At 37.1% G+C, this 72089-nt stretch overlaps 1 protein-coding gene across 1 annotated transcript; it reads right to left on the reverse strand.

Moving 5' to 3' along the window:
* Positions 1–1029: 1029 nt before the first annotated feature.
* On the reverse strand, positions 1030–58664 carry Lancl2 (LanC like glutathione S-transferase 2). Its single transcript, XM_020165939.2, has 9 exons — positions 57829–58664; positions 41681–41798; positions 36393–36600; positions 35342–35489; positions 34233–34379; positions 26798–26980; positions 7840–8016; positions 4759–4831; positions 1030–1236 (listed from the first exon to the last, which is right to left on the reverse strand). The coding sequence occupies exons 1-9, from the start codon at positions 58033–58035 to the stop codon at positions 1142–1144; spliced, it is 1356 nt and encodes a 451-aa protein (XP_020021528.1). The 5' UTR covers positions 58036–58664; the 3' UTR covers positions 1030–1141.
* Between the last annotated feature and the right edge of the window lie 13425 nt (positions 58665–72089).

A 72089-nucleotide genomic window follows, 5' to 3' on the forward strand; every position in this document is an offset into this window, starting at 1 on the left:
AGAAAGTCCTAGACCACTTACATTATGCTGACCAAAAAACCCAAAATCTACGTGATAGAATTACTGAGGATATACTAATCCAAAAAATAAAAATAAAAATCAGAAAAGGTCACTCAGATAATGCTATAATTTTCTTGCTTAGAATATTATGTTTCCCACATACATAAATTCAGACTAGTACTGTTAATTTTATCATCCAAAAGTGGACAAAAAGTAGGGAATGTAATTCCAAATTTATACTTTGATCACTTACTAACATTTTGAAATAAATTTAATTGAAGGGACATGTGTCCATCTGGATTTTATCTATCTTATAAGTTATCATGTTGATAAAATTAAGATGGAGTCTTTTAATAATACATATCTGGGTAAATGTTCTAGAATTGTCAACGCTTAGTTGTGTGGTCATTAAAAGTTACTCTTGGCATCATGGAGTCCATTCCCCAGGATAATGGCTGCCTTGGCCTGCAAGAAGCCCTTTGAAATTTGCACAATTCTTGAAACTTCTGCTGAGAAAGGGGAGCCCTAATAGAGGTACTATGTGCAGCAGCAAGACATAAAGAGGAAGCAGTGTGCAACAGTGCCCTCCACAAGTGTTCTGGCAAATGCCCTCTTGCCTGCTGTTTCTCTTCACTTTTGAGAGTGGTCTTCCCTCATGCTCTTCTGAAAGGTGCCTATGAAAAATGCTGACAAAGTATTCTCACTAGGATATCACCCTAGATTCTCTTTCTGGTGTTTAAAAGAGACATCACCTGCCTGTTCCCTTGTCTGTCAATAGAGACAATGCCCTCCTTTATATATTATATACAGAAAAGTGTGGCTGCTGCTCAGCTGGTGAGAGCTCATGTGAGGAAAAGGGCTTTCCATTTAGAACTTATCCCTACAGACAACAAACACCAAGAAACATGCATACTACAAGAAACCTGTATGTGAAGAATTCATATTTTACACCAATGAAGGAAACACTGTCACAAAATGTTGATGGAATGCTCTAACTTCAGGGTCTTTGCAACAAAAGAGGGTCTGTGAAAGTGTTTGCTTTTTATTATCTTTCAATATTCACAACTGGTTCTGTGTCAGGCACTAAGCAATCTGGTTGCTTTTGGTCCAATGCGTATTTCAGTTGTCTTTTTGCACCTTTTTAATCCCTCTCTGAAGAGCCAAGTTCAAATGCTGGAAACCTTGATGTCTCTGGCACCAAGATGTCGGAGAGAAAGTGAACAGCGCCAGCCATGCCTGCAAAGCAAATGTGCATCTTTTAGTAACAGCACAGGGTAGTATCTAAAACAAAGTAGTTTTCAATTATTTCCTCTACAAGGGGCTATAAAGAGATGTGGTAAGGCACCAAAGACATTTAAAAGTGACTTCACTAGGCAGGGTGCTGTGGCTGTAATCTCAGGAGGCAGAATCTATAGGACTGCAGTTTGAGGCCAGCCCAGGAAAAAAGTTAGTGAGACCCCTGTCTCAATTAATAAGCCAGGTATGGAGATGTACGCCTGTGGTCCCAGCTATATAATAAACCATAGGCAGGAGGATCACAGTCTGAGGAGAGCCCCAGGCAAAAATGCAAGACGCTATCTGAAAAATAACTAAAGCAGAAAAAAAAAAAGGTGGGGAAACTGGGGATGTGATTCAAGTGGTAGAGTTCCTTCCCACCAAGCAGGAAGTCCTGAGTTCAAGCCCCAGTACCACCAGAAAAATAATAGTAAATAATTTTTAAAATGTCTTCATTAAGAAAGAAATTCTTATGTTAGCATCCAGCAGGTTTTCTTCTTTATTTTGTTTATTTAAAACACTGGCTTGGGGACTTTCACCTTACTTCTTAAAGCATTAACCAGGTATTTCAGCACAGCTATCAAAGAGCTCTGGATGTAGGACTGGGTATGGCTCAGGGGTAGAGCACTTGCCTAACATGCACAACGTCCTGAATTCAAGCCCCAGCAACACAAAGGAAATAAAAAAGATACTGCCAACTATGGTATTTTGTTACATAAAACTTTCCCTCTCGGGGATTTTATAGTCTCAATATACTGTTTTTAGGCTCTCAGAAAGTAATTTCAAACAAGTGCTGTTTGCCTTCATCACAATCCCCATGCCACATAAGGGCAGGAGTTAAGCCACAGGCTTCATATGTGACTGATGGGAGCTTCTAAAGGATGGGAGTAAGGAAAGCTCCTCTTCTACTTAGGCCACTAGGCCCTTGTCCCCACCTCAGCCAGAACAATTCCTCCTTCCTAGGATTTCTTTTTGCTTAGTTTTTCTTTTGACATAAAATTCACATACAACCAAATTCACAAACCTTAAGTGTGCTTCCCTAACAAACCCGTCAAGGTCTGAAATGTTCTACCACCAGGGGGAGCTTCAGGTGTCCCTCTGCAGTCCATCTGTAGCCCACCTCAGCAAATTGCCAGCAAAACTGCCTTATAGGAGGAGTTTTGTTAATTTTACAACTTGGGAGTTTTGCTTGTTTCAGAACTTGTGGAATTATGGTTCCTGAGGCTGTTTTCTCCACTCACTCAGTGTTTCTATGATTCATTCATGTTTTGTATATGTTCGTAGTTGGGTTTTTCTTATTGCTGAGTACTGAATTGTTTCCCTATTTTTCTGCTAGAGGACATTTGGATTGTTTCTAGCCTTCCCTATAAGTTTTGTTTTATATGAAACAAGTGTTCTGAAAGTTTATTTTAAAAACCTGAAAACCAATGACCTATTGGAACCCATTAGAAACAAACAGTGACCCCCTAATGCCTTTGGGAGGGCCCTAGGGAGGCCATAGCCCATGGAAACAAACTTTGCTTCCAGGTTTGGTGAGTGAAGCACCATACCTCTGGATAGAGCCTTTAGCAGGAGTCAGGGCTCTGGGAGGGTCATAGGTGAAGCCACCTGCAACTGATGGCTTCCCTCGCCTGCCACACACACTGCTAGCTCCATATGCCAGGTACTTAGTGAGGCTCAGTGCAGAGAGATGACCTATTAACTTTCCACCCACTAGGGAGCTATACATTCAAGGACTATAACCCTCTGGGGCTTTGAGGTTGCTACTGTAAACTTGACTTTATAAATCTGAATGTTCTTTACTTTAGAGTTCAAGTATTAACTCTGTCATGTGAATACACTGAATTTTGTTTGCTTTTTGAGACTGGGTCTCACCATTTGACCCAGGGTGGCTTCAATCTTATGATCTCCTGCCTCAGCCTCTAGAGTGCTAGGATTATACGTATATGCCACCAGGCTCAGCTAATACACTACACCTTTATGACATAGAAAACTAAAATTTTTATCTTGAGAAATATTTTCATTATGATTTCTTTGAATATTAAAAAGATATTATTCTCCAAAAGATCTGACAAATATTCTATTTTATGCTCATATTTCTAGTATGTGATTTAAAAAATTACCAGTATCAGGAAATAAAACAGGTCATATCACTATGGATGATTCAGATATCAAAAGAATAGCAAAGGAATACTAGCGACATCTTTACATTCTGGATGAAATGGGCCAATTTCTCAAAAATTGATAACTCCTATAACTCACCCAATATGAAAAAAGATAGCTTGAAGAGCCCTATAACTATTAAAGAAATTGAAATTGTTTTAAAGCTTTAGAAAAAGAAATCTCCAGACCAAAGAATTTTTACTAGAGAATTCTATCAAACATTTAAACTCAATTAACACCAATTTTTCCACCAATTAATGCACAGTTTGTCTTAGAAAATAAAAAAAAGGACACTTCTCAACACACTTTATTAGGTTAGTATTCCCCTGTTATCAAAACCAGATAAAGAAGATGCAAAATAGGGAGAGTAGAAAGCAATATTCTTCATGAATACAGATGCAAAAATCTTTAACAAAACATTAGCAAGTAGAATTTAGCAATGTATAAGAATCATACAGTATGACCATGTGTGTATTCCAGAGATACAAGATTGTCTTAATATCTAAAAATGAACCAATGTAATCCACAATATTAATAACCTAAAGGAGAAAAAATATGATTTCATCAATTAGTAAGAAAAGGCATTGAAAAAATGTAATAATCATCTACTTGATTTAAAAAAAATATTCCATTTATTACTTCTTTGTGGCTGAAAGTAATTAAAACTTACCAATTTATCACAACACTAGTATTTGCTTTGATTTCTGTGGCTTACAAGTTAGTCAGCAAACATACACAAATGCATAAACATAAAAAATATTTAGGTCTCTCTATAGAACTTGTATTTTTTTTTTTTTTACTGAATTATATTCTATCAGTCCATCTGTGGCAGACTGTTAATTATTGTTGCTTTTACTGATGGTCCTGTTATTACTATTCTTTTCCAGACTTTCTTCAATATTCACTTTTGTTATTTCTTCTAATTATTAATCTTCCTAACTACTGATACTTTTAATTAGTTATATTAATACTTCTTTATATAAAGAATTAAATATATGTAGACAACTACTCAAGCTTTCTCTGAAAACATTAGTATTATACACACAATATATTACAAGTGAAATACAGAGAGTAAACTTACTATTGAGTAGCAAGCCTTATTCTAGGTGCTGTCTGCATGTGTACTTCACAAAAGATCTAAAAATACTTGGAGGACATTCACAGGAACAAAAAATAGGCAAGATAAAGAAACTCTACCATGTTCAGCAATAAGCTAATCTTGATCAAGCTAGATCAAATGCACTAGTGCTAGTCCTCAGAGAGAATAACCAACTTCATACACTTAAATGTGTAAATCTATAGTTCGTTTCTCACTCCTACCTTCAAAGAGGGAATAGGGTCTGTCAGGAATACGGCACCCATGTGCTCCGTAATCTAGACACCATTCTGCAAACTAAAAAGAAAGAAATTTCTTTTTAAAACTAGAGGTTTCATTAGAGAAAAGGCAATGAATGAGATACCGCAATGACTTCACAAGAATCAAAGGAGGCAGGTTCAGTAGTAGGGTTTCCAGCAATGGCTTGTGACTGTACTGCAGGGCCACCTCTCCTCAGCAGGCTGACACCTGGAGAGTTAGGCACCTCTCCTTGTCTGTTTCCTCATCTGTAGGTGGTATCTACCTCAAAACATTGTGGAGAAACATAGAAAATTGTGACAACTCAACAAGTCTATCCCTTCTCCTGCCTCCTGTTTCTTTAGTAACTCCAAATCCTTGCTCCATCTGAATAAAAAGCCTGAAACTGTCTTCAGACATGGCTCCTGGCTCCCCCTGGCTATCTTGCTGCTGCTAGGAAACTTGCAGCTTCTGCCTTAACCAGCACTAATTTCAGTTGCATTCTGAGAAAATAAGCTTAAGCTCAGCTCACTTCTCTTTCCTTAGCATCTTACTCTACTGCCATATGTACTAACTCTGGATCCCTTTTATCTTAAAATGCCTCAGTTCTTAACTCTCAGCACTCAGCATTTCCTTTGAGGTCCTTGACCCTTTCTTTCCCTGTCTCTTCAACAGGTTTTTTGTTTTGTTTTGTTTTGTTTTGTTTTGTTTTGGTGATACCGGGATTTGAGATCAAGGCTTTGTGCTTGCTAGGTGGGTGCTCTACCACTTGAGTCATGCCACCAGCTCTTTCTCTCTATCATAACAACCTTCCATTTTTTGTTAAACTAACATAATTTTGTCACTTGTATCTAAGAATCAGTAAAATAATACTTAGTCTGCTTTCTACTTTCCAAATTTGCTCACTTTCTAGGTTACTTGATGTACCTGGTTTTCTTAGAAAACAGGGAACACTCAGACATTTCTCTCTTCTTATTTAAAAAAAAAACTGCACTTAATTCTGTGTGTTGTACATCTCATGTATGTCTAAAGATTGTTGGTGTATAGCTCAACATTTCTCCATTAATGATTAAGCAGCAGTGTGAAGAAACCTAAACTCTGCTTCATCCTTCTCACTAGGTCCTGAGTGATCTTTCCACAAGATGAATGTCAAGATGGACCCCATCTTCCAAATCAGTATTCAGTGCTGGCTGATTATTAAAATCACCTGCAGAACTTAAAAACTATTGGTGCCTGAGCTCCCTCACTTAATTGGTCTAGAGTGGGGGGCCCAGAGATTCTCAGGTATAACCAAGGTTGAAAAAGTGCTCACTATCAGAGAGGACTCTAATTTTCTTTGGCCTTTGTCTACTTGTTTGACTTTGTCCTTCCCATGGCATCCCACAACCCTGAAGTGTTCAGTTTCCAGAATCTCTAAGCTTTTTCCTAGCTCTGTGACTCTGAGAAGCTATTCTTCCTATCAGGAATGTATTCCACCTCCATAGGCCACAACCTTCCTGATCCACGTGAGTAATTCCCTTTGAAAAGCTGGCTGTTTCTTAAACCCTCATGAAGCTTTCAAGTTCTATTTACTTAATTATCTAATATTATAAAGGCTAATGAAGCCTGTAGAACCCTGCTGCTTCCCATCTGTTTCCAATTCTTGCTCTGCCCCTCCCCAAGATTCCAACCACCATGAACTTCATATGGTCCCCAGGGGTACCTTATGTCTCTCAACAAACAGTTCACTGTCTTAAACATCTTTCCTGTCCCTCTTTGTTTAACTTCTAGCTGCCCTCAGGTCTTGGTCTGGCCATCACTTTCTGAACTCCCCTGACTGAGTTGGGCCCTGCTCTCTACAAGCTTCACAGCATCCTCTGATCCTCTCTGTGAGTGTGGGCATCATACAGACATGTATGTATTCTCAGGGACACCAACAAGGAGGAGTCCATTCTATATGAATTGAGAAAAGGCCTTGTAACACATAACAAATGTAACAGATATTCATTGTCCAAAAAGTATAAAGAACATGCCAGTCAAAATGCCTCCATCTATCAAGGACCACTTGTAAACATTTTAGTGTATTTTCTTCCAATGTTTTTTTCTGTGTACATATAATTTCAGTGTGTAAAATGTATATAGTAATAATAATACTAGCAAGCATTTACTGAGTCTTGTTTTGTGCCATTCATTTTCACATACTGAAAACATTTAATTATGTTTCTATTTGGTGCCACACACTGCTTATGGCACTGATATAGGATAGTGACCTAGACAAGAAAGATCACAGAGCTTTCATTTTACTGGTATAACCCACTCAAGACATGAGCCAAAATATATAATGAATAACTGATGGGCCCTTCCCTCTGGTAGTCCCAAAGGCCCCTTCCTAAGGATGTTATAGTTAAACTAATTCAAATGACAAATAGTTGTCATGCAAATTGCAGGGGAAAGAACATTTTTGATGAAGGAAAAAGCTAATAACAGTGCAGTGGCATAAGTGTGATTTACTCCATTCTGTAGGAAGGGAGAACAAGTGTGGTTGCAGTGTAATGGGCAAGAAAGTGGTAAAAGATGAATTGATGAATGTGGACAAGTAGGCAAGTGTCAAGGAATGCAGGGTTCTGTAAACTTGGGGAGAGAAGCACAGGTTTGATTTGCAGTGTGATGGGAAACCATTAAAGGATTTTAAGCAGGGACAATTGCAGATGATCCTCACATTATCTCAATTAATTCCTCTTGGAACATACTTAGTAGTCTAAGTAATAATCTTCCTCCATTTTTACAAATGAGGAAACTAAGGCTAGAAGACAAATGTATCTGAAGTCATAAAGCTAACAGACAGTACAGATAGTAATTGTAACCAGCCAGTATGATTCTAGAGCTTGTGCTCTTCAGAGGTCATTTATATTTGTTATCCACACTTTATGTACAAGGACACCATGGTACAGAGAGACCAGAGACAAGGCTGTTGCAGAAGAAACTACAGATTGGAAGAAACAGGTACAAAGAAGGAAGAGAAGTTGTGTTTTTGTATTCTGAACATGTTCTAGAGTGTTCAGAAGTTGTTTCACTAGGGGTGTCCTCACCTTGCAAGCTCGATAGAGGTACTTTTTGTCCTGTGTGAGATGGTAAAGGGACAGGAAAGAGTAGCCATTCCCAGCAGTCCCATGGCAGATCCCATAACCCTTCCGAAGCAGACCTCGCTGCCAAATCACATCACTGCACTCCATAGCCTCTTTCAGGTATTTCTCCTCCTTAAAAATCTGGGCAATGAAAAACCAAAGCAGTATTAACAAGATGTTAAATATGTTCCCTTCTCCTTTCTTGTTAGAAAACTACATGGCATTAGGAAACCTGAAATGCAATTGAGGGTAAAATAAACAAAATACCACCAGCAACATGGTACATAGCACCTTACAATCTTAATCTATTAGCCTTTTCCCCATCTTCCCATTTTGTAGTTTTGCAGAGGTAATTCTAAAACTTACCTTAAAATTTCTATTAAAGTTATCATGTCTCTTTGATGTTTTATGTCAAATAAACATTCTATATTTCTTGGAACAAATGTTGTACAACTCTAAAACCTTTTAGAAGACAATCAAAGGATAAAAAATTCTACATTATCCTGTTGTAAGAACAAGAATTCCCCACATCATGGGTAAGGGCACACATCAACAATACCCTGACAGTTGCAAAGACAAACATGCATAGTGAGGGTAATGACCAGCAAGAGGAAGCTGTATGCTTCCAACCCCCTAAGCTCCTTCTAAATTTTCTTCACTCTCCTCTCACATTTCATTTGTTTCCCTGGCCCTTTTCTCAGAATCTGTTATTAATAATTTGCACCTGCTTAACTTATGTCATTCTAATATAAATCCATTTTGGACAATGAATTAAAAGCACAAGGATCATTAGAGATATTGATCTACTTGGGTGGCAAATAGGATCCATCTATTAGTGACTGAGGATGAGTAGCAACTTCCTGGGCACTGGGTTGAGAAGAGTTCTAAGGCTGCATGGGAGAAATGGCATGAACTATGATCAGTGTCTGCAGGGTCAGAAGGGGAAAAGCACATCTAATCACCACATAGATTGTTCAAAAGCTAGGATGCCAGAATCAGAAGCAAGACAAGTGGATATGGGCTCTAGTGTCAGACTGAGTCTAAATATCAGTTCTGTTACCTTTTAACCTTGTGACCTTGGACAACTCACTTACCTCTATGTCTTAAGTTTTCTCAACTATAAGAGCATAACATGCCAGACATGGTGGCTCGGATCTGTAATCTGACCTACTCAGGAGGCAGTGATTGGGAAGACTGTGGTTCAAAGCCAGCCCAGGCAAAAAGTTTGTGAGACCCCATATCAACCAATGGTTGGATGTGGTGGCAGGTCTCTGCCATCCCAGCTATGCGGGAAGCACAAATAAGGAGAATCACAGAAAAATAGCTTCCAGACTGAATCACAGATTCATCTTATGCACATTACAGCAATAATAATTTAGCCAGAAAATCCATTTACTTATCCACATTCCTTCTCCCAAATGATACATTTCCCTTGAAGTTCTAGGACAGGTGTGGAGAGAAAACAATGCAAAGGAAATCACAAGGGATCTGGGGCCAGTAGATTCAGGTTAGAGACCATGGGCATAACTTCTCTGAAACTGTTCACTATTACAAAATAGACTGACCCTGACATGACCCAAATGTTGGAAACAGAGATGGGATTTTGGGCAATAATTTAAAATATCTTTAAGGATGAAACACAAACTATATTTACCCTCAATGAAGAGTTAAGAACTCTCAGAATAGAAATGTATATAAAAATAATAAAAGAATAAATAGATATGCTAGACCTAGAAAAACATCATTGGGTAGAAATAAAATTCACAAGTATGCTTTCTAGCAAATAGGACATGACTAAAGAATTTTAAAACCTGTTGAAATCACCATAAGCAAGGGACTAAGGTGGAAAGAAGAAAAATAGAGGAGATGAACCAATTTGGGTTATAATACATATATACAAGGAAATATCACAAGGAAACTCCCCAAATAGCTATCTTAAACAAACAAAAATGTAATTTTGTTTTTTATAATAACAGAAAACAGGAGAGCAGAACAGGTCCTGCCTGGGGAGTTGGTACCAGTGGGAGGGGGTAGATGTGGGGATAGGATGTAGGAGGGTGAATATAGTAGGAAATACTATGTACTCATGTATGTAAATGGAAAAATGAGCCCTGTTAGAACTACTCCAGGAACAGGGGGAGGGCAAAGGGAGGAAGGGAGAGGTAAAGGAGAATGATGGAAGGGGTGAATTCAAGTATGACATATTGGTAAGAAATTTTATAAAGGCCACAATGTACCCCCACTTAGCACAACAATTAAAAAATTTTTTAAAAAGAAATTATTGGTGAGTATGAAGTTAGATAAGCACAAACTGTCCACTTTGAATTGCAGAGAAGAAAAAGAATCTTGAAAATAAAAGCACTAGGAATCTATGAAAAATAGGTGAACCATTTATAAAACGTAAAGATATATACCTACAAATTCAAGAAGCTCAGGGGATCTCAAGCAGCAACATGGTAAAGCACTGAAAACCAAATACTAAGAGAAAAGTCTTAAAAGCTTTCAGAGGGGGGAAAACCACATTATATGTAAGAAAGCACTACAATAGATGACTAATTTCTCATCAGAAAAAATAGAGGCCAGAAGACAATGGAACAGTGTTTTTAAAGAACTGAAAGGAACAAAAAGAACTGTCATCCCATAATTCCATATCCAGCAAAAATAAGTCTTAACAATGAAGGTGAAAAAAAGGTAAGACTAAAATAAATGAAAATCAATTTCTTTTTCACCAAACTTGGACTATAAGAAATGACAAAGAAAGTTCTACAGACTGAAGGGAACAGAAATCTGGACTTTGAGGAAGGAATAAAGAACACTGAAAATACATGCAAGTAAAATATACGCAAATAAATATCAACACTTCTTTGTTCGTGTTAATTTTTTAAGATACTCAGGACTATTTAAAGCAAAAAAATACAACACTTATAAAGTGAAAACATATGACAGATAAGAGTATAAAGAAGTATACTAAACAGAACTATATGCTTACTAGTGTCTCACCTTTTTCTTTCAATGCTAGGGAGGGAATCTGGGTTCTTGCACATGCTAGCAAGTACTCTACCACTGACAACATTCCCAATCCTGGTTTCTTTATGTGAAGTGATACAATGTTAATTATCCACAGACTGTCAAAAGGTAAGGATATGCATGAAATCCCTATAGCAACCATTAAAAATAAAAATGTACAAAGAGTTATAGCAAAAAAGTCAACACAGAAATTAAGATGGAGTTCTAAATAATATCTAACAAACCTCTCTTTACCTCCCTAAAAAAAGGCAGAAATGAAAAAAAGGGGGAAGGGGGACAGGAGGGAACAAGATATATAGACACCAAATGAAAAATTGACAGGCATAATCCAACTACATCAATGACTACACTACATATAGATGGACAAAACATTCCAACTAAAAAGATGAGGTTATTAGATTGGTTATAACACATGTCCTAACTATAAAGATAAAGATAGGGAGTTGGGACAAGATGACAAATTAGGAACATCCACCATTTTGATTCTGACTAAGAAGAGTCAGGTAACACAGGAAAGGCTAAGTTCTCAAGAGAGAAAGAGAAAGAGAAAGAGCATCAGAAGTTATAAAAGAGGTAACAAGATGGCAGAAAACCATAGACAACCTGATGTGAAAGAAAAGCAGCAAACAGTTTTAAGCTCATCCCCACCTTATAAGGAAAGGGAAGAGAAGCTGAAGACACCATCATGAGGTAAAACAGATGGCCCTAGTGATAGATTCTAGCTTCAAGATAAGACCACACCTCTCACAAGCCTTAAGCCCACTGTGGGGGTTTTATGAGGTATGGAATGCTAACCTTGGTGAAGAAAGACATTGTGTCACTTCCCTAAACTTGCAGGGTAATAGCAAGGCACCACCTTGAGAAAGCGCTTATTGTTTGAGACTGAGATACTCTGGGAGTCTGAAAACAAGGAACACTTATGGCTTAGGGTATATTAGGACACCCTGGAGCACAGTCTGGGTGGGAGACAGCCAAGAGAGTTGGGCAAGGATGGGGAGTAGGTTTGATACCACGTAGGTAAGTTCAAACTGTGAGGAACTCTGCAAGCAGAGTAGGGCACTCTGGTGGTTGGAGGCCTCATCCTTCCTAGACAGGTGTGAGTCCCTTTACCTTAGGCTAAGTTGGAACAAAGCGCTGAGCATGAAGCTGGCTTCATATTCAGCCTCCACGGCCTGCCTCCTAGCTGTTGGTTTACTTCTGGATACCCCAGAGCTCTGTGCTCAAACTCACAAAAACACATAAATCCCAAAGCCTCCTTCCCCAAACAGGAAGATTAAATATCAGGCACATTAAAGCACTGAGACCTGACCCTGGGAACTGCATCCTGGCATGTGTCTGCTGACCAGACTAAGGGTCAAAGTGAACTTCTGAATCACAAAACTTCCACAGTCTTTTCATTCATGAGTGGAGGTGAAATGCTGGACTAATCTGTTAGCATTGAGGCACAGGCATCAGTCTTGCCCAGCCTGTGCAAAACTCAGTGCTCTCTAGCTCTCCTTACTCTTTAATGGATTCAGGGATCACCCTGAAGGGTGAACAACTGGTTTCTCTGGAGACATAAACTGGTGGGGAGGGGTGTATGGAGTAAATGGGAACTAACACAGACCACAGGCTGTAGAGCTTCCTGGAGCCAACAGCAGCTCCCAAATAAAAAAAAAAAAAAGAAATGAAGAGAAGAGAAGCCTCTACAGCAAAAGTAGCCCAGAAGCAGACAACTGACCCTTCAATAAGAGACTCCAGCTAGTTTACCTTGATGTGAGCAGTCCTAGGATCAAGCCCAGTGCCCTAAGCATTGGGAAAATGCTTGGCTGCTGAGCTATATACCCCAGTCCTGTAGTAAGAAATAGCACTTCAAACTGGCTACTACACAGTCCTGTCTGACCACACAAACTATTTCAACTGAACAATTACAAATGATTAAAACTTCTAACCTTGTGCTAGGGTGTGGCTCAAGTGATAGAGCACCTGCCTAGCAAGTATAAAGTCTTGAGTTCAAACCCCAGAACTGACAACAACACAACACAACAAAAAACCTTCCAGCCAACAAATTGGCTTCAGATGCATAAATCTCAACTTAGAAACATAATACGGAAAAAAGGCAATATGTCTGCTCCAAAAGTCAAATGTTCCACAATACAGGGTTTGAATGACAGTGAAGTTGATAAAATTTCAAACAGTGACCTCAAAAGAACAATGGCAAGAATGGTCAATGAAATTAAAGAGGATATGTATAAGCACCTGAACTAATTCAAACAGGATACAAATAAAAAGCTGGATGGCCTCAAAGAGAATTTAAATAAACAGCTGAATGAAATAAGGACAATGCAGGATATGAAATAGAAATTCAATAAAGACATAATAATATGTCTTTATTATATAATAATACTCCTGAAATAAATCAAGTTGAAATCTTGGAAATGAAAAAGTTCAATAACCCAAATAAAAAATTCAATTCAAAGCCTCACCAATAGAATAGAGCCCATTGAAAATAGAGTATAAGGACTGAAGATAAAGCAGAGGAATTAGATCAATCAGACAAAGACAAAATACTAATAAAATATAAACAGAACATACAAGAGCTTTGAGACACCTTCAAAATACCAAAACTATGAATCATGGGTATAGAAGGAGAAAAGAGACAGGATGAAGGCATAGAAAACATACTCAACAGAACAGTATTAGAAAACTTCCCCAATTTTGGGAAAGAGAGTTATCCAGGTACAGGAGAGATTCATAACACCAAATAGGCAAAGTCAGAAAAGAAGCAATCCTAAATATATACTTAAAATACTAAATATACAGACCAAGGACAGAATTTAGAAAGCTGCAAGAAAGAAGTGACAAGTCACACATAAAAGTAAATCCATCAACAGAATTTCCAACAGAAACTCAGGGCAAGGAGGGCATAGAATGATATATTCCAAATCCTGAAAGAAAATAACTGGCAACCAAGATTAATACACCCAGCAAAACTATCATTATTGAAGAAGAAATAAAAACCATCCACAATAAACAACTGAAGTAATTTATGACTAAGCTTCAGCACTACAGAAGATACTTAAAGGAATCCTACACACAGATAAACACAAACAAAAAATTAAAACCATTCCCTCTAAAATCAGGAACCAGACAAGGATGCCCACTATCTCCACTCCTATTCAACATAGTACTGGAATTCCTAGCCAGAGCAATTAGGCAAGAAGAAGGAATAAAAGGAATACAAATAGGTAAAGAAACTGTCAAAATATCCCTATTTGCAGATGACATGATCCTATACCTTAAAGACCCAAAAAACTCTACTCAGAAGCTTCTAGACATCATCAATAGCTATAGCAAGGTAGCAGGATATAAAATCAACATAGAAAAATCATTAGCATTTCTATATACTAATAATGAACAAACTGAAAAAGAATATATGAAAACAATTCCATTTACAGTAGCCTCAAAAAAAATCAAATACCTACGTGTAAACCTAACAAAAGATGTGAAAGACCTCTACAAGGAAAACTATACACTTCTGAAGAAAGAGATTGAGGAAGACTATAGAAAGTGGAGAGATCTCCCATGCTCATGGATTGGTAGAATCAACATAGTAAAAATGTCGATACTCCCCAAAGTAATCTACATGTTTAATGCAATTCCCATCAAAATTCCAATGACATTCATTAAAGAGATTGAAAAATCTACTGTGAAATTTATATGGAAACACAAGAGGCCACGAATAGCCAAGGCAATACTCAGTCAAAAGAACAATGCAGGAGGTATCACAATACCTGACTTCAAACTATATTACAAAGCAATAACAATAAAAACAGCATGGTACTGGCATAAAAACAGACATGAAGACCAGTGGAACAGAATAGAAGATCCAGATATGAAGCCACGCAACTATAAGCAACTTATCTTTGACAAAGGAGCTAAAAATATACGATGGAGAAATAGCAGCCTCTTCAACAAAAACTGCTGGGAAAACTGGTTAGCAGTCTGCAAAAAACTGAAACTAGATCCATATATATCACCCTATACCAAGATTAACTCAAAATGGATCAAGGATCTTAATATCAGACCACAAACTCTTAAGTTGATACAAGAAAGAGTAGGAAATACTCTGGAGTTAGTAGGTATAGGTAAGAACTTTCTCAATGAAACCCCAGCAGCACAGCAACTAAGAGATAGCATAGATAAATGGGACCTCATAAAACTAAAAAGCTTCTGTTCATCAAAAGAAATGGTCTCTAAACTGAAGAGAACACCCACGGAGTGGGAGAAAATATTTGCCAACTATACATCAAACAAAGGACTGATAACCAGAATATACAGGGAACTTAAAAAACTAAATTCTCCCAAAACTAATGAACCAATAAAGAAATGGGCATGTGAACTAAACAGAACTTTCTCAAAAGAAGAAATTCAAATGGCCAGAAAACACATGAAAAAATGCTCACCATCTCTAGCAATAAAGGAAATACAAATTAAAACCACGCTAAGATTCCACCTCACCCCTGTTAGAATAGCCATCATCAGCAACACCACCAACAACAGGTGCTGGCGAGGATGCGGGAAAAAGGAACCCTCTTACACTGTTGGTGGGAATGTAGACTAGTACAACCACTCTGGAAAAAAATTTGGAGGCTACTTAAAAAGCTGGACATCGATCTACCATTTGATCCAGCAATACCACTCTTGGGGATATACCCAAAAGACTGTTACTCCAGAGGCACCTGCACATCCATGTTTATTGCGGCACTATTCACAATAGCCAAGTTATGGAAACAGCCAAGATGTCCCGCCACTGACGAATGGATTAAGAAAATGTGGTATCTATACACAATGGAATTTTATGCAGCCATGAAGAAGAACGAAATGTTATCATTCGCTGGTAAATGGATGGAATTGGAGAACATCATTCTGAGTGAGGTTAGCCTGGCTCAAAAAACTAAAAATCGTATGTTCTCCCTCATATGTGGACATTAGATCAAGGGCAAACACAACAAGGGGATTGGACTATGAGCACATGATAAAAGCGAGAGCACACAAGGGAGGAATGAGGATAGGTAAGACACCTAAAAAACTAGCTAGCATTTGTTGCCCTTAATGCAGAGAAACTAAAGCAGATACCTTAAAGCAACTGAGGCCAATAGGAAAAGGGGAACAGGTACTAGAGAAAAGGTTAGATCAAAAAGAATTAACCTAGAAGGAAACACCCACGCACAGGAAATCAATGTGAGTCAATGCCCTGTATAGCTATCCTTATCTCAACCAGCAAAAAACCTTGTTCCTTCCTATTATGGCTTATACTCTCTCTACAACAAAATTAGAAATAAGGGCAAAATAGTTTCTGCTGGGTATTGAGGGGGGGGAGAGGGAGGTGGCGGAGTGGGTGGTAAGGGAGGGGGTGGGGGCAGTGGGGAGAAATGAACCAATCCTTGTATGCACATATGAATAATAAAAGAAAAATGAAAAAAAAAAAAGATAAACACAAACAGGAAAAGACAAATAGATTAACAAGTGAATATTAAAAAAAACAAACATCACAAAAACCCAACAAAATGACAGGAAATACTATATACATTTCAATACTAATACCGATCATTAATGGTCCTAATTCTCCAATCAAAAGATAGATTGATGGGCTAGATTCAAAAGCAAGACCTGACTATTTGTTACTTATAAGAAATACATCTAAATGACAAAGACAAACACTGGCTTAATATGAAAGAATGGGTAAAGATTTTCTGAGCAAATGGATTGCAAAAGCAGGCAGAAGTAGTTATATTCATTTCTGATACTATACACTTCAAACCAAAGTTAATCAGAAGAGAAAAAGATCACATCATATTAACAAAGGCAACAATCCTTCAAGAGGCAATATCAATTACATATATGCACCAAATGTTGGCATACCCAATTTCATTAAACAAACACAACTGGAGTTACAAGTACAGACAGACCTCTAAGCACAATAATAGTGGCAGACTTCACTCTCTCCAACAGACAGGTCATACAGACAAAAAAAGTCAACAAAGAAACTTGAGAACTATTAGACCAAATAGACATAACAGATATTTATAGAATATCTCATACAATATCTGCTGCACAATACACATTCTTCTCAGTAGCCCATGAAACATTCTCCCAAATAGATAATATTTAGGACCTAAAGCAAATACCAGAAGAAAACAAATAACTGTCTATATTCTATCAGACCACAATGAAATAATAGTAGAAATCAATAAAAAAGAAACCATGGAAAATATTCAAACACATTAAGCCTGAACAATACATTCTTGAATGACCAGTTAATCACCAAAGAAATGAGGGGGGAAATGAAACACTCTTACAATCTAATGAAAATGAAAACACAATTTACCATAACCTGTGAGCATCTACATAAGATGAGATCAAATAAACAGTCTAATGATGCACCTCAAACTCCTAGAAAAATAAGAACAAGGCAAAGACAAATTAGCAGGCAGAAAGAAATAATAAAGATTAGGGTAGATACTAATGAAATGGAGATGTAAGAAATACAAAGAATCAATGAAACAAAAAGTTGGTTCTTTAAAAAGATACATAAGATTGGTAAACCCTTAACTGACCAAAAGGAGGTAAAAGACTTAGGTTAATAAAATTAGTGATGAAAAAGGGGGTTATCACAACAAATACCAATAAAATCCTAAGTATAATTACGGAATACTTTGGAAACCTATATTCAAATAAACTGGAAAATCAAGAAGCAATAAATATCTAGATGCATCTGACTTACCAAAAATGAACTAAGAGGATATAAGCCACTTAAGCAGACCTATAAGAAGCAGTAAGATTGAAGGAGTGATAGCATCTCCCAACAAGGAAGTGAATCCAAGAGTAGATGGATTCACTGCCAAATTCTACCAAGCCATTAAAGAATGAACAATAATGCTACTAGAACTATTGAATGAAATAAAAGGGCAGTAATATTACCAAACTCATTCTATGAAGTTGGTGTATCTTGATACCAAAACTAGACAAGATCACAGCAAAAAAAGAAAATTATAGACCAATTTTTTTGATGAACATAAAAGTAAAAATTCTCAATAAAATACTTGCAAACCAGCCAAGCACTGGTGGTTCACACCTATAATCCTAGCTACTTGGGAGGCAGAGATCAGGAGGACTGCAGATAAAAGTGAGCCTGGGCAAATAGTTGGAAAAATACCACCTTGAAAATATCCAACAGAAAACAGGGTTGGCAGAGTGGCTCAAGGTAGCATCTGCATAGCAAAAGTGAGGCCCTGAGTTCAAACCCCAGTACCGTTAAAAAAAAAAATTGCAAACCAAGATCAACGACAACACATTAAAAAGATCACACAACATAATCAAGTTGATTTTATTCCAGGGATGCAAAGATGGTTCAATACACACAAACCAATAAATACCATACAGTATATAAAAGAATCTAGGAAAAAAATTAATCATCATCTCAATAGGTACAGAAAAAACCTTCAACAAAATTCAACATCATTTCATTATAAAAGCTCTGAATAAACTAGGAATATAAAGAATATAAGTCAACATATTAAAGTTTTTTTTATGACAAACCTACGGTCAACATCATACTAAACAGGGAAAAACTGAAAGCATGTGCTATATATAAAGTCAGGAATGTGACAAAGGTGTCCACTCTCCCCACTCTTACTCAATGGAGTAATGGAATTCCTAGCCACAGCAATACATCAAGAGAAAGAAATAAAAGGCATTCAAATAGGGAAAAAGTAAAACTCTCCCTCTTTGTAGATTATGTACTCATATACTAAAAAGACCCTAAGATTCCACAAAAAAACAAAACAAAACAAAAAACCACACCTTCTAAATCTGATAAGCACTGTTGGAAATGTATTAGCATACAAAATGAATGTGAAAAAAAATCAGTAGCTCCATTAGATACCAACAATGAACAGGCTGAGAAAGCAATCAGGAAAGCAATCCATTCACAATAACTTCAAAATATATAATAAAGTCAACTGAGAAGATGAAAGAGCTCTACAATGAAAATTACAAAACCTTGAAGAAAGAAATTGAAGATACCATAAGATGGGAAGTCTTTTCATGTTCACAGATTGGCAAAATTAATATGCAAAAATGGCTATACTATCAAAAGCAATCTACATATTACAGGCAATTCTCATCAAAATCCCAATGTCATTCTTCACAGAAATAGAAAATTCAATCCAAAATTCATATGGAAGCATAAAAGACACCAAACAACAAAAGTAACTCTGAGGGAAAGAGCAACAGTGGGGATATCAGAACTGGACTTCAAATTATACTAGAGAGGCATAGTAACAAAACCAGTATGGTACTGGCTCAAAAACAAACATGAAGAAGATAGAACAAAAAAAAGGACTCAGAAACAAACCCACAAAAATAAAGCCATCTTATTTTTGACAAAAAGAGCCAAAAACATACACATTGGAAAAAAAGACAACCTCTTCAAAAAATGGTGCTGGTAAAACTGGTTATCTACATACAGAAGACTGAAATTAGACTCCCATCTCTCATCCTGCACAAAAATCAATTTAAAATGGATTGAAGATCTTAAAGTAAGTTCTGAATCCTGAACACAGAGAAAATGAGGGAAGATATAGGCATCAGCAATTATTTTCTGAATAGGACTCCAGTTGCCCAAGAAATTAGAGCAAGAGTAGACAAAAGGACTCCATCCAATTAAAAAGCTTCTGCACAACAAAGGAAACAATTGTCAGAATAAATCTCCCTCAGAATGTCAGAAAATCTTCACCAGGTATTCTAAGCTAAAAGAACTAAACAGCAAAATAAATGGACAAATAAACTGAACACACAGTTCTCAGAAGTATAAATTGCTAATAAATACATGAATGAATGTTCAACATCCTTAGCTATAAAGGAAATGCAAATCAAAACTACACTGAGATTTCATTTCTCCTCAGTCAGAATGGAAATCATCAAGAAAAAAAAAAACAACAAAAAGTGCTTGAAAGGATACAGGGAAGAAGGAACCCTGATATACTGTTGGTAGGAATGTAAACTTAATGCAAACACTGTGGAAATCAGTATGGAAGTTAGTATAAAAGCTAAAATTAGACCTACTTTATGAGTCCTTTGACATATATCCAAAGGAGTGTAAACCAACATGTAAAAAAGATACCTGCATACCATGTCTACAGCAGCACTGTTCACAAAAGCCAAGTTTTGGAATCATCCTAGGGGGCCAATAACCAAAGATAAAGAAAATGTGGTATATATACATGAAGGAGTATTATTCAGCCCTAGAGAACAACAAAATTATGTCATTTGCAGGAAAATAGATAGAACTGTTGATCATTAGTTGACCAAGAAAAACCAAGCTAAATGAGCCAAACACCATGTTTTTGTTCATTTGTGGAACCTAGACCTACTTTTAACACAGAATCTAAGAATTACATTTATATCACTAAGAATGATTTTTATATGGTTTTTTTGGGTCATCATTTCCAAATATAGTTTTATTTGGCCAGTGTTGGCTAAAACCACATAAATTGCTAATGATCTAGAAGCTAGATTTTGCTACAATCCACTATCACTCACAATTTACTGTCAGATAGTCAAGAACTGAAATAGATTTCAGTGAAAGGGTCTAAAGATGTAATTTGTTAGAAAATCCTTTACAATTTACAAAATTCCAAATACAACACAAAATATTGCTAAAACCTTGATATTTTCTCAAGACTACCTAAGATGCCATATATAATAATAAATAAGCAAATAATATTTCTTCATACACAGAAGATATACCCTAACTAAACATTAAAACATGATTCGCATCTACATATAAGGAAAACAAATTATATGAGTTGACTCAACTTATAATTTTATCTGTGAAGCTGAAGGATAATATTTTTTTCAAATACTTAAAAACTTTATGCCTCTATAGGTATACTTGAGGAATTTATGAGAAATTGTTAGTTTGTTATCACATGCAATTTAAACATTTCTTACTCAATTTTAAGATGTAGGTTAATATAGAAATTTTAAAATTTAAATCACTATTACTTGAAAGAAAATGTGGTCTACACCTTTGTTTATCTAGCTTTGGTCTGACCCCACTGCTCTTGCCTCAGTCACACACACATTCCACAGTCTACTCAGTGAACAGGACAGAGGTTCAGAAAGTACAGCTCATATCTATATATCTCGTATATATAGATATATATATACGAGATATATATCTCATGTATATCGATATCTATATATATGTTTAGACAGGAAAATTCCTAAACATATTTTCTATAGGTCATACTATGAAGACATGTTTTATCCCTGACTGTACACCCACATTTCAAATCACCACTGATATTTTCCTGCACCCAGAAAGTCTAAATACTCCTCTCCCTACTCATGCTCAAGAATCTTAATGTAGAGGAGAAAATTAGTTTTGAAAGACTAGATATGGAATCTTACCATCTTTGACTATATTCTTTCTAGATGAGAGAAATTTCTCTTTTGGAATCAGCAGGGCAGAGGAAGGTATTCAAATGGAATTCTGAACAGAATTCCTGCAGACCCTGCAGCTGGTCTGAGTCATTGGTAGCATGTCAACAGTAGAACTTTGTGCCGATTGCTCACAATAGAAACAGTGGTGACTGTTTACAGGGCTGAAGTCATGATTGCTGATCACCTGCAAACTGTCTACGTGGGCTATTGTAGGAACAAAGTGGCAAAGTAGTCCCACAGCAAGATCATCAGCCACCAGGAACACCCAGCTGCAAAAGCTAATCCACTTTAAGGTGAAAGGGGAAAAGCGGTTTGACAGAAGCTTGAAAAACAGTTTTACATCTGCTTTAAATGTCACAGTATTCTTTTTTTGTACTGCCAGTGTTATGCTTACATCTTACTGTTGGACTTAATAATATTAAAGATATCTCCTTGTAACTGAAATTGTAATTTTTCTGTAACATTAAAATAGGAGAGGCAGTGATTTAAAATAGAATTCTGTTTTAATTTAAAAGCTAGGGTAGTGTTAAAAGATGATTGCCCCCCACCTTCTCCCTATACACAGGGAGGTGAACAGTTGGGTGAGCTTAAAGTACTGAGACCGAACTCCAGGAGCTACATCTTGGTGATTATTAGCTGCCAGACAGAACTGAGAAGTCCAAGCCCAGGCTTTTAGAATAATGTGATTTCCACAGCCTACTCCTCCCACCCACAGGGAGATGAACTGCTGGACGGTATCTGAGAGCACTGAGACCAGCAGGCAGAGTACATTGGTCCCTCAGTTCTCCTATTGCCAGTGTAGAACTCAGTGCTCTGTTTGCTCTCTCAACTCTCCAACACATTTGAGGGGCACCGCCAGCTTGGATGCTGAGGACACACAAACTGGGGAGTTTGTGGAACAAGCAAAAACTGCCAGACCTACAAACTATAAAGTTCCATTCAGCAAGCAGCAGCTTTCAATATGCAAAGACACGGAGCAACCAGAAGCAAAGAACTGATCTCCTACAAGATACTAGTTAGTTTTCCTTGATACAAGCAGTGCTGGGGATCAGGCCTGATGCTCCAAGCGCATGGATGAAGGCTTGACAACTTAGCAATAACCACCCTGTCCACATGCAGTGTTGACAAACAGCACCTCAACTCACTATACTGTCCTGCCTGAAAACTGAGAACACAAGTGAAAGACGTGGGTAATTAAAACTTGGCCTTAGATGCACAAATCCCAATACAGAAACATGAGAAGTAAGAAAAAACAAGGCAATATGACTCATGCAAAACTCTATAACTCCACAGTAATAAACTATAACTATAGTGATGTAGATGAAATCTCAAAGAATTTTAAAAAACGATCAGTGAAATCAAACTGGACATGAAAACACCTGAATGAATTCCAACAGAACTCAAAGAACTAAACAAAAAAAAAGGACACAATGCAGGACATGAAAAGGAATCCATTAGGGACACAAAAATACTGAAAAAAAAGAAAGTATGTTCTGGAAATGAAAACCTCAGCAAGTAAAAATACTCACTTGAAAGCCTACCCAGTAGACCATATCAAATTGAACACAGAATATCAGGACTTGAAGACAAAGCTGATGTATTAGAAGATTCAGATGAAGATTTTAAAGAAGAAGTATGAATAGCACATTCCAACCATTAAACATGAAACCTAGGAATCATAGGCACAGAAAAAGAAACATGAAAACATTCAATAAAATAATAGCAGAAAACTTGAAAAATCATGAAAAAGAGATGGTCATCCAGGTATAAAAAAGGCTTTTAAGACTCTAAACAGACAAGACCAGAAAACAGCAACTCCAAAGCATGTTGTAGTTAAAACACTAGGCACACAGAACAAGGAAAGAAATTGAAAGCTGCAAGAGAACTGCCAAGTCACCTATAAAGGCAAAGCCATCAGAATAACAGATTTCTCAACAGACTTTAAAAAGCAAAGACATATTTCAAGTCCTGACAGAAAGTAACTGCCGACAAATACAAATGTACCCAACAAAGCTATCTGTCCTAATCAAAGGTGAACTAAACACCTTCTAATATAAACAAAAAGAAAGGAATTCATGACCACTAAACTGGTGCTGCAGAAGATACCAAAAGGAATCCTACAAAAGAGAAATATAAATGCAACCATACAATATGGTAAAGAATAAATCTCACTAGAAGAGTAGATAAGCAAATAAATGCTAGAATCAAACATGATAAAAACAAAGCAATGGCAGGAATTACTACATACTTTTGAATAGTAACTCTGAATGTTATTGGCCTCAATTTGCCAATTAAAAGACACAGGCTGCCAGACTGGATTAAAAAATAAGACCTGAACATAAAAACATATATCACAGAAAAATCAGTCCTAAAATTAATATGGAAACAAAAGACTGCAAATAGCCAAAGCAATCTTGAGAAAAAAAAGAAAAGAACAATGCTGGAGGTATCACAATACCTTCAAATTATAAAAAGCTATAGTATGAAAAATAGTATCATATTAGCACAAAAACAGACATGTAGACAAATGAAATAGAAGATCCAGAAACAAGCCCACACAGCTGTAACCATTTGATTTTTGACAAAGACACCATAAACATACACTGGAGAAAACACAGCCTCTGCAACAAATGGTGTTACAGTCTTGTAGAATACTGTAACACTGTACAAAAATTAATTCCAAATGGATCAAAAATCTTTTTTTTTCTTTTATTATTCATATGTGCATACAAGGCTTGGGTCATTTCTCCCCCCTGCCCCCACCCCCTCCCTTACAACCCACCCTGCCCCCTCCCTCTCCCCCCTACCCCCTCAATACCCAGCAGAAACTATTTTGCCCTTATTTCTAATTTTGTTGTAGAGAGAGTATAAGCAATAATAGGAAGGAACAAGGGTTTTTGCTGGTTGAGATAAGGATAGCTATACAGGGAGTTGACTCACATTAATTTCCTATGCGTGTATGTTACCTTCTAGGTTAATTCTTTTTGATCTAACCTTTTCTCTAGTTCCTGGTCCTCTTCTCCTGTTGGCCTTAGTTGCTTTTAAGGTATCTGCTTTAGTTTCTCTGCGTTAAGGGCAACAATGCTAGCTAATTTTTTAGGTGTCTCCATCAAAAATCTTAATGTAAGACCCAAAACTTTGAAACTACTACAGCAAAACCCAGGGAAAACACTTGAAGATATAGGCTTGTTAACAACTATATAAAACTCCAGTTGCTCAGAAAATAAGAGCAAGAATTGAAAAATGGGTATAAACCAAATTAAAAAGCTTCTGCACATCAAAGGAAACAATGATCATAATCAAGAGACAATGTACATAATGGGAAAAAATCTTTGCCAACTGTTCACTTTACAATAGGTTATTATTATCCATAATATATAAAGGGCTCCACAAAGTTAAAACCCAAAGAACAAGTGATTCAATTAATAAATGGGCAAATTAATTGAACAGACAGTTCCAAAGGAAGTTATACAAATGGACAATAAGTACAGGAAGAAATGTTCAACCTTAGCTGTAATGTAATATTTACCCTTAGCTGTAAAGTAAATGCAAATTAAAACAGCATTGAGATTCCATATCACACCATTTAGAATAGTAACCAAGAAACAAAAAACTAGAAATACTAGCAAGGATGCAGGGAGGAAAAAGGAGCCCTTATACTCTGTTGGTGGGAATGTAAAGTAGTGCAGCCACTGTGGAAATCACTATCGAGGTTCTTGAAAAAAAAAAAAAACAACCTAAAAATAGAACTACCATATGAACCTGCTATATTACTCCTAGGCACATATCTGAAGTAATGTAAGTCAGAATAAAATCAAGATACCTGTACTCCCATGTTTATAGTGTTACTATTCACAATAGTTAAACTATGAATCAGTCTAGCTACCCGTCAACTGATGAATGAATAAAGAAGCTGTGGGGTGTGTGTGTGTGTGTGTGTGTGTGTGTGTGTGTGTGTGTGTGTGTGTTGGGGTATTATTCAGTCATAAAGAAGAATGAAATTATGTCATTTGCAGAAAAATGGACCGAACAGGAGATAATCATGTTAAGTGAAACAGGCCAGACTGAGAAAGACAAATATTGTATTCTCTCTCAGATGATGAATCTAGACCTAAAAAAGATGAATGACACAGGTATAAAGCAGGAACTGTTTGGGAGGTGAGATTTAGAGACAGAAGTTGAAAGGAGAGGGTGAAGGGATGGTGAGTATGACTGAAGTACTTTACACGCATGTATAATGAATCCTATTAAAACTTTTCAAAGCAGATAAAAGATGAGAAAGAGTAATAGAGGAGGTGATTTTGTCCAAGTACATTATGCATGTATGGACATATCACAATTAATGTATGCTAATAACAAAAGAAGATGAATTATTAAGTTCCTCTAATCTTCAAAGAATACACTTCATTGCATTATACTCTCAACTAATATTGTCAAGTTTGTGAACCATTTTTGAATGCCCGTATTTTATGTTATTGAATATTTCTAGAGTTCTAATTGAAGGAAAAGCAGAACGTTCTTAGAAAGTAGCCTAATTATCTAATTAATTTTTCTAAAGAATCTATTGTAGTTAGTAGCAAAGGGAAAATAAAATTGATACAGGTAGCAGTTCTCTTGTTGTTTTCTTATAGACATATGAATTCTACTCCATTGATTATATCCATCTCTTCAGAACAAGGAGAGACCTTACCAAAATACTGTTTTGAACAGAACAATCATTGTGGTTATAGCTGTATACTTTTATTGATATATGGACAACATCCCACAAACATCAGCTAATACAAGTAAAGATGAATTAAATGAAAAATAAAACTGTTAAGAACCACTGTTCCTTCAAGCTATATAACAAGTCCTAGTCTAGGAGAAAAATCATTACCATTGTTAATATTGTGCCAAAATATTTCTATAGCCTAGTGGAACTAATCATTGAAAGTACTTCCTATTTTCTTATAATACCACAGACATATAAAAATCTCATCACCAATCCTATCACTTGTGAATAATTTTATAACGATTTTAAAAGCCCTGAATAATTATAATATAGCAATGAAAGCTTGTTCAGGCAAGAGTATAAAATGACAATATATATTAAAAATATTTGGTGGTAATACTGTCCACCACTTCACTGGGTATTCATTAGAATGAAAATCATCACTATCCTTTCTTATGTTTTCTTTTACACATGCATAGAAACCCTATTGAAACACACACACACACAACCTGCAGAGCTAAACCATCGTAGTGATGACCAGTGAAATAAACTTTCCATTTATTTTGTAAAAACATTAATTCTAAAAGTTTTTTCACATGCAATCAAATAGGCTTACTAGAATCAACCTAAAAGTTTGCTAGTGAAAAGTGAAGCCCTGGGCCCTTGATGCTTGTGATAATAGCTGATACTGACCTTATATGCCTGCATGAGCATGTGGATGACACCCGGGGCACCATGGCACCAGTGGACTAATCGATCAGTTTCATTGCTTAATGAAGATGGATAATTCCCAGATCGGAATTTTTTGTGACGCACATAATCAATACTGGGTTTTACCATTTCTGTCAAGGTTTCTTGGTCCACTTTTGCTGCTGGCTTAAAAGAAACAAATGTAAAACATTTAACTGAATTTTGTAAACCATTATATCATGGATAGCCTAATAAAGCATCAATTATTGGAATACTGAGGAAGATACAAAATTACAACTCAATTACCTGTTTTTTAAGTCTTTAGGCACACCTCTTTTGTTTCAACTCTTTTTGTTATTGTTGCTTTTGTGCTATTGGGGAAATGAATGTGAACCCAGGGTTTTGCTTGTGCTAGGCAGGTGATCTAGACTGAGGTACCTATATCGCCAGACCAGTTTCAACTCTTTGAAATGTTATCAATGTTATAATGTATTGAATGTATTTTACCTTTTCTTTGATGAATCAGGACCATCAACTTAATATAAAAGTCATCCTATACTGAGACTTGATTGAACCTCAAGTGAACCCAGAACTACTAAAGATTTTGTTTTGTTATTTTGCTTTGTCTAAATAAATACTAATACTTGATTTCCTCTGATGTGGCTCTTGCCTCCTAAAAACACCAAATATACCACTTCTCCCAAATCTATTAACGTTTCGTTACTTCAGGCAAATTATTTAGTCTCAGTTTCTTCACAGGATGATCACGGTTATGAGGAATAAATGAGGAAAAATGCATGCTTTATTTCTTTGTCCAATAATTTGCAGAATAATGTTGCTTAGTGAAAGTACTCATTACATGTTACCTATTAGAATTTATTATCAAATTTATATTAAAATTTTATTATAGGGACTAGGACTAGAAACACGCTTGGAAATATTTACTAATTTTGAGGCATTATTTTTTAAAAGGACTTAAAAACATTCAAAGGGTCTCAAGATATTATACTGCTTCTCATGCAAAATTTGGTGGCAACAGTCAAATGGCAAGAAGAAGCTAAATAAATGTCTGCAGTATTGGTAAGGTCTGGGTAGAAATCAGTCTCTGGTCATTGACTTGATTTTCATTTGCCTTTTTTTTTTTGAGGTACTGGAGTTTGAACTCCAGGTCTCACATTTGCTAGGCAGGTGAGCCACTTGAGCCACTCATTCAGCCCTGTTTTGTATTGGGTATTTTCAAGATAGTGGTGATAAAACTATGCGCCTGAGCTGGCTTTGAACTGCGATCCTCCTGATCTCTGCCTCCTAAGTAGCTAGGATTACAGGTGTGAGCCACTAGTGCCCAGCTTTTCATTTGGTTCTTATGGCAAATGTCCAGAGTATAAATTATAACTGTGAAATAAACTGTTTCTTCAAAGTTCTTACTACCTTATAAAGGCAAAAAAATTATATACATGATACTTTCTTGTGTAAAATAAAATGATCTCATTTCTTGAATGAAATGTTAATTTTACTAAGCACAAAGAAAAGAAATAAGGAATTCAAATGCTTTAAATTTCACTGAAGGAAAACTAAAATATTTACATGTTGGAATTTTTTTTTTTTTTTGCCACACTGGAGTTTGAACTCAGAGCCTTCACCTAGAGCTACTCCACCAGACCTTTTTTGTGAAGGTTTCCTTTTGGGATATGGTCTCACAAAGTATTTGCCAGGATGGCTTGAACTGTGATCCTCCTGATCTCTACCTCCTGAGAAGCTAGGATTATAGGCATGACCCAGGGGCACCTGGCCCACATTAGAAAATCTTTACATGCCTTCTTGACACACACTTAGGGCATTTATTAGATTTTTTCAAACTATAATTCATGAATTATATTTCCAAGACTAAATGTTAATTTAAAAATTACTTTTATAAAGATAATGTATTACTTTTATAAAGACAATAATTTTTTAAGAATATTTATTACAAAGAATAGTAGCTAGTGTTCCTTTCTGGGAAACTGGAAAGGTTTTTTTTGTTGTTGTTTTTAGCAATTTCCTCATATTTCTTCAATATGTCAAAACAAAACAAGCATGAGTCTGTCCTTACTGATTTTAGTCTTCACCTGTGGGCTTCCCTGTGTCAGGGAGATGAGGTTGCTTTGCCTCTTAAAATCACCCAAGAGATTAATTCTCCTCACCATTTTTTGTTATATCCATATTCCCCATATTCTTTACAGATTATGTGTAAATATTGCTTGCTGCTAAGATGAGGAACATTCTGAATTACATATATTCTTTCACGACTTTCAGTTTTTCCTGACGTTAGTAACTTTTTTATGTTTCTATTTTCTTAGCTTTCTTTGAATCACATTTTTATACCCACCAACAGCTCTGTAAAGTCTCTTAGTGTAATTTCCACACAGCCGAATCTACTGTGATTTTTTTTTTTTCTCACCAAGATCTCTTTCTCTTCTCCTTAATTTGTTGTTTTCTAGAACTTGGGTACAACTGCTGTCCTGGGACTTCCACCTGCTAAGTTCCTAGAGCTTCCTTCCTGAAACCCCTTTTCCTGGATCCACGTCTACTTCTTTTCTGAACTTGTTTCTTTGGGTAAATACCATATTCCAGGAGCTTCCTGAGATAGGGTGCAGGGGGATTAAATTTTTGAGACTGTCTAAAATTGTCTTTGTTGTAGTTGACATCACTTTTTCTTTTTCCTTTGGGCAGTACTGGGGATTGAAATCAGGGCCTTGCACTTGCTCTCTATGCACCCTACCATTTGAGCCACACCCCCAGTTCTTTTGCTTTTTTAGTGTTTTCAGATCTGCTCAGGCTGGCCTCAGATCACAATTCTCCAAATGCTGCCTCTGTGGCAGCAGGAATTACAGACGTATACTACCATGCCCACCTTGATTCTGAGAAAGAGTCTCACACTAACTTTGCCCAGGCTGGCCTCAGACAATCATCCTCCTGTCTCTAACTCCAAGTAGCTGGAATCACAGGTGTACACAACCATGCCAGAGCCCCTCTGTTCCACATTTAATTGATAATTTTCTTGGTAGAACTCAATAATGGAAATCAATTTTACTCAGAATGTGGAGGGCATTCCCATTTGTCTTTTAACTTCAATGAAATGGCTACAAAGTCCAATGCCATTTTGATGACCAACTTTATCTCTCTTCTAAGATCTTTAATGTCCAAATGTTTTTACAATTTTTTTAAAAATAAGGCTGTTATATTTTCATTTTTAAGAGCTTTTTATTATTCCTCAAATATTTCTTATTCCTTGGATGCAAGAGCTTCTCCTATTTACCTAAGTACTCTGACTATTAAGTTTCTTTAAGTTTTCTTTTTCTTCCTAGATAATCTGTTTTCTCTTGAGAGTCTCTTTCTCATTTGTTTAATGCTCCAGTCTTTCAAGGTGGAGCCTCTCCTGATATGTCTGATAATTCTTTGGCTGTTAGTCTATATTTTTTGATATACTCTGTGCATCCAGAATATACCTGGAGCATACTAGACTAGCCAAGTGACTGGACAATGTTGTTACCCGGGGCTCTACAGAGCAACAGTCGATATGTTTTGTGTGCATACGGAGATTTATTTGAGAAATCTGCCCGTGCACTGAAGAGACCTGATGAGTCCAAAACCTGATGGGCAGCTTGAGGCTGAAGACTCAGGCAAGAGAAATAATTCAAGGTCACAGGCAGTCTGTGGTAGAACAAAGAAGAGCTGCTGTCAAAGATGAAGTCCGAAGGCAGTCTGCTGAAGAATATTCTCTTGCTCAAGAGAGACAAGTCAGCCTTTTGTTCTGTTTTGACTTTCAATTGATTGCATGAGGCCCACCCACATTATGGAGGGCAATCTGATTTACTCAAAGTCTACCCATTAAATGTAGATCTCATACAAAAATAACCTCACAGAAACATCCAGAATGTATGACCAAATATCTGGACCCCAGGCAAGCAGATAAATAAACATTAATCATCACAGATGGTTAGCTAACTTTTTTTTCCCCCATTTTCATTAGCATATATTGGTTGAACAAAGGAGTTTCACTGTGAAATTTCTATATATCCATACAATGTACTCTGATCAAATTCATTCCCTCTCACTTCCTCTCACCCCAACTTCTTAAACAATTTCAATGTTCTATTTTCTTACATGTATATAAAGTACTTCGATCCTGTTCACCTCCCTACATATTTTCCTTTTGCTTTCCCTATTCCTGCTGGTATCCATTCCCAAACAGAACCTGTTTTATACTCCTGTCCTTCATTTTTAAGGACTAGATTCCACAAATGAGAAAGAACATGTGATGTCTGGCTTATCTCACTTAACATGATGATCTCTCATTCCATCTGTTTTCCTGAAAATGACACAATTTCATTCTTCTTTATGGCTAAATAATACTCTATTGTGTATATATAGCACATATTCTTTGTCTGTCCATCAGTTGATAGACATATAGACTGATTCCATAGCTTGGCTATGTAAACAGTACTGCTGTAAACATGAGTGTGCAGGTATCTGACTGTATGCTGATTTCCATTCCTTTAAATATATGCCCAGTAGAGGTACAGCAGGATCATATGGTAGCTCCATCTTTAGAACTACCTCCATACTGATGTCCATGCTGGCTCTACTAATTTGCATTCCCACAACAGTAGTCCCTTTTCCTCACATCCTCACCAGCATTTGTTTTGCTTCCTTGACGATACCCATTCTGATGGGTGAGACAGAATCTCAATGATGTTTTGATTTGAATTTCCTTTATGGCTAAGAGTGTTGGACATTTCCTCATGCATTTGTTAGCCATTTTTAGATCGTTTTTTGAAAACTGTCCATTCAATTCATTTGCCCAATTATTAATTGTACTATATTACTTTTTTGGTATTTAATTTTTAGAAGCTATGTAACTTTTTTTAATGGGGACTTTCAAATGCCTGTTGCCTATAACTCTTTTACCTGAGTTAGTTGCTTCTCCAAAAAGGAAACATCAGTCCCTCACCTGGGGTGGAGGTGGTGTTGCTCACTGGAGTGAGAGAGAGGTGGGGGGGGGGGCCTGAGGCTATGGCAGAAGGGTGATCACACCATCAACTTATATGACATCCATTCAAGCCACCTGTACTCTCCTCTAAGCCTGGTTTTCTGCAATCAAAAAGAGCTGGTTCATTGCTTCCAGACCTAATTCCTTTTGTCTTGAGCAAGAGTTAAGGGGAGGAATTGTCTAATAGGGATCCAATGTCTCCTTACAGATGTTTGAAGCCTCTCTGTTGCCCCATCTCACCCCCACCCCCACCACCACAGACACATCTGCTGCTGCTTCTATAGGACATGGCACTTAAATTCCTCAGTTTTAAGGGTTCTTCAGGACAAATTGGCTAGCTTCCTTATTGGCAGCCTCCTCTTAGGGCACTTAAATATGGTCTTCTTCTATCCTGGTAAGTCATTTGTCATTCTTTCACCTACCTTCAGTTTACATATTCATAGTATGGGATCTGTATGTCTCATAAGTTCATCAAAAAAATTGAGGTTTCTGTTTTTGTTCTTCCTGGTATTTTGAAAGGATTTTTAAGCAAATTGTCTTTTTCTGCCATTGCAAAAATGGAGTTCTGTTTAAGTGACATTTAAAGTTTTTGAGTATACTTATGAGTTTTACAGCATGCAGTGGACACTCAAACTCCATGACTACACTGTAACACAAGACATGAGTTGGTGGGTGGAAAGGGATGTGTATTCAGGTCTCAAGCCAGCTCCATCATACTGCTTAAAATCTCTGAAAAACCTGACACAAATTTCTAAATAGAATATTTAATAAATAGCATTCCCATGTTCTTCACTTTAAAAGCAAATGAGTGAAAAATTTTGTGATTTTTATTTCTTTCAAAGAAACTTTTTTTGTTTTTTTTCAAAGAAACAAAATCAATCTAAATACCTGAATCTAAACCACACTGGTATGGTTCTCTTATTATTATGTTTCCCCAAAGGAATTATCATCTATAAAACAATAGCATAGGGTCCCAAGTCACTCTTATGACATTTTTCTGGGAAAAACGAGTTTGTACTGGGATGGCTAATTTTATGTGCCAACTTGACTGATACATGATGTGGCTAAATACATTATTTCTGAGTGTGTTTGTGAGGGTGTTTTTATATGGGATTTGCATTTGAATTGTTCATTTCAGTAAAGGAGATGGCTCTCCCAGATGTGGTGGGCATGATCCAATCCACTGTGAGTATGAATAGGAAAAAAGGAGGAAGAAAGAGGAGTTACAACTTTCTGCCAGCCTGTTTAAAGAAGACAGCAGTCTCTTCCTATCCTGAGATTGGTATTTATGCCACCACCTCCCCTGCTGGTTCTTGACATGGACTGGAATTACATTTCAGGCTTTCCTAGATCTCAAACTTACAAATGGCTGACAGGACTTCTCATTCACCATAATTGCATAAAGCCAATTCCTATAATAAATGTCTATGTGTCTTGTGTGTGTGCCTGTGTGCATCATACCCTAACTAATACATCTATGAAAACTACTAACTGTTTAGAATAACAGTGTCATTTTATAATGAGATGGAATTCTGGTTATTTTGGACATGCATGCCTGCCTGTACTGTTAAGAAAATTCACAACTGGAATATATGTATGTTTCACTTTCTACAATTATAAACAAAGACAACTAATTAGCAGAAAAGGAAATTTTACTCTGATTTAGTTATGAATTTCCTGTTTTCCTTTAGCAAGTAGCAGCATGATACAGTAAGCTAAAAAAAGGAATCTGAAGTAAATTTTTTTTAAAAAGTGCATATGAGTGTTTTCGTTATATATTAAAATTATAATCCATGCTACTTGACATACAAGCTTTGTGATCCTATAGAATTAAGAAAAGCCTAACTTAAAAAAAAAAAAGCTGTGTTCCTAACACAGAAAACAGCCTTAGACCAAAAGACTAAAAGCATAGGTGGAAGCTACATTTGGTTTCTGACTGCCTTACACAAGTGTCATCAACTAACTTAGTAACAGGAATGATTGAAGGACAAGACATAACTGTGGCAATAAACTCATTACAAATTTTGAACACTGCTGACAAGTTGGAGACATCTGCATATGACAAATGCTCTGCCTCAGTCAGGATTCAAGAGACCTTCTTTGCTCCTAGAAGGTTTTTCCCCATTAAAAGTCTCTACTTAAATCAGCAGGAGGAAAAGGACAGAAGACAAGTGTGGGTGACAAAAAAACTAATCTGGCACGAAACCAAGTGCCAGATTACAATTCCAATGTACACTTAGGAATTCACTGCTTATGGTCCATGAAACAGAATTTAAACATTTGTGATTTAAAGCAGGGGACTTATTGCAATTCAGCTTGTTAATTTGTACTAAGAATTTCATTTCACATTTGTATCTTATCTAATATATTGTAATGTGGTCATCACAGTATTTCAGTATTGTTACTTACCTGCATTAACATATAGTAGATCCCAGCCATGCCATGGGCTGCACCAACATATTGCTTCCTATGCCACTGATACAGTAGGGGACAGCGCTCATTTTTTCTTTCTTCCCTTGACAAGGTCTTACCTGATTCAATAATAGCAGTGACTACCTACAGAGATAATGACACACCATAAACTTAAAAAAAATTACCTGTATCATATTGTGGTCTAATTAGCAGTAATACATGCATGTGTATGTGGAAAGACAGAGAAGCTAATACAGCTGTTTTTATTTCATAAATTAATAAATGTATGCAAAGAGGAATAAGAAGACAATATCCAAGTAAAAAGATAGTAAGAAGCCTTTGAATGAAAAGTTTACTAAAATCTAGAAAGATTCTTAGTAAAAACTGTTCCAGACTTCTTAGTTCCTTCATAGCTGAAATGTTTCCCCCCAAAGATTGGCAAGTGTGTCTCCAAGACAGGCTGGAAGAAGTGGCTTCATTGACAAGAAGCTAATGGCATAGAGTACTTGTGGCACAAGGGTTTTAGTTAAATCAAAAGTATTTTATGTCTGGAATGAGTATGTGGCAAAGACTCTTACTGTCTCTCATGTCTATGGTCCTCTCATCCTTTTGGTAAAGTACTCTTAAGGTTTAGCTGGGCATCTAGCCACTCAGATAGCAATAGCTAAACACAGTCCTTTGATTAAGTTATGGCAACTGGACGTAAGCAGAAGTGATGCAAGCAACTTCTAACTGGCATCCTGATAAAGGAAGCTGTTTCTTCTTCACTTCCTCTTTCCCTTTTCATGCATATACAGGTACACCTCTAGGATGGCAGAATAAGACAGAAGATGGGTACCCAGGCATATTTGCCTTAAACATATCATGAAAGAGAAAGAAACGTTCTAGCTTTTTGAAAGTGCTATTTGGTTCCAGTAAAAACAGCTGAATCAATTAAGGCTGGAGAAGAGAATATATATATATATTATTTAAGAAGCTGTGCTTCTTCAAGTTTTATGGCATGCTTTTAAAAAATTAATCCTACCTAGAAGGAAAGCCCATGTACTAACATAACTCTATGGTAATAGATAGCTTTGGATTTCTATAGGTTTAGTAACCCACCATACCTCCTTAATAGCTGATTCACACACAGTGCCTGGGCCGATCTCCGTGTTCAGGTACAGTAAGGCATACAAATAACCTGCCCGTCCAAAAAGTAGCTCATCAGGAAGCTCTGACTCTTGGCAGACAGCGGTTCTGTGCAGCTGCAAAAGTCTAACCAACAAGAACAAATCGTTTTGCCACAAATGTCTAAAATACCTCTTCCTAAAACAGTAAGTAACCCTGTCACTTTAGAAATTACTTGTTACTTATTTTTAAATTTAAAACTGATTTTTTTAATGACAACAGCAAAACCCAGAAAACAATGAAAATTTGTCCACTTTACTAATTCATCTTTCAGATGTCAAAATTAATAACAAAGTATCTGGGTTGTAGATGTGCATAGCATGTGGGAGATCCTGAGTCCAATCCTCAACACTGTTTAAAATAGTACAAAAAATCTGCTCAAAATTTCTACCTTTATATTACTCCAAAACATGTAATAGAATAGATTTCACATTTTGAAATCCAGCATGAGAAGAAAGTAATTTAAAATTGAAACAAAAATGGATCTGAAATGTAGGCAATGCTTAGGAATGAGCTTGAGCCATTCTACTTCCCACCAAACATGAACTGACCAGCTTCTGCCAACACTCTAGGAGTGAACCCTGCTTTCTGCTTCCTCAAGACTACAAACTAATGGGTACAATAAAAGTTTATATTTCCTAACTCTTCCCTCAATAATGTAAGCAATGAGTTAAAGGTTGAATTTAGGATTAATTATTCTCAGGATCAAAGGCATGTGAGCTGATTTTCATATACTGAAGGCAACCAAAAAATTGTTTAGGAAAGATGATTAACGTTCTCCCAAGATTAAGGAACTGAGGCTCATGCGTGGATAGAAAAAGATAGCATATAACCCTATACTGCTCAGGATTAACACACAAATCACTTCACTTCTAGAAGAGAACTGTTTGCAATAGAAGACTAATTAAAAATAATTTAATGTTTGAATATCTTTGTACAGCAAGAGCTTCAACTAAGAATTTATTGACATTTCTAATCTTAAAATCTTACCTTGTGATGCATTCCCGGGACTCGCTATCACTTTTGAGTTTATGATAGATCACAGCTCCCACAGCAAGAGGCCCAGCATCACCACAGAGGAAAGTGATTCTGCGACCATTCAGATTTCGAAGTGTCCTCTTTACATAATCCAGAGATCTGAGCAGATAAGCCTGATCACAAGTGACCCGGTACAGCTGCAGGTACAAAAGGGCTATGCCTGGAATGATTTGCCCACCCCAAAAGAAAATGTCATTACCTTTTCTTTTTACCTTCAGGATGTTACTTTGTACTTTCTTCTATATAAACTATTTATTTCTAAAGGAGCAACATCAAAAAATTATATATTCTATAGTTCTTAAAAATAAAAAGCTCCAAAGACACAGAAATCAGCCTAGAAAAATATATAAAATGAGTTGAAACCTATTACATTGTATTTGGCCTGGCATTGTGAATGAATGCCTCTTACTATTAGATGAGAAAACATACCAAAGTCCTACTCATTCTAGTTAATTTTCATTCATTTCAAGACTATATTTGGTCTCCTTTGTATTTTAAGCTAACTTGGATCCTTTCATTTTTAGTTCTCATAAAATAAATCATTTCCTCCTGTATTATCTCAAATTAAGTGATTGCTTCTCTGGATTTTATACCTTCTTTCTCAATTTTCTAATTTTTCAGTTTTCTTTAGTGACATCAGATTGACCAACTAACCAGTGAGGCAAACAACCACTTCCAGAACACCCACATGATGCTGAGGGAGGTAACCAGTACAGTGAGTATAGTCTATCACCTATCCAACCTTCTATTTTAGATTAAATAATAGAACCAAATCTTCAAATGAACCATAGAGGGATCTCTGAAAATTCTTGGAGGATGACCTATATGGCTTCTTAAAGAAGAAGTCTATTTCTTCAATTCAGAAGTCAACATTGGGTGGGGAGGATGCAAGAAGGGTAGTTGGATTTGATCAGTGCATACTATATGTATGTATGGAAATATCACACTGGATCCCATTAATATGTACAATTAATATGTGTTAACAAAAGAAAAACAGCATAACAGTTAAGCAAAAAAAAAATCAGTATAAATAATATATACTTAATAAATATATTGTAAGAAAAAAGATTAAAAGAAATATGATGGTAAGACATGGTTTCTCACGTCTTCTAATAAATCCTTAACACCTTTTAAATTTATTTTTGGAAAGTCCTTTTATCATTACCCATTTCTTTAAAGATGACTACTCAAACAGATCTAAAGCAGCATATTTAGGAGATGAACTGTTTGCCATCTCAAGTCTGTTTCTGTATTCAAAAATGTAACTTTATGTAAACCTAGAGAAAACCCAGAGTTAAAAGCTAAAGACCTATGATTCTGAAACATAGTAATAACAAAAGGCTTACAAATAAGCACTCCTTGACTGGGAAACCTCTAAAAACAGGATGTTGACTGGTTAACCTGAGAACCTAAAAAGCCTATCGTTATGTTTAATGCCTAGGTATTTTACAGTAAGAGGACGAGTAAAAATAAAAAGGTCATCGTGTTTTGAAAGGTTTTGTTGAAAAGCAGATGGGGAAAATGAACTGTGGTAAACAGGCTTGAGAGATATAGAAGTAAAGCATGTGGAGGGGAAGGAGCCCACAGTCCTGTGATTAGGTCCCTGTGGCCCTGAAGTGTGAACTTCACCTTCCCATGCCCCATTAGAGTCCAGGATATCCAGAGGAGGATTCTCCTGGGAGCAGGCTTTTTAAGGACAGAATGCTCACAGATTTCAAAATGGTTCCTCTTCCCCTCCTTCTGCAGGAGGGACAGGGAATTTTTCTCTAATAGTCAGTTTGAGGACTGGTAGAGCTCCTAGAGATTTTGAACTACCCAAGTTAGCATAATGAGGAAGTCCTCTGCTTTTACACTTAAAAAACAGTAACCTGAAGTAACTTGATGTTAACCAGTTTCTTCCTATTGTTCTGTTTCCCTGTTCCCACCTTAAAAAACTCATTGGTCTGCTATTTACATGTGGGAACTGTCAAGTGGTTCTGTAGAAGGGAGCTACCCTGATTCATGAATCACAAACAAAAGCAATTATTATCTACCATTAAATTTGTTCTAATTTAGTCATTTGACACTATTCTAGCATTGGTTCCTGTTGGTTGTAATTCTCTCCATCCACTTATCTCTCTAAATTTTGGTAAAGCAATTTGCCCTATGACCTCACTTCTCTGAAGGATTTAAGAAGAGTTGTTGATTTTTCAGTTTGTTCAACTTTTTACTTGTTACGATGCAGTGGTGACTTCTAAACTCCTTAATGCCTAAGTGGAACTGGGAAGTTTTTCTTTTTTAACTTATTTGTTTTTTTTCTTTGCTTTTTTTTTATTTTTAGTGGTTTGATTTATTGATTTATTGATTTACATATTTAGCAAACAAATGTTGAAACTTTTCTAGACCATGAGGACACTTTGCTTTTAGTGTGCTGGTATACTTCCTGTAATGTCAGCTCCATGTCACTTCAGCTCCTGTGCCTTAAGTTTTCATTTCAGAAATGCTTTTGTCTTTTCTTTTGATTTCCTTTTTTCAGTTCTGCCAAGTCATGCTTCACATGCTCTTATTGTATCTCTTCTCTAAGTCCCTTTATTTTTGCTTTGTGAACTTACTGATCAAGTTTTGCTTCACATTGTAGTGATACTTTCTAATGAGTTTCCTTTTAGTTTTTGAGATAGGGTCTTGCTATGTAACTCTCAACTTATGCTCCTAACCCAGCCTCCCAGAGTTCTTGGGTTACTGGGGTGCATCACCATATCTGGCTTCCAGTGTATTTTCTTTTTGTGCTGAGAAATTTTTATTTTCCTTTTTATTCATATATTTATAGACATAATAGTTATATTTTTTTCTTAAGTGTGAATATGTTAAATTTTTCTGGACCAACACTTAATAGGAAGATTCTTGAGAAGAGGAAAATGGTTAGGTTAGCATTCTCAGTTATCTCAAAGGCATCCTCTTCCTGCTAAGTTATAAACAACAGTTTTGGGGGATGGAGTTGTCATTTTGTGTTTTAATAGATGGTGACTTTTGGTGGCCAGATTTTGTTTCTCATATCCTTTCCTGTTTCAGGAGGGCGCCTATAGTTACTTTTTCTTCTTGCTTTACCACTTCTGCCTTGGAGGTCAGTTCCCTGTTTAGATGTAGTGCCTTTTTGAAGACCTATATTCTTCTCTGTACACTTCCCATGCCTTTTTTCTCTGCCTCTCCCAGCATTACCTGCCCACTTTACACTCAGATGGCCCCACAAAAGTTCCTACTAAGGATGTGACCAACTCCTTCTGGGAATAACTCCTCGCTGATTATTGGGGATAGGTAAGGGGCAGAATAGATTTTGCCACTCTTGGACCTTTTGCCTTTTCTTATCTGCTGCATCACTGTGGTTTTCCACACTTATTTTACATGGTGTTTGCTTTTCACTTGTTATTTGTATGTTTTCTCTGTCTCATAGCTTTACTAAAGGGATAAATTGTGGGTACTGCATTTATTGTTCTTAACCTGTATGTTTTAGGAGAAAAGATAGAAAGGTATGGGTCTAAGCAAATTCCCTATTTCTACCAGAATTCCAAAGCCCTATCATTTTAAACCACTGAAACCAGATCCTCCATGATGGTTCTGTCAGTGATTTAAGATGACAAGAATGAGGATTTTTTTTTTTTTGGCGGTACTGAGGTTTGAACTCAGACCCTTTGCTTGCTAGGCTGGTTCTACCACTTGAGCCACTCCACCAACCCTGGTTTGTGTTGGGTATTTTTGAGGCAGGATTTGCAGACTGTTTGCCTGGGCTGGCTTCAAACCTCTATCCTCCTGATCTCTGTCTTCCAAGTAACTAAGGTTATAGGTATGAGCCCCCAACACCCAGATGAGATGAGGATTTTTCAGAAATATTGATTCCTGATATCCAGCCCCAGAGTTTCTAATGTCACTGTTCTCTTAGTTTATTATGAAGTACTCTCGATGATTCTGATGCAGTCAGTTTGGGACCTAACAATCCGAGGATTAAAAACCCTTTTTCAACAAGAGGAAATGCTGTAAGTAAAAGACTTTTTAGAGAAAACATTTTTCCTTCCAAAAATATTCTTTGTATTTTATTTCAGGTAAACTATAAATATCTAACTTTACTTTTTGGATAAATTCATTTGTAAAATGAGTCCATGTATGTCTGGGTTTATAAGTCTGAAATAATTCTAATATTACTATGTAATTCATAAAAGGAAAATGATAAATGAAACAACACTGAAATGAATAGAAACAGAAATAGAAATTTAAGGTTATCAGGGCCCTTGTGTTAAATTATGCATTGCAAAATCAGGTATCAGTTCATGATGGTGCTAATCTGTATACCTGCCTGTGTCTATGCTATTCATTAATTAAACTATAAAAATTTAGCAAGAAAATATTACAAGTTAGTATATAAATTGGCATTAGCAATTTAATCAGATTTTAGTATAATCCCTGAGAACAGAGATTAGTCTTACTTCCTTTATATACTTCAAATAGTTATTACAATGTTCTGCCTACTTGGTAGAACAGTAAAATTATAAAAACTGGGTAAGGTACATTAATTTTGCAATTACATTTTTGATGTGAAGAATATTACTAGTTTCTCATTTAACTGTTATCACAAAAATTAAAACAAAAACCTTTATGTGTATAAATGAGTCAAACTGAACACAAGCACAGCTTGTGAAACAGAACAGAGAAATTTAGTCAAACTTGTCACAAAGACTAAAGCAACAACAAAAAATCCCCAAACTAACCAACAGACAAACCCTAACTCTAAGGTAAGCTTTCTCTTATTACACATTTTCATAGCTACATATTAGGTTAAATAAATGTTATAAAAATATGATGTACTACATACATCAAAGGTCAAATCTTGCCAGGTACCAGTGGCTCACTCTTATGTTCTTAGCTACTCAGGAGGCAGAGATCAGGAGGATCACAGTTTGAAGCCATCCCGGGCTAATAGTTGACAAGACCCTGTCTCTAAAAAACCATTCCCACACAAGAATAAAAAGGGCTGGTGGAGTGGATCAAGGTGAAGGTCCTGAGTTCAAGCCCCAGAATCACAAAAAAAGGTCAAATTTTCACCAGAAAGCATTTCTTTTGAGATAAAAATTCAAAGCATCTCACCAATGAAGATATAGTCCAGACTACATTTCAAGGGTATAATTCTTTGCCATTTTAAAAGAAAAGAAAATTTCAAAGCCAAGTATCACATCTCATAACCCAAATCAGTTACTCATATCCCACATTCTCACCTGTCCAGCCAGTATAAGCAGAGCAATCATGAGGGTCAGCTGTCTTCAACCCTTCTTCCATTTGCTGTAGAAGATCTTTGATTTTGGTCTGGATCCGCCTTATGAAGTTATGAATAATCTTAAAACCAAAAGATAAGATTACATTGTACAAGCCTGGGACTATGTTGCAGTAGCAGTCAAGGTGCATGAACATATTAGAGAGAAGTTATTTTACTTGGCCATTCTTAATACCTCATTAACTAGAGTCTATCCTTTTACAGGACTAATATTTTAATGAGATAATGCACTTAGGTATTATAACTCGTAAGTGAATCACAAAAAAACAATTTGTAGAAACCAAAGAGGGAAAAAAAGGAAAAAATAAAATGGATTGACTACACAAACATTTAAAATGTCTATAAGGTAAAAAACATTAAAATGGTTTAAAAATTAATGGCAAAGAGGAAATATTTTCAATACTAAATAGAAATAAAAATGAATACAATATGGAAGCACAGCCCAAATTATTGATGTATCTTATACAAAAGAAAAAAAATCAAATGATAAACATATGCAAAAATGTTTGATCACTTGGTGATTAATGAAATGCAAATAAAAACAAGTACTATAGTTTATCTATCAAGGAAATTGTAACAAAGAAATTTTTAAAAATATTAAATCCCAAAGCTGTGAACAGCAAAGGAAAAGGCATTCTTATTCACTGCCGGCAGTCTTTCTCAAGAGAAATACAAAATGTTCTTACACTTGATAGTGTTAGTGTCTTTTCCACCTTTGATGGTTTTTAAAGTATATTATTTGCCATATGAATTGCTGAGGGGGGTCTTAAAATCTGTTATGATTATGAAATTGCTTATTTCTCCCTTTAATTTGGTTTTTACTTCTTCCTTTGTGCATGCTGAAGCTGTTATTAAACATATAAAAATTTATGACATTTTCCTGATGAACTGACTCACTATCAGAATGAAATGTGCCTCTATGAGATTATAGACAAAATGCCTTTATGTTTCTGCATAATTAAGGCTTTCAGGGAAAATTATACTCAAATTTGGGATTCTGGACTTCAACATTAATTAATTCTTAAACTGTAAGAATTAATTTACAACTGCATATATAACAAGAATTCCAGAGAGGTTTGCCCTGGAGTGATGAAAACAGACAATTCTAACTTGGTAAAACTACAGACATTGGGCTTGTCTCTTGTACACAGGGATTAGTGTACATTCCAAAGGGTGAGAGTAGAATGTTTCAATAAGACTCTCAGAAAGGGAAGGGGAGATAATTTCCTTTTTCTCCTTTAAAAGCACAAAAATCTTATTTTTCAGCATTCCTATCTACAATACAGACTTTGAGTATGTAGAATAGCTGACCCTGCCTTTACTGTGTCATCTTACAGGTAATAACAAGGACACTGGGAACCACTTGGTATTTGCTGATAGGTACATAACAAGAAATTGATCCACAAGCTTTTCACCATATATCCAGGATAATATTAATTGAAGATACATATTAAAAACTTAATATTTTCTTTATCTCATCATAAATCTATCTTACATGATATTAATACAGTCACATCAGCTTTCTGATTGGTGCTTGCTTTGCCATCCATTTACTGTCGACCTCTCTGTCTTTATAGTTAAAGTGCACAACGGGCTGTAGTGGCCCACGCTATCATTCCAGAAGTCAAGGAGGATCTAGTGTTCCAAGGTAGCCTGGGTTACCTATGAGTTTGAGGCTACCTTGGACTCCACAGTGAGACGTGCTTCAAATCACCCCCTCCAAAAGTGCATCTCCTGGAAAGCAAATAGTTGGGTCTTTTCTGTTTGCACTGTAGGGGAGGGAGAGATCACCTCACCTGACCATTAGTTTTTATGTGGACTCTTTGAATGGATCTAGGAACTGAATTATTACAAGAGCTGATTAATAAGAGAAAAAACAAATTTCATTAATTTTTTACATACATGGGGATTTTCAAAAGAGAGTTAAGTTCAAAGAAAATGATGAAATCTACATGATTTTATTATTTTTAGACAAAGACTAAAACATTTGTGAAGGCATAAAAAGAGCCAATAGATCTCTGAACTAGGATAGTGAATTCTAGGGATGTTGTTAAACAATATAAGGAAGAAAATAGTACGTATTCAAGTTCATTACCAATTACCAGTCTATAGTAGTCCAGGCTATTTTTCTGCCCTGGTGCTAAAAACACCTCTCCTAAAAAAATCTCTGGCTGGCTGTGTGTAGGAAAGGACAAGCCAAATGGCCCTTTCTGAACTTACCAGTTCCTCAAATGATTTCAGCTTGAAATAATCAATATACCAAGTGGACAGAACTGTCTTTAACTCCTTGTTTGATGTTTATGTTAATTCACTCTGATGATGTCCTTGAGAGTATGTAGCCATTGATTTGGATTGGAGTAACCATTTTATTGCTTTCCGTATGTCATTGCCTGTTCCTCTTTTATCCCTTTCTTGCCTCTCCTCCCACTTTATGGATTATTTGAATATATTTTAGAGTGGAATTTTAATTTTCCTGCTGAGCTTTTAGATATATTTCTTTATATTATTTTTAGTGATTGCTCTAGAAGATACAATGAACATCCATAAGTTTTCACAACTCACTTGCAGTTAGTAATACACCACTTCATGTAAAATGCAGACACTGAACATAAATGTTTGTGTCCTATGCCCATCCTTTCTGTCATAGCTGTTATATATTAAGGACAACATAAAAATGAATCCTACAGCGAATGATAACATTTCGCTCTTCTTCATGGCTGCATAAAATTCCATTATGTATAGATACCACATTTTCTTAATCCACTCGTCAGTGGTGGGGCATCTTGGCTGTTTCCATAACTTGGCTATTGTAAATAGTGCCACAATACACATGGGTGTGCAGGTGCCTCTGGAGTAACCTGTGTCACAGTCTTTTGGGTATATCCCCAAGAGTGGTATTGCTGGATCAAATGGTAGATCAATGTCTAGCTTTTTAAGTAGCCTCCAAATTATTTTCCAGAGTGGTTGTACTAGTCTACATTCCCACCAACAGCGTAAGAGGGTTCCTTTTTCCCCACATCCTCGCCAACACCTGTTGTTGGTGGTGTTGCTGATGATGGCTATTCTAACAGGGGTGAGGTGGAATCTTAGCATGGTTTTAATTTGTAGTTCCTTTATTGCTAGAGATGGTGAGCATTTTTTCATGTGTTTTTTGGCCATTTGAATTTCTTCTTTTGAGAAAGTTCTGTTTAGTTCACTTGCCCATTTGTTTATTGGTTCATTAGTTTTGGGAGAATTTAGTTTTTTAAGTTCCCTATATATTCTGGTTATCAGTCCTTTGTCTGATGTATAGTTGGCAAATATTTTCTCCCACTCTGTGGGTGTTCTCTTCAGTTTAGAGACCAAAAGACCAAAACTCGTATGTTCTCCCTCATATGTGGACATTAGATCAAGGGCAAACACAACAATGGGATTGGACTTTGAGCACATGATAAAAGCGAGAGCACACAAGGGAGGAATGAGGATAGGTAAGACACCTAAAAAACTAGCTAGCATTTGTTGCCCTTAACGCAGAGAAACTAAAGCAGATACCTTAAAAGCAACTGAGGCCAATAGGAAAAGGGGACCAGGAACTAGAGAAAAGGTTAGATCAAAAAGAATTTACCTAGAAGGTAACACACGTGCACAGGAAATCAATGTGAGTCAATGTCCTGTAGAGCTATCCTTATCTCAACCAGCAAAAACCCTTGTTCCTTCCTATTATAGCTTATACTCTCTCTACAACAAAATTAGAAATAAGGGCAAAATAGTTTCTGCTGGTTATTGAGGGGGTGGGGGGTAGAGGGAGGGGGCGGAGTGGGTGGTAAGGGAGGGGGTGGGGGCAGGGGGGAGAAATGACCCAAGCCTTGTATGCACATATGAGTAATAAAAGAAAAAAATGAATCCTACAAGATAATGCTGTTAACTTTTGCTTAAAACAATTACTTCTGTAAACACATTAAAAGGCATAAAAAGCAGAGTGGAAAAGCTGATTTGTATATGTACTCACATTATCTACCAAGTTCAGAGCTCTTTGTCCTACTCCTGAGATGTGAGGAGCTTCCATCAGGTGGCATTTCTCATATTACTGATCTGCTGTGAAAAACTCCCAGTATGTTTTTTATAAATCTGAAAATCTTTACCTTGCCTTAATTTTTGAAGGACAGTCTCAATGAATAAAGAATTCTGAATGATGGCTTCATTCCGGGGGTTTGTCTCACGAAGAACTCCCAAAGGAGAAACAGAAAATTATTTTTCTCCCCTATGTTATTTTCTTGGTTCTTCATATATCATGTAATTGTGTATTATGCCTAGAATATTAATTTGTAGTCTGTGATCCTTCTTGTATTGAATTGCAAATTCTGTTTTAGCAGCAGCTCTGGTCTCAGTTCAGATCTTTGGTCTTTTCCTGAACTTCTCTGAGTCTATTTCAGGCATATGAAGTTCAAATTTTAGTTAGGTACACATTTCTGCATAATGTGGGATCTCTTCTCTTGCTCATCTTCTTCCACACTGTCATTGGCATTCGCTAACTGACTTTCATGAAATATTTCTCTGTAGCATGTAATGCTGTATGACAGCACTTTTCCCACAGAACTTCTTTCATAACTGGAGTCAATCCTCTTAAGCCCTGTTGTTGCTTTTTCAACTAAGTTTATACACCATTCTATTTTATTTTTTATTTTTTGTAGTACTGGAGATTGAACACAGGGCTACCCCACTTTTTAGGCAAGGGCTCTACCACTTAGCTACACTCCCAGTCCCAGATATTCTAAATCTTCTAAATCTTCCGTCATCATCAGCAATGTTCATAATACCTTTACTAAGAGTAGATTCCATCTCAAGAAACCACCCTTTTCTTCATCCATAAGAAGCAGCACCTTATCTATTCAAGTTTTATCATGAGATTGGAGCAATTCAGGACATCCTCAAGCTCCACTTCTAATTACAGTTCTCTTGCAATTTCAGTCACATCTGAAGTTACTTCCTCTACTGAAGTCTTGAACACCTCAAACTTGACCATAAAAGTTCAAGTCAGCTTCCTTCAAACTTCGGTTAAGGTTGACATTTTGACCTCACATGAATCAGTAATGTTCTTGTCGGTATTTAGAATAAAAAATCCTCTCTCCTAAAAGTTTTCAATTTACTTTACCCAAACCCATTAGAGAATCATTACTGATGCCAGCTGTAGCCTTTTAAAATGTATTTCTTAAAAAATAAGAGTTAGAAGTTGAAGTGACTCATTTTTAAAAAAAATTACTCTTTGATCCATTGAATGCAGATGTTTTATTAGAAGGTACGAAAGCAACATTAATCTCACTGTACATCTCCATCAGAGCTCTTGGTTGACCAACTGTACTATCCATGAGCAGTAATATTTTGAAAGGAATCCCTTTTTCTGAGCAGTAGGTCTCAAAAGTGGGCTTAAAACAGTCAGTAAGCCATATAGTAAATAGATGTGCTGTCATCCAGGCATTGTTCCATTTCTAAGCACAGACAGAGTAGATTTTGCATAATCCTTCAGGGTCCTGGGATTTTTAGAATGGTAAATAAGCAAAAACATCAACTTAAAGTCACTAGCTGCATTAGCCCCTAAGAAGAATCTCAGTCTGTCCTCTGAAGATTTTTTTTTCTTGGTGACACTGGAGTTTGAACTCAATGCCTCATACTTACTAGGCAGGCACTCTACCACTTGAGTCACATTCCTAGCCATTTTTACTTTAGTTATTTTCTGGACAGGTCTTGTTATGGCCCCAGAGACCATAATTCTCCTAACTCTGCCTCCCATATAGCTAGGATGACAGATGAGCACCACCACATCCAACTTGTTGGTTAAGATGGGATCTTGTTAACATTTTCCTGGGCTGGTCTCAACTCAGGATCCTCCCTATCTCCACCTCCCACCACATACATCTCTGTCCTTTGAAGCTTTGGAACTGGCACTGACTTCTATTCTCTAGCTATGAAAGTCCTACATGTCATCTCCTTCTAGTATAAGGCTATTTTGTCTGCCATGAAGAGTTATTGTTCAGTAAGTAAGCCAGGCTCAAAAAGTCAAAGGTCACATGTTTTCTCTCATATGTGAATGCTAGATCTGTAAGTTAAATGTATACATAGAAACAGATATGATCATACACATGTACACATACAATATCCACACATCCACCCACCCCCACTCACACACACATGCATATATAGTGAGAGAAAAAATTGCATTAGTGAGTCTGTCTAATGGGGCTACAGGAAGTAGGAAAGGTAAAGAAAATGTTAGAGAATGAAAAATATTGAAATAACCCATCTATATATGAAAATAATACAATCCATTGTAAACTACTGAATATTACGGAAGTATGGTGATAAAGAATGAGTAAGTAACAGGGGGAAGAGGCTAATTTGATTGAAGCACAATATTTATAGACCTAAAGAACCAAAGTAAAATCCCCTGGGACTATCAATATATACCTAAAAAGAAATGAACAGCAGAAGGCAGAAATAGGTCTTTTCAGGGGGTGGGTACCAGTGTGAGGTAGATAGAGACAAGGAAAGGGGGGATGAGAGTGTCTATGGTGGATGTATTTTGTATCCACATGGGAAAATAGAAGAATGAAACCTGTTGAAATTGTTCTAAGAAGGGGGTGGGGGAAAAAGGGAGAAGGATGGAGGGGGTAAATCCAACTAGGATATATTTAGACTCACATGTAAATATCACAATCCCTGTACATCTATTATGTGCTAATAAAATTATATAACAAAAAATAAAACAGGCCATGTTAAAGGGAAGATACTAGCAGGAGGGAAAGGGTAGATGAAGAATGTAAAGGAGGGTGAACATTGTTAAGGTACTTCCTATACATGCATGAACATGGAACATTGAAACCTGTCAAAGTCATTTCAAGAAGGGGAGTGAGAGAAGAGGGAGATTAATGGAGGGAATGAACCAAACCAGGGTATAATAGATGTACATATGGAAATGTCACAATAAAATTAAAATGTTTAAAATATGTATGTATATATGTATATAAAATTCCTAGGTTGAGAGTTCTGTCATGGTAACTATTTCAAAGCATATGCTATTAAACCTGCATTTCTCATAAATGCCACTGGAGTATATTTTTAAGAAATATGATTACTTACTACACTTCCCTTTACCATTTACCAAAATATCATTTCAAAAATCATTCTTTTTCCTTTGCTCTAAGGTACATTTTCTAATTCCCTCATATAAAGGAGACTTGTAATTTGTTCATACTAGATTGAAAGTTTCTTAAAGAAAATTTACTATGCTAATTTATCCTACAAATCTATTTTGAGATTACTGGGCTAAGAGAAATTTAAACTGGTTCATCTCATTAAATAATGGCATTATTATAAAGATAACTGTAACAACTGAGCACTTATTATGTGACCAGCACTAAGTGGTTTACATGGTATTTCAATTAATCTTCTCATAACCCAGTGGCTCTCAGTTTCTTAGAGAGAAAGGTGAGGCTTACTTGAGGTCACAAGAGCTCTAACTAGACTACTCCCAGAGTTCCTGGGCTTCCCCGAGCTCTACTTATCATGCAAACCTTTGCTGAATTCTGCATTAACATTTTACTTTCAGATTTTCAAGGTTTACAACTTTCACTCATTCACATCATATGAAAACAAATAACCTACCACAAAACACTGAAAGAACTTTAGAGGTTTGTATCGCTGAGACTGATTTTTTGCAATTATATTGCAATCAGAAAGATTTTCTTTTCTTACATGTAGGCAACAAAATGCCCAGATGTGCTATAAAGCAAAATGTATGGAAGTAGCTATTAAGCACTGATTACAAAACTCCTTGTAAGGTATTACTACACCTATTATTCCAAATGATGCACTATAAAGTAAGATTTATTTCTCTTTCTTACAATTTTTTATGGTAATAAATTTTAGGACTCAGATGGAAGAGTTTTTTTCCTGGGGCAAGGAAAGAAAGTGGTAGGAGAAAGAGAGAAAAAAAAGGGAAAAGGACAGGCATGCAGACACTGGGTGACAGTTAAGCATACAAATTACCCCAGTTATGCTCTTGAAAAAAAGGCTCAGGAAATTAACTTCTTTAGTTAACGATGTTTTTTACAATATGCTTCATGAGAATAATTAAGGGGAATGATTTATTTCTAAATTTGTCATTTCCTAGAATATGGATTCAGTACCTCTCTGCCTCTTGAAAAGTAAGGAATATGCAACCATTCTCTTTCTAAAGTATTTATGTTCCGTATTTTTAATGAAAAATTTAGTGCTGGTTTGAAGAAATACAAGAGCTATATGTAAAAATACAGAAGCCTTTTAAAAGATTAACAACTTAAACAAAAATCATGACATTAACTTCAAATAGAAGAGAGTATAAAGTTTCAAAATAGGTATTTAATGTAAATAACTCCTAAAAAGAAAAGTGTTAACTTCTGAATAGCTATGCATGCATCAAGCTTTTGGGTTTGAATAATAGTTTAAATGCACCAGGAAAGCCTACTAATAAGATGATTCACATACTCCTAGCACATGCTAGGATTTCGGACACTGTCTAATTTAACCCTCCTGATAATCCTAAAGCAGTATTATCATCCCTGTGGAATAAATGAAGAAACTGAAGCTAAGCAAGAATAACTTGCCTACATTTTTAAAGAGAATAAACTTAGCTTTTTGACCCACAGCTTGTATATATGATGATGTACAAAAAGTCAAAAATGTATATACACAAGCAAATCTTTGTTAGGAGAGGTTGTAATGAACCTTTTCAATTAGAGGACATGGACTGAGAAAGCACATTTCATAAACTCAGATCCCCTAGGCTAAAAACCTCTTGAAAGTAAAATGCGGTCTGATTTTTTTTTTCATTTTTCTTTTATTATTCATATGTGCATACAAGGATTGGTTCATTTCTCTCCACTGCCCCCACCCCCTCCCTTACCACCCACTCCGCTCCCTCCCTCTCCCCCCCCAATACCCAGCAGAAACTATTTTGCCCTTATTTCTAATTTTGTTGTAGAGAGAGTATAAGCAATAATAGGAAGGAACAAGAGTTTTTGCTGGTTGAGATAAGGATAGCTATACAGGGCATTGACTCACATTGATTTCCTGTGCATGGGTGTTACCTTCTAGGTTAATTCTTTTTGATCTAACCTTTTCTCTAGTACCTGTTCCCCTTTTCCTATTGGCCTCAGTTGCTTTAAGGTATCTGCTTTAGTTATACAGATGAAGTCTGTGGACTTGATTTGCTAACACTCCCTTCTGTAAATGAAAATTAATGAAAAAAAAAAAAAGAACCAAAATCCTTACCTAAAAATTATCCAAGGAAAAGGGGATGAGTAGCCTTACTTTTGACAGTAAAGAATTAGATGGTAGTGGGAACATCTATCCGCACTAGTGGTATTTTCAATAAACAGATTCTTACGTAAACTGAATCTACTAAAAAATGGTATTTTTTTCTGATGTTTGAAAATAAACATAGATTTACATAATCAGATTTGTTTCTGTTTTTTTCATTTCAAACTCAATAATGATAGAAAATATTCTAGATTACCCATCCTAAACACACACACCTCAGTTCAATTTGATGTGTGTCATAAAAAGTAATTGATAATCTTGTGCATACTCTCTGGGGCACATATAGCATAAAAGGAAGTTTATAATTGCTGGAAGGAAAAAGTAAAGGATAGGAAATATTTTTCTGTATTTTACTGAAAATATAAACTTTAAAGAAAATTTTCACTATCACATATATCATAATAAAGACAGAATATATAATGATGTGAATAGTGATCATTAACTGAATTCTTACTACTTGCCCACGTAACTTTATGTACCTAGTTACTAATTACATTAGCCACTGAATATTTTCAAATGTGCTAATCCAATTAGCCATTATAACAACCCAATGAGGACAAGGTAGTTATATTACATCTATTATTATTGCAAGCTTTTAACAAACGTATTTCATTACAACTATATTAAAAACTTCAATTACCCTTTCAATTTAACTCTTTACAACAAGTTGATGAAGTAAAAAGGACAAGTTTCTATGTAGTTAAGTAACTTACCCAAATTCCATAGCCAGTAAGTATCAAAAAAGAACAGAGTGATCTAGCCAAGTTCTTTACTAGTAAAGATTCCAGAATGTTTTCAAAAGATGGTTTCATAGTCTCCTCTCCAAAATCTTCCTATTACCCTTCAATGCTAAAACCTTTCCATATGATAATTTGAAAATTGGTTGGATGTTTGAGCCATACTGAAAAAAAAAAAAATACAGCAAAGGAGGGAGAGAGAGGAGAGAGCAGAGAGGAGGGAGGAGGGAGATAAGAGGTGGGTGGTGGTAGGAAAGAAGAAGGAAGAAGAAGAAAGAAGACCAAAGAAGTTCCCTGGGCCTGGGATCTTCTTAAAAAGCAGACTGTGGTTCCTTAGGTCTGGGGTGACCTCTGCATGCCAGACAAGCTTTTGGGAAATGCTGATGCCTTTAATCCGCAAAACCTCATTTTGAGGACAAAGGCTGCAGGATTCATTCCTCTACCCCTTACCCCATGCTGCTTTAGTTCACTGTTGTTACTGGGGTTTGAGCTCAGGGCCTTGTGCTTCCTACGCAGGCACTCTACCACTTGAGCCACAACCTAGGCCTTTTTACTTCAGTCTGTTTTTCAGATAGGGTCTCGCACTTTTGCCAGAGCTGGCCTCAGACCACGATCTTCTTCTACCACCTCCCAAGTAGCTTGGATTACAGTCATGAACTATGACCACCAGCTAGTCTTTTAAGATAGGTTCTAATTTTTTCTCCCCAAGATTGGCTTCAGATTGTAATTCTCCTGTATCTGTCTCTCAAGTAACTGGAATTATCAGTGTGAGTCACTGTACGCATTTTATTCATTTATTTGTTTTTAAGCGATACGGTCTCATTATGTTACCCAGGCTGGCCCAGAAATCTTGGAATCAATTGATTCTCCTGCCTCAGCCTCCCAGATATTTGGGACTACAGATGCTAGGCTCTTTATTTGGATAAAGAAAAAAGAATTGTGTTTCTCTAGGCAAATGAGAAGTGCTGATTTCCTTATGTTCCCAGAATACATTAAGATGTTAAACAAATCTGAAAATGAAAGAGAAATCTACTTTCAAACAAACAAACAACCAAGAAAACTAAATGGGGTTATAAAATAAGATAGTTCCAATAGCTCCAGATTGTGCTGAATTATAAATAGCAAGTAAAAGTTTTCCTAATTTCATTTTTCTGTGGACAAAGTTTCAAAATTCTCAGATCCATCAAGTCTTTCAGAATTGTCTGCTCTCTACCTTTTCAGTCTCAAACCCCATATTACTCACACTCCCTTTTTTCTAGCCAGGTTTCACTTCCTGACCGTCTTCTGATATGATGTTATAACTCTAAAGTCCTTGCTAATCCAGCTTCTTACCCTAGCCTGGCAAAGCCACTTACTCTCCAAGGATCACAGATGGCCATCTTCATCTGAAAAGCCTTCCCAGGTGTCAATTAGTCTCTCTTCTTCTCTTGTGCCTTCATGATATTCTTTGCATATTCTAATGCACTATGGCACTTGTTGCATTATTTTGGAGAGCACACATCCAGCAAGTCCCACTGGCAGTGTCATAGCCATTTCTCTGCTAGCTAATGGGCTATGGCCATGGCCTCCCCAACAAGTTCTAGGTCTCAGCCCTGACTGCATGGCTCTAAATGTCCTAGCATTTACGTTCTTGTGTATCCCTCCACTTGACTAACAGTATATTGTTTCTGAGATTATAAAATGACTGCAGCTTCCATCTTAGGTGCTTTTGCATACAGTGTCACCTTGACCACCCACTCCTGGGGGAAGTCAGCTGCTGTGTTATGAGGCAGCCCTCTGCCAAAGTCTATGTACTGAGAAACTGAAGCCACCAGTCAATGAAGTTGGAAGTAGATTCTCCTAACTTCCCTGCTTTAAGTTGACTGCAATTTTTGAAAGTCCCTGAACCAGAACCACTCAGTTAACCTGTAACATCATAAGGGTCTGCATCCCTGACCTGTAGACATTCTGTGAGACAGTAAGTCACTAAATTCAGGATAATTTACTACATAGTACTTGGTAGCTCATCACAGGAGCCTGTTCCTTGGATATTCTCTGAGCCTAGGCATAGAACTACTCCTTGTACCTAGTGTCCCTATATTTTCTAGAATTCTCTTTACTTCTGATAACACAATCATCCCTCATTACGCCAATCTCATTATGATTAATTACACTTCTTTATATTCATTTTTCCCTAACAAATAATGTGTGGTTTTCATGCCAATTGTACCCTAACATTAGCAAATAAGTCTGATGCTGTTAGCCAGACAATCATACTTCAGGCCTATCGTGGTGGCTCACATCTGTAATCCCAGCTACTCAGGATGCAAAGATTGGAGGATCATAGTTTGAGGCCAACCTAGACAAAAAATTGCAAGACTCCATCTCAACAAACAAGCTGGGCATGGTAGCATGCACCTGTGATCCCACAGGAGGGCATAGGTAGGAGCATCACAGTCTGAGGCTGGACCTAGGTAAAAACCAAGACCCTATCTGAGAACTATCTTAAAGCAAAAAGGCTGGAAGCATGACTTAAGTGGTAAAGTGCTTGCTTTGCACACGGCCAGTGCCAAACCCCAGTGCCACATCAAAAAAAAGGTACCCTTCAAGAACTCCTGGCTTTGGAGCCAAGTGCAGCAGATTACAACTGTAACCCTAGCTAACTAAAAGACAGAGATTGGGAGGATCTTGGTTCAATGCCAGGCTAGGCAAAAAGTGAGCCCTAATCTCAACCAAAAAGCTGGGCATGGTGGTTCACAACTGAAATCCCTGCTATACAAGAGGCATTGGGAGGAAGATGATGTTCCAAGGTTAGCCACAGCAAAAAAAAAAAAAAAAAAAAAAAGACCCTATCTAAAAAAAAATAGCCTAAAAAGCAAAAAGGGTTGGATACGTGGTTCAAGTGGCAGAGTGCTTGCCTAGAAAGTGCAAGCCCCTACATGAGCGTACATATGAAGGAATATGTCAGGGCACAATCAAGATAACCTGCAAACCCATGTTCATGGCAGCGCAATTCCCAACAGCCAAAACACGGAATCAGACTTGGTGCCCATCAAGTGATGAATGGATACAGAAGATGGAATGTATATACACAAACACAAAATAAGAGTATTATTCAGTCAAAAAGAATGAAACTAGAGATCATCATGTTAAGTAAAATAAACTGAGCAAGACAAATATCACATTTTTCTCTCAGAAGCAGAATCTAAACATTTAAAAAAAAAATCAATCACAGGAGTGTAATAAAGGGACTGTTTGGGGACAGGAACCAGCAGGAGGGGGGATGGTGAAAGTTGAGGGTGAAGGAGATGGTGAATATGTCGAAATACTTTACAGACACATGTGTGAAAATAGAACTGAACCTGATAAAAATTGTTTTTAAAAGGGGGAAAGGAATAATAAAGTATAATAAAGAGGGTGAATTTGATCAAAGTAAACTATATGCATGATGGAAATACGACACTGAAACCCCTTTCTTCAACTGTTATGTATGTTTATATCATACATAGGGGTAAACTGAAGGTGAATTTTACTGACTTATACCACACATACATGCAACTAATCTAAAATGAGATCAGGTAAATGAACTAGAGAATACTAGCAAAAAATTTTATGTAATCTTTACTCACTAACAGCACACATTAAAAGAAAAGTATTTAATGCTTTACTTAGAAATAGACAAATTATCCTCTGCTTTAGTTTCCTATGGATGTCACAAAGTACTACAAACTATGGCTTAACATCAAAAATTACTGTCTCACAGTTCTGGAAGTTCTAAGTTCAAAATCAAAGTGTCAACAGTGCACGCTCTTCTGAAACCAATAGAAGAGAATCTTTCTTGCCCCTTCTAGCTTTTTGGTGTTGCTGGCAATCTTTGGCACTGCTTGTCTGGAAGGTGCATTATTTCTATCTCCACCTTCATTATCAAATGATCATTCTCTCTTCCTGTGCATTTCTCTCTTCTTAAAAGGGCACCAATTTGGATTAAGAATTTCCCCTAGTCCAATACAACCTCACATTAACTAATCACATGTACCATGACCGTATTGTGGCTCAAGTGGTAGAGCAACTTGCCTAGCAAGTACAAAGCCCTGAGCTCAAACCTAAGAATGGCAAAAAGAAAAAACAAACTTCCATTTCCTCTTTTCTTTAGCACATAATCATAATCACTGGCATAGGCTGCCACCCGAACTTAGTATTTTAACCGCATAGAGATACCATAAGCCCAACTGGCTATTTGTGGTTTAATTTTTTTTTAAACATAAGTCAATGTGGTGTACATTCAAGATCAAAATCACACTTATCCAAATATAACAGTTAAAAAATATGCAATCTTAGTACTGAGAGCTGGACTAGGTCTCCTTTATGTAAGGTCAAAAATAAAATTCACCTGTTCCTAGTAGAGATGTAAACATCTCTTTACTGTTTTCATGGATAGCATTACTCCATCAAACTATTCTTCTTTCACTAAACATTGTATTAACCTTAAGGAGGCACTGGGAAAAGCCCCAAAGGTAGTATTAAAGAGCAACTAGTAAAAAGTATGAATTATGGATATGTTTTAAATGTTTGCTAGAGATTTTTGTTGTAAGACATTAGAACACTAAGTCATAAATACATCAGATATATGTAAAACTAGAAGGTAGAGAAAAAATTATTGATAAATGAATTCTAAATCATAGGACTTAAAATTGTTACGAGAAAAATGAAGTTAACATTTTTTAAGGCATACTACATAGCAAATCAGGCAGCTAACAGGCAATTTTATATACCTTAATTAGCTCACTAACATCCCTGAGTTGGGAATTTGTTACCCACCGCTTTTAAATAGATAAGAGGTTTTAAAGAAGTTACTTGCCAATGATCTTATATCCAGGCCAATGGTTCTTTCAAAATTACTTTCCTAGTTCTGGTCAACTAGGAAATATAAAATACCTGGGAAGCCAGGAAGGGAAGTGAGACTTGGAGGACATGCATTAGTGGAAAAGACAACCTAGTGACTGTGGTTTTACCAAACTTGAATATGGTTGTACTGATGTTCACATCTTCCTTTAGTTTCACTTTTTCCCTCCCAAGTTAGCATATGTTCAGATTCTCCGTGAAGGATGGCAGAACATGCCACATCAATGTATGCCATTTTGGCATAAGCTAAAAGCACAGAAGGCTGTTCCAAACCTCCCCTTTTCCCCGGAAAGCGTAAGATAAAACTTCCATGGAAAAGATGGTCCACTTATACTAGGACTAGGAGAAAAAAAAACATTATCACCAGAGACAAAAAGTCAAAGCCAAGAGAATTTTATACAAACAGACCTGGTTAAAATAATCACCTTCCTTCAGCCTCCATATACACTGTATTTTAGTTACTTTTCCACAGTTGCCTCTGTTCGGTCTAGTATAAATGCATTTAGGTTTTGCCACTGTCTTTACTTCCTTATGAGGACTCCCATGTCACATGAAAAATAAATTTGTATGTCATTCTCTTGTTAATCTATTTGATGTCAATTTAATCCTCCCGGGCTATCTGAGGACTCTAAGAGGGTAAAGTTTCGCTTCCCATACACTAGTTGCCAGTTATGGGCACAGAGACAAGGCCAGTTAACATGGAGTAACTGTTTATCAGCGATGCTTTTTTGCTGTTTTCCTAGGCCACAAAATCCAAGGAAAGGGGATCAGGGGTTAGGCATCACTCGTTCCCTCTCTCCGAAAAATGGAAAGAACAGGGAGTCGACGTGGTTAAAATCTGCTTATCTAACCGCCACTGGAACCCTGGCAGTCACTCCTGGGAGCAAAGAAACACAGAGCTCCACCAGTGGGTTTCGACAAGCGGAGACCAGCGGGGTCCACCCCGGGTAAAGTGGCTACCACACCAAGGTCCACCGCGTGGCTGACCATCCCGCCCGCCAGCCAGCGCTCACAGCACGTCCAGCCCTGACCCAAGCGCAGCGGGTACGGCGCGCGCAGGTGACGTCAGCGCGCGACCGGTGGACGCTACCATTGTCGGCTCCCCCATCCCAGCGGGACCCAGCCCTGGCAGTGAACTCACCTTTCCGTCCTGGTGGAAAGGGAGGCCAAGCTCGTCTGTGGAAGGCGGGGGACGAGCATAGCCCGTCTCCTCCGCCGCGCCTACCGCGAGCCCCACAGCAGCAGCAGCAACCTCGTAGTCCGGAAAGGGATTGGGGAACGCTCGCTCCTCCATCTCCGCCTCCCCTCCCAAGTGCAGCTTCAGTCTCTTTGACATGGTCTCGCCCATGTCCGCCGCGCGCTCCCCAGCACCCGCGGCACGGCGAGCGGGCGGGGACAAACCTCCCGCGAGGCGATTCGACTGGAGCGAAGCTCTGGAGCCCGGCTCGCTCGCACCCGTCGCCTCACCGAACCCCCGCGGCCGGGGCCAATGGCTTCCTTTAGGCTGGCGGGGCGTGCAGCTGCGTTGCAGCGGGCGTCTTACACACCCGCAACCAACCCTTCGGGGAGGAGTGGGAGCTCTGGCCCGTGGGCGCTTAGAGCCCGCTCACGTCCAGCCCCATCGTCCCCGCGGCCCGCAGAGGCAGCCTGGCCGCGGCCGCGCGCACCGCAGGGCTGGAGCCTCGCGTCCGGAGAGGCTCCTGGTGTCGCCGCGCCTCGCTCCTCTCCTTCGGCGGAGCTCCTGTAAAGAAGAGGTCGCTGTCATTCGAGGTGTGTGCGCTTGGCAGACCAGGGAAAGCGCATCCCTAGACGCGCAGTTTCACCAGCCCCGCGGTGCCGCCCATGTCCTCGGCCTGTGGGGGTGCGCCAGCCACGCAATAACAGCGGTTTAGTTTGATATTTAAAAAAAAATTATCTTCTAAAGAAAAGAATTTCAAAGCAGCTTTAAGCACTGCAAGGAAAGTCTCCCGAGGGAATGGGGGTGAGGTTGGGGGGGGTGGAGATACAGCCCCTCCCATTCCTTACGGTTGGGAGGGGGTGTCTGGAGGAGGAGTCACAGGCCTCTTTTTGTTTTATTTCATTCCCTTTGTCTTGAATAAATGGACATCTTGAACAAGAAGAGTTGTGATGTGAAAGCATACTTGATCATCTAAATATTTTATTGGCCAAATAAATCCCTTCAAGAATATAATTGGCCAGGAGCATAACACGGATCACAAAAGATACACAAGCAAATAGATCTTTGCATTTATATAATCGCAATATATGATTTCATAGTCTTTATTGGTTCTCCGTTCTTCATGCTATTAATTTATAACAAAATTGTAATGATTTCTCCTCCTTGAGGGAAATATGTTATTTCAGTTTTCTTCCATTTAACAAACATTGGTGCTACGTGAGTGAAAAAAATAGGTATTTTTCCTGCTGCCTCAATATCTTCACCAGTAGGCTGTGAGTCCCTGGACCAGGTGATCAGTAGCACCAGTGACAAGGCTGACTCCTGCCACAAGTTTCCCTTCTTGCCCTTTTCCTGATTGTGATCTGGTGACAAAGAGTCTTTGCTTGACAAAACTTCATTCAGACTAAACCTTTGTCTCGGTCTCCCAACTCCTAGGACTATGGGTGTGTATCAGGACACCTGACACCACTTAGTAATTTTCCATTCACTGACTCCCACCTTGTTCCTTGGCCATAAATACCCACTTGAGGTATTTATAATCGAGTCTAATCTCTCTCCACCAGTAAAAAGTCCCAACGCCATGGTCCCTAATTGAGATGATCCTGCATGAAATCTGCCTTACCAAGTTTTAACAGCTGGCATTAAGTACATTTTTCATTAATATTAGTGATAGACACCAGTGGAGGCGCCTTGTGCTTTCACTTGAGCACTCCACCCTAAGCCCCAATAAAAGCACTTGAGCCTTCACTATCTCTCTGCTCCCTTGGTGCTTCCAATCTAGTCCTTTCATGACATGTATTGACTATCTTTCTGAGAACTGTTAAGTACATATAATAAGCTTTTTTCTGTACCTGTCCTGTCCTGCCTCTTGAGGTCACACCTGCCTGGCCACTGCAGAGCAGGATATTAAGCCTTAGTTCAATCAGGAGAAAGTCATAGGAAAAGAGAAAGTGATTGCATTAAGTGAAGGAACTGCTTCACTGGCAACTGTACATTCTACCACCAGGCACACAGGGCCTTGGAGGAATCTGGTGGTTCATGGTCATACCTGTGAGGGTAGTGGAGTCAAATGGTGCCTTCAAAGGCAGAACTCGGGGAGCAAATGCTTCATGAACATCAGAAACATACCATGAGAACCCCCATAAATATTTGTGAGAGGGGCAGTTTTCAAAGAGTGAACCAGTAAAATATGAGTTACTGCTGTTCATATGTTTGTCCACATGCTGGTGGGATCTTCTGTACAGAAAGCAGTGGTAGAGATAAGATCTTTCCCACAAAAGATAGAGTATTTTTCCAAAAAAGTGCCTTCTCCACTCAGATGGCTGCTGCTTCTGATGCAGCTTGAATTTCATTTGGGACAGAGCTTCCATTTATAGAAATGAGCTGGCTAGGTTAACCATCTGATTTCCTGTGTAGATAATGGAGCAGAAACATTCCCCTTGTCTTCCACCTGTCCATCCTCTCATAGGCTTGCTGTGATTTCCTATTGGAAATCTATGTTTTTCCTATTGGAAAAACATCCTAGTTGATATTTTTACTGCTAGGCTTCCAACTGGACCACGGAGGCAGGATTTGACTCTATTGGAGCCACTCCTATTCGTCCAGATGTGAAGAGACTAGGTTTTGTTTGAGAGGACACTCGGATGGTTAAGGAAGACTGTCTCTGCCTCATGGAGACATGTCTGGAGCTAAGCTTGAAAGTAGGCATGTTATGAGGAAAACCTTGTGCCTTTTAACCACATTATTTGTGTACATGTTATCTTGATCTATTTTTCCCTTGATCCTTTAGAAAATATTACTCTAACTTTCAGACTGCTCTCACATGTATCACAGGAATTTAGCCCATCTTGGGTGAGAGCATTAAAGGGAGACAGCTGTGGCCAGTCTACAGGCAGCATGAGGGTGGCAGTAGAAATTAATGATTAGCATCTCCAAAAGGCAGCAAATTTTGAGGAATAGAAGTTGAAGGCATAAAGTTTAGTTGCTCTCCCATAAGGTGATTCTTTATTAATTTGAATGTTTGAGGAGTCTGTCCTAATCATTTAAAGGATAAAGTAGGTTTGCTTTAACCTACCTAACAAGTGGTTTTGTTGAGGAAGGCCGTAAATTGTTTGGTTCTTTAAAAGATCCAAAGAGAAGGATACAAAAAACAGAGGGTTCCACATCTGGATTTTACGCAGGAGAAATGAAAGCATATGCCAATCATAAACTTGTACATGAATGTTCATAACAGCATTATTCATAGTAGCTAAAAGGCATAAACAACCCACATACCCCTCAGATGATGACTGGAAAAAATGTGTATTTACACAAAGGAATAGTAATAAGTAGTAAAAAGGAAGAAAGTATCAATACATATTGCAGTATGTATGAACCTTGAAAGCGTGTTAGGAAAAGAAGCCAATAACAAAAGGAAAAATAATTCTGATCCCATTCATATGAAATGTCCAGAATAAGCAAATCCATTGAGACAGACACACTAGTTTTCTCCAGGAGCTGGGACGGGGAGGAAATGAGGTATGACTGCTTAACGGGTTAGGGGATTACTTAATGCATAAGGTAATGAAAATGTTCTGAGACTAGATAATAGTAATGGATGCATAATATTATAAATGATCTAAATGCCACTGGATTGCATACTTTAAAATATCTAAGATTATGAATTTTATGTTTTGCCACAAAAATTGAAGTATTAATGCATGCTATAATATAGATGAACCTTGAAAACACTGTTGTGTGAATGAAGCCAGTCACAGAAGATCACAGGTGCATAATTATACTTATGTGAAGTGTCCCCAATAGGTTAATCTGCAAAGATAAAAGTTTAGTCATTGTCTGGGGCTGAGGGAGGAAGAATTGGATACTGATGGCTAGGAAGCATGAAGTTTCTTTTCATAGTGATGAAAATGTGCTAAAATTGGTTGTGGTAACAGTTGCATGACTCTGCAGATACACTAAAAATGTTGATTGGCAGACTTTAAATGAGTGAAATATATGGCATATGGATTATATCTCAAAGCACAAAAGATTGACAAATGGATGATCAATACTTGGATAGCAATTTTATTTGTCACCTTTCCATCATTGTGACAAAATACCTGAAATAAGCAACTTAAAAGAACCCATCATTTGGGATCATGGTTTCAGAGATTTCAGTCCATAGTCACTTTGCCCAATCCCTTTGAGCCTGTGGCAAAGCAAAACATAGTGACACAGAGCCATCTTCATAAAAATTATATAGTTTCTTTTCTCTCCTTAATATTGTAGAGATTCTTGCTTATACTTCTTTATAGGATAATATTTTAATGAAATTTCATAGATAGGGCTGTAAAAATAAGAGGATAAAATCCTATCTGCTAAAAAAAAGGAAGGAGGGAAAGAAGGAAGAAAGGAAGGGAGGGAGGTAAGTTAGGAGTGAGGGGAAAAAAGTGAAATAAAGATGAGGGGACAGAATGTCAGGGGATGAAAGTATTTCAATCAGGTTTCTGAAATCACTAAGTTCTTCTCAGTGAGACCAGTTGGGATCCCATCAGCAAATCTTGTGTAATTGTATTTTCTAATGAGCATTAACATTTTATTCCTACAAGTAACCTAAGTTTTAGATGTTAATCTCTCATATACACAGTTTTAGATCTTTTGCCTCACCATCTGTCAGGGAAAGAATTGCAGGGGTAGGGCTGACTCATAGAGTGGTGATTTCATTTAGTCTTGCATTATTTACCTTGCAAAATGAGTATCATGGACATTCTATCAGCTTGGGCAAAAGGCCTGTTACTATTATTTTAGTAAACTTTATTTTCACAAATTCGCTTCTTTTTTTGTTTTGCAGTACTAGGGCTTGACGTCAGGGCCTTGGCCTGTTCAAACTTCTGGGGCATATAGGTTTAACCCCAGCTCTCCGCTGTCACAACCTAAAAAGCAATAAACAGCAACAGCTCTTCCCAGGTTCACTCTTGGCCCCTAAATGGAGGCTAGAGTCTTCCTCCCCCATTCCCTGCTGCCTCTCCCTCATTTTCACTGCTCTATCTTTCCCACCCTTTCCTTCCATTTCTTTCTTTGACGGCTCCATCAGGGACCAGTCCCCACTGCTGGACCCTCCATCCTACACTAGTCTTCAATTTTGGTGAGTTTTCCCCTTCATCCGTGTTTCTCTCCGGTCCTACTGTGGATGTCCTACTGTGGACCACAGAAGCACTGGCTGGACAAGAGACTCCATCTACCAACTGGGTAGACTCACCTATTATTTTCTGGGGATGCCTAGAAAATATACATGCCTCAGAAGCATATCATAGACTATTGGTAGGTAGTCAAGACATCCCTGACCTCTGATATGTCTGCCTACTGGGTAGGACCACTATGGGGATTACTCACCACCTTTTTCCACAAAAATGGGCCAGAAACCCCTGAGGGAGAGTCTGCTGGGAAGTTTCCTCCAAAACTTCCAGACCCTGAGTCTCACAGAAATCTTAAGTCTAAACTGATTTTCTACTGTAACTCAGTCTGACACCAATATAAATTGGACAGTAATAACTATTGACAAAAGTAGGACACTTTCAATTTCCAAATTCAGCATGATCTCAAAAACTCCCTCCAATTCTATGGGAGATGGTCTGAGGTACCCCTATATCTAGGCCTTTGTTTATCTCCCCTCTAGACTTTTCCTCTTGTCAGTCTTGTCCACCTCATCATATTCTCCTTCTAAACAAAAATCCCCCTGGGATGCCTCTGTCTTCCATTAAAAAAACTCCCTCCTCCTCTGACTATACCCAAATCTATTATGTCATCCTCTCCTCTTCCCTCATCTCACAATATATAAAAAATGCTTTAACTTTAAAAATGCTTTTCTCTGAATCTGTCTCAGCCATCATGAAGGTTTCTTTCACCCCTTGTACTCCATAACCTGCTCCTGTCTCCTCTCCTGGACTGGTCATCTGAGTGAGGACAACAGAGACAGAGACAGATAAGTAAAAAAAAAAAAAAAGAGAGAATTGAGTCCTACTCAAATTACATTGTCAATTTCCTTAGCCTCCTGAGTGACTCACATGATCCTAGTACTATAAACATAAAATCAGTTAAAACCCTAAATGACATATAGTTGAGGATTTGAGATACTTTGCTGCCTCAACCTCCTGGATTTTTTTCCTACCTAATGCTAATTTCTAAGTCTGCCTAAACACTTTATTAACAGTTTTCTCCTTTAAGTCTTGCTTTTGAGATGGGCAGTTTTCCCATTGCAGACATGTGAAGGCCAGAAGGGGGATCGGATCATATCCAGGTCACTGCAGGTGGTTACCCTGGGCTGGCCAGTTCACTCTCTTGGCCAAAGCACCATGCAGTGAGAATTATGGACCCATACCCTCAGCCTCATGTATGCATGGGCTAAAGGGACCAAAGACAAAATTTCAATTCTCTGTGTAAAATCCCCATGTATTTAAAATTAAATTTTCAGTTTTCCATTTTATGACATTAGCAAAAAGGCAAAAGGACAGTCTTCCTGAGTTCTGCTATGGATTCAATAAGGCATTTAGATTTTTTTTTCATTAGACCCCTTACCTAAAATTAAGTCTTGAGGGGCTAATTCAATCTACCTTTTTTCAGGCATACTATCACCAATTTCAATGGACATGTAATCCTTTTTACCACAGCAGTCTGCCCTTTTCCCAGACTGTCATACAAATTCTAATTTAAAAAAAACTTTTAATATAAAATAAGAGGATAAACTTGCACACCCTCTCATGCATCCCATGTCTCTTGTTTGGACAAGGATATGGGATGCCAACACCACACCAAGATTAGACTCCCTCAATTTAAAGATTTGGCTAATAACAAAGCTACTGTAGCCCAAACTATTATTAGAGATTATTAAAACAAAACAAAGACAAAATAAAACACCCTCCAGAGGTAAATCTAAAGCCTTCAATATCTAATAGTACACTTACAATTAATGCAATTGTTTATGTGTCATTGTGTAAACTGTGTATGTCTATTGTATGATTAACTTATTGGAGACAAAAATCTAATAGCTATGACAGCAGTCTTATTAAAAGCTGAGACTGATTTAAAATGCTTTCCTAAAATTGACTTACTTCAGCTACCAAGCCATCCAAAATGAATCCTTAAAGAACAGAATGGGACACACCTCAGTCTGCTCCTAAAAATTTTAAAAATAACTGATCAATGTATTTATGGCCACTCAGTTAATTTTCACATTCTTGAGCTTTTGAATCTATGCATGCTTAAATTGACATTTGTGGCATGCCTAATTTAAAACGTTTTACATATGGATGTATCTAAACATCTTTAGGGTGATTCTTATTATAGAGTTAATGTAAAAAAAATTAAAAAGGCTTCTGTTCTCTTCTCTCCCCACCTCTTCTGCTTCTTCTTTTAAGACAAATCAGTTTTTTAACGTTTTATTCCAATCAGATCTAACTAGAGTACAGGCATTATTTTATGGACAATAACCTTAATCTGTTTCATCCTTTGTAAATGTAATTTACACTCAGTTCCTTTATAATTAGATCTGTTAACAAATGGTGTCTTTATAAGTTACTTATTATATAAAAAACAGTTTAAGACTTCTTTTTGGGAAAAAGTTAAAGAAAATAAAAAAGTACTATTAAATAAAAAAAAAGGATTTTATAAGGTTTTGTTCTAATGGAAGAAGGATAAAGACAAACCATCAAAAGGTTCAGAATGTCACATAAAGGTCCTAAGTAGGTCTTAAAAGTATATAATAAATGAAATTTATAAAAGCTTAGGTATGTGATTAAGTTGACTATAATCTAAGAGTTACCTAAAAGATTTTATAAGGTCATGTTAAACTAAAACCTGATTCTTACGTCTATAAAATAACAAGGATATCTTAATATTGCTCTTCTCCGAGTAACATCTCAGAAAAATATAGGGAAAATTTTTATCAAAGTAATTACTTGTATTTTCTGTTAATCTTGTCAGGCTTTAAATACTACAAAATCAGAGTTCACTCACGTATTTGCTCATGCAAAGTTCTCTTAAATGACCACCTTATAACTATGTTCTGTGTCTAGACTTTATCTAAATATTGTACAAACATTTGCAAAGTTAAAAGTGTCAGCTTATGTAAAATGACCACCTAAAGTTCTATTTTACCCAAAAGCATTACATCTAAACCTTTGGCATATAAAATGGTTAATGAAACTTTTGGCAGTTCTGCTGTTTGTAATCAGTAACATTCAGAAACAACCTGCCATTTGGGCAATCATGCTACTTAAAACCTATATTACTAAAAGTAATGGCCTATATTACTTTTAGTTAAATAAGTGTTACTATATGTATATTATGTACTTGTACATTAGAAAATAAGGCTATTTGGGATCACAGGCATTGTCCCACTAACTTGTAAGAGATCTAAAGTTTTGACTTTTGTCAGTGCTGTATACCTATATTCTTACTAGCCAAAATTCTAAGTTTTACTCAAAAAAAAATGAAAAAACAAAAAAAGTTCATCAAGCAGGCATATTGTGTCCATGTGTTCCTACTTGTAACAAGGAGCACTTAGTGTTGCCTCATTAATGCTGTCAGTCAAAATGTCTACAATAAAAATAATAGATGTTCTGACAATTCCTAAACTACTCTTCAGTAATTTAACCCTGGCTATTCTAAGTCTTGCTATTAGCAGTCTGGGTTCTTCTCTGGAGCATTTGCAATCAAACCCCCAAAAATGATTCTAACATTATTTTTCATTTGAGTCAGCCTTGTAAATATTTGATTTTGAAGGCTTTTGGAAACCTTTTAACTGTTGTCTGTTGACATTCTGCAGCATTTTTAAGTTGTGAGGATATCATCTATAGTCCAGACAGAACTAAAAATGGATGCCAGGTAAGCCCACTTCTTCTAAACCTCTTTTGTTGCTTATACTTTAGCCAAATGGGTCTTAATTGGCACTGATTCTCACCTGACCTGCCTGGTCCTTACCCTCCAACGTCAGAAACATCCAGAAAAGCTATTCTGGCACCAAGGAACTTTCATTAATCAAAATGGTTAATTGACAAATTCGTCAGAGGAGACTCTTCAGAGACAGATTGAAGACAGAGGGGAAAAGCTGTCACAATCCAGATGGACTCACCTGTGCCAAAAGGTTTTAAAGAAGTGATCTTACTCAGGGCTACTAAACATCCAAGCCCTTGCAGGAACCTCTGACAGAAGATAAACTCATATTTTATGCCAAGACCTTCTATTTAAGTAAAGACAAATTATTTTTGTGGCTCCAAACTTATCTTTTTAGTAGTCCATGCTCATGGAGTTATTTTCCCTGGGCAGGCTTTTTAACCGGAGTTTTCTGACTTTTACTTACTCTGTATTCTACCTTATAAAAATGTTTCCAGTTTTAAGCTTAAATAACAAGTACTTTTGATTTAGCTGTCAAAAATCTGTCCCCTTCTCTTATATTTGTCACTGGACAAAAGACTTAGTTCCATGGTTTCCCAGGTACTTGGACTGCTTTTATTAAAAGGCACTGACTCACTATTTGGGCCCACAGATTAACTAAAAACAGAAAAACATAACATCTCTCCATTTGTCTGTTGTCTTTTCCTCTGAGCCATTCTCTCCTGCAGCCAACTTGAAGTCAACTAAGGATAGAAATGATTGATGACATCTTTGTGACAAGGGACCGAAACTACCCCCAACAAAAGACTCTACTCAGAATGAAACACTCTTCAGATAACAACTCCAGACCCTCTCCCAGAACCAAAACTGAGGTGGTGACCAACCCAGTCTCACCCGTGGTTGGCACCATTTACCATGCATGCCTTTGTCACCTGCCCCCAGTCCTTTTGTCTACCTAGGCCTGTAGTCGATGTCTGTACCCCAAGATGCCTTGGTTTTCTTTCTTTCTTTTTTTTTATTATTTTATTTTTCATATGTGCATACAAGGCTTGGGTCATTTCTCCCCCCTGCCCCCACCCCCTCACTTACCACCCACTCCGCCCCCTCCCTCTACCCCCCACCCCCTCAATAACCAGCAGAAACTATTTTGCCCTTATTTCTAATTTTGTTGTAGAGAGAGTATAAGCTATAATAGGCAGGAACAAGGGTTTTTGCTGGTTGAGATAAGGATAGCTATACAGGGCATTGACTCACATTGATTTCCTGTGCGTGTGTGTTACCTTCTAGGTTAATTCTTTTTGATCTAACCTTTTCTCTAGTAATTGTTCCCCTTTTCCTATTGGCCTCAGTTGCTTTAAGGTATCTGCTTTAGTTTCTCTGCATTAAGGGCAACAAATGCTAGCTAGTTTTTTAGGTGTCTTACCTATCCTCACCCCTTCCTTGTGTGCTCTCGCTTTTATCATGTGCTCATAGTCCAATCCCCTTGTTGTGTTTGCCCTTGATCTAATGTCCACATATGAGGGAGAACATACGATTTTTGGTCTTTTGGGCCAGGCTAACCTCACTCAGAATGATGTTCTCCAATTCCATCCATTTACCAGCGAATGATAACATTTCGTTCTTCTTCATGGCTGCATAAAATTCCATTGTGTATAGATACCACATTTTCTTAATCCATTCGTCAGTGCTGGGGCATCTTGGCTGTTTCCATAACTTGGCTATTGTGAATAGTGCCACAAAAAACATGGATGTGCAGGTGCCTCTGGAGTAACAGTTTTTGGGTATATCCCCAAGAGTGGTATTGCTGGATCAAATGGTAGATCGATGTCCAGCTTTTTAAGTAGCCTCCAAATTTTTTTCCAGAGTGGTTGTACTAGTCTACATTCTCACCAACAGTGTGAGAGGGTTCCTTTTTCCCCGCATCCTCTCCAATACCTGTTGTTGGTGGTGTTGCTGATGATGGCTGTTCTAACAGGGGTGAGGTGGAATCTTAGCGTGGTTTTAATTTGCATTTCCTTTATTGCTAGAGATGGTGAGCATTTTTTCATGTGTTTTCTGGCCATTTGAATTTCTTCTTTTGAGAAAGTTCTGTTTAGTTCATGTGCCCATTTCTTTATTGGTTCATTAGTTTTGGGAGAATTTAGTTTTTTAAGTTCCCTATATATTGTGGTTATCAGTCCTTTGTCTCACCTATTCTGTGGGTGTTCTCTTCAGTTTAGAGACCATTTCTTTTGATGAACAGAAGCTTTTTAGTTTTATGAGGTCCCATTTATCTATGCTATCTCTTAGTTGCTGTGCTGCTGGGGTTTCATTGAGAAAGTTCTTACCTATACCTACTAACTCCAGAGTATTTCCTACTCTTTCTTGTATCAACTTAAGAGTTTGGGGTCTGATATTAAGATCCTTGATGCATTTTGAGTTATATTGGTATATAGTGATATACATGGATCTAGTTTCAGTTTTTTGCAGACTGCTAACCAGTTTTCCCAGCAGTTTTTGTTGAAGAGGCTGCTATTTCTCCATCGTATATTTTTAGCTCCTTTGTCAAAGATAAGTTGCTTATAGTTGTGTGGCTTCATATCTGGGTCCTCTATTCTGTTCCACTGGTCTTCATGTCTGTTTTTGTGCCAGTACCATGCTGTTTTTATTGTTATTGCTTTGTAATATAGTTTGAAGTCAGGTATTGTGATACCTCCTGCATTGTTCTTTTGACTGAGTATTGCCTTGGCTATTCGTGGCCTCTTGTGTTTCCATATAAATTTCACAGTAGATTTTTCAATCTCTTTAATGAATGTCATTGGAATTTTGATGGGAATTGCATTAAACATGTAGATTACTTTTGGGAGTATCGACATTTTTACTATGTTGATTCTACCAATCCATGAGCATGGGAGATCTCTCCACTTTCTATAGTCTTCCTCAATCTATTTCTTTAGAAGTTTATAGTTTTCCTTGTAGAGGTCATTCACATCTTTTGTTAGGTTTACACCTAGGTATTTGATTTTCTTTGAGGCTATTGTAAATGGAATTGTTTTCATACATTCTTTTTCAGTTTGCTCATTATTAGCGTATAGAAATGCTAATGATTTTTCTATGTTGATTTTATATCCTGCTACCTTGCTATAGCTATTGATGATGTCTAGAAGCTTCTGAGTAGAGGTTTTTGGGTGTTTAAGGTATAGGATCATGTCATCTGCAAATAGGGATATTTTGACAGTTTCTTTACCTATTTGTATTCCTTTTATTCTTTCTTCTTGCCTAATTGCTCTGGCTAGGAATTCCAGTACTATGTTGAATAGGAGTGGAGATAGTGGGCATCCTTGTCTGGTTCCTGATTTTAGAGGGAATGGTTTCAGTTTTTCTCCATTAATTATAATGCTGGCTGTAGGTTTGTCATATATAGCTTTTATAATGTGAAGGTACTTTCCTTCTATTCCTAGTTTTCTTAGAGCTTTTATCATGAAATGGTGTTGGATCTTATCAAAATCTTTTTCTGCATGTATTGAGATGATCAAGTGGTTTTTGTCTTTGCTTCAGTTAATGTGGTTTATTACGTTCATTGGTTTTCATATGTTGAACCACACCTGCATCCCTGGGATGAAGCCTACTTGGTCATGGTGAATAATCTTTTTGTTGTGTTGTTGAATTCAGTTTGCCATTATTTTGTTGAGGATTTTTGCGTAAATATTCATTAAGGAGATTGGCCTATAGTTCTCCTTTTTGGAGGTGTCTTTGCCTGGTTTTGGGATAAGTGTAATACTGGCTTCATAAAACATGTTTGGCAATTTTCCTTCCCTTTCTATTTCGTGGAACAGTTTAAGGAGGGTTGGTATCAGTTCTTCTTTAAAGGTCTGATAGAATTCAGCAGAAATCCATCAGGTCATGGACTTTTCTTTTTGGGGAGACTCTCAATTGCTGCTTCAATTTCATTTTGTGTTACAGGTCTATTCAGGTGATTAATTTCCTCTTGATTCAGTTTTGGATGATCATATGTATCTAGAAACCTGTCCATTTCTTTTAGATTTTCAAATTTATTTGAATATAGGTTCTCAAAGTAGTCTCTGATGATTTCCTGGACTTCCATGGTGTTTGTTGTTATCTTCCCTTTTGCATTCCTGATTCTACTAATTTGGGTTTTTTCTCTCCTCATTTTCGTCAGGTTTGCCAGGGGTCTATCGATCTTGTTTATTTTTTCAAAGAACCAACTTTTTGTTTCATTGATTCTTTGTATGGTTTTTTTGGTTTCTATTTCATTGATTTCAGCTCTTATTTTTATTATTTCTCTCCTTCTATTTGTTTTGGGATTTGCTTGTTCTTGTTTTTCTAGGAATTTGAGATGTATCATTAGGTCATTGATTTGGGAACTTTCAGTCTTTTTAATATATGCACTCATGGCTATAAACTTTCCTCTCAGGACTGCCTTAGCTGTGTCCCATAGTTTCCAGTAGGTTGTGTTTTCATTTTCATTGACTTCCAGGAACTTTTTAATTTCCTCTTTTATTTCATCGATGATCCATTGTTCATTAAATAATGAGTTATTTAGTTTCCAGCTGTTTGCATGTTTTTTTGCCTTTACTTTTGTTGTTGAGTTCTACTTTTACTGCATTGTGATCAGATATTATGAACGGTATAATTTCTATTTTCTTATATTTGCTGAGACTTGCTTTGTGCCCTAGGATATGATCTAATTTGGAGAAGGTTCCATGGGCTTCTGAGAAGAATGTATATTGTGTAGAAGTTAGATGAAATGTTCTGTAGACATCAACTAGGTCCATTTGATCTATTGTATATTTTAGATCTTGGATTTCTTTATTGATTTTTTTGTTTGGATGACCTATCTATTGATGATAATGGAGTGTTAAAGTCTCCCACAACCACTGTGTTGGCATTAATATATGCTTTTAGGTCTTTCAGGGTATGTTTAATGAAATTGGATGCATTGACATTGGGTGCATACAGGTTGATGATTATTATTTCATTTTGGTCTATTTCCCCTTTTATTAGTATGGAATGTCCTTCTTTATCTCGTTTGATCAATGTAGGTTTGAAGTCTACTTTGTCAGAGATAAGTATTGCTACTCCTGCCTGTTTTCAGGGGCCATTGGCTTGGTAAATCTCCTTCCAGCCTTTCATCCTATGCCTATGCTTATTTCTGTTGGTGAGATGAGTCTCCTGTAAGCAACAAATTGTTGGATCTTTCCTTTTAATCCATTTCATCAAGCAGTGCCTTTTGATGGGTGAATTAAGTCTGTTAACATTAAGTGTTAGTACTGATAGGTATGTGGTGATTCCTTTCATTTAGTTGTCTTAGTTGTTTGAAGGTTTAATTGTGTGTACCTAAGTTGAGGTTACTC

This window comes from Castor canadensis, chromosome 2 (assembly GCF_047511655.1).
Source record: "Castor canadensis chromosome 2, mCasCan1.hap1v2, whole genome shotgun sequence".
NCBI classification, from domain to species: Eukaryota; Metazoa; Chordata; class Mammalia; order Rodentia; family Castoridae; genus Castor; species Castor canadensis.

Coding starts and splice junctions, on each gene's coding strand:
- Lancl2 (XM_020165939.2), bottom strand. CDS start 58,035: ATGGGCGAGACCATGTCAAAGAGACTGAAGCTGCACTTGGGAGGGGAG. Junction 35,490..36,392: donor TCCCGGGAATGCATCACAAG/GTAAGATTTTAA, acceptor CTTGTTGGTTAG/ACTTTTGCAGCTGCACAGAA. Junction 1,237..4,758: donor ACCCTATTCCCTCTTTGAAG/GTAGGAGTGAGA, acceptor TTTGCTTTGCAG/GCATGGCTGGCGCTGTTCAC.